Genomic DNA, 72,089 nt, shown 5'->3' on the forward strand with positions numbered 1-72,089 from the left:
CCTCTTTTAGACGTTTGAAAATATTATTAAAAATAATAACTTCTAACTAGAAAAAAGTGTTATCAACCTTCTGATGTGTTCAAAGGGAAAAGTAAATCTAATTTATTTGTTTAAAGAACAGCTCAGGTGGACTGGATGAAGATTTTGATTGGAATTCCCAGTACAACAGTGGAAACAAAGCAAATCCACAGATGAAATGATACAGATTAATGAAATGATTCTGCTTTGGAGCAAAGCCTATTCAAAGTGAAGACAAAAATATATCAATATCATCTTTAAATGCATTTGAAACTTTTGGTGCGACTTTTCCTTTAGGCAAAAAACGGACGGGTAGAACAGATTATATTTTAAACATTATACAACTGATTAAATCTTAAATATTTATATGTGTGTGCTGTTCCTGTTTGGTTTACACCACTGGAATTATTCTTGATTTACATTGGGGTGAGACTGAACTAAACTCATGTCTTGCAATAACCAAATAAACATATTTTTATATTCTAAAAATATGTAAATAAAAAGATTAAATAAAAAAATGAGAACTGCCATAGTTGGGGGAAAAATAATTAAGAGCATTTAGTAGTTTCTCTTGAACACAGCTGTAAAACTTAGAATCACTTCATTTTGTCATTGCATATGCAACCATTGGTTACAATTTCCAAGAATAGTATTCCCTTGGTTTTATCATTTGGAAATTCCATTGCATTTATAAAGGACAATTGGTTCTAAAGTTTTTGGGTGCTGCCATTCCCTTCATGGGCTGTCAGCACCTGTGCTCAGGGGTGTTGAGAAGGGCTTGGGCCCAGCCTCCCTGTGTTGTGTTCAGAGGTGGAGAAGTGGAGAAAAGCTTCAGCTTGGGAGCTGAAAACCAGGTGCAAATAAATCAGAGGTGTTCTGGAATCTTCCTTTTCCTGCTCTGTTTTCAATTAGTGTCTTTCTTGCAAAGATAAATGATCACTTGGAGAAATATTATTCCTCAAAAAGTGGTCAGAATACTCAACTCTTGCTTTGTACCACGGGTGCTCAGTGAAGTACAGAACATTTATCGTTCCATCTGGAAAGAATCTGCAGTAATGAACTCGTGTTGTTGTTTTGCCAATTTAACACTTCATGAAATACTGAAGTGCCTCTTGCATGCTCAGAAAGGATTTCTGTTAGTGATTTTGTGAGAAGCAATTCAAACTGAATACAGTAATTTTGAACTGTTTGGTTAATAATATGAAGAGCAATAATAACAATCATAAAATCATCTGCACTTATACACTAACATGCAAGGAATCAGACCTGATGTAGGAATTGCTCGGTGCCTTCAGCCCCTGGTGTGTGACCACTGGCTCCAGCAGAGCCACCAGGCTGATTTACACCCCCAAATGACTGGACTCTTCAGATCTCCACAGATTCAGGCTATTCATATCAGCTGTTCATTTTGTGTTTACTGTTTTCCAGGGCTGAATAAATATCAACAACAAAAACATAGAGCTGGTGAATATTCAGTTGAATTCTAAATTGAATTCACATGAGCCAAGCTAGTGGCCTTTCAGCTGACTTCAAATTTGCTCTGAAAAGTTAATTTTACCTGCATGAATGCAGACAGAAAGTGAAAGCTAAAGTGCCATGAGTACTTGCTAGAACTAGACTTGTCTTCACTTAAAGTGGAGCTGATGTACATCAGGGTAGCAGCTCAAGAACCATTGGAATTAAGAAGTGAGAAGGGAATCAAACCAAATGGATTTAAACATATCACAAATGTATAGCACATTCTCGGAGATGATGTACTCACTGGCACTCTTGAAACCAAATTTCCCAGGCTTAATAAAGCAATCTTCACTGTGTGTCCAGGGTCTAAGCACATCCATGCAGTATGAGCGTGCAAATACAGAAGATCCTCCTATTAGCAACCACCAGTATTCTATTAAATTATGGAAAAATAAGTTTAGAACCAACTCCTTTTTTTGAAAGACAAATATTACTTGGCAATTTCCATATCTATCTGCCTCTAAACAAAGAGCAGATCATAACTTTTTTTGTTTTGTTTTATTTGGTTGGGTTTTTTGGGTGTTCTTGGTATATTTTAGGTCCCTAGTTATTTAGCTGGTGAGGTGATATAGGAAAAATCCACAAGCTATGTGGATGGTTAGTTTGCATATCCTATTTGGACTTAAATAAGGACACACCAGATGTTTTTTCAGGTATGAATTGTCTTTTTGTAGCTGCGATTTCAGGTTCCATGGCAAGCAGATCATTGCTAATCAAAGCAATTCTGAAGGCTTGCTGAATTAATCGTAAATAGTGGTGATGGTAGTGGTGATGATAATAAGGATAGAATGATTTAAAGGAAAATCTAAAGCTTTTCAGACATTGGTGTGTTTTCAAAGGCTCTGGGGACATCTTTTGGACAATATTCTCCATGGGGACTTCTGACTCTGCAGCTTTTACTGTGCTGCCCAAGCAGTTGAGCAGGAAATGTCTTTGACAAAGGAGGAATAGAGATGTAAATGCAGCAGGGAGGCCTGGCATGCATTTGACAGCACTGGAACTCTGTTTGCAGCCCCAGATTGGCACCATCTGGGTTGCACCATTCGTAATGGGATCATATGTGTACATGCAATTAGTTTATGTCAGTAGCTGTGGGGATTAGATGAAATTATGGAGCAGTAAACACTGCCTTGGAACCAGCCTGATTTTGTAAACTCCACTTGAAAGCCACTATAATTCTGGCAACTGCCCCAGGACTGCTGGGCCTAGAGGAAAAAGTAGCACTTTTACACTCATAGTGATGCCATGATGATTTTTTGCCTTTTCTTTATACCCCTTTTATAGCTTTTTACAACTTCTGTATTCTTAGTGCTTTCTGCCTACATTCTTGGACTTGGTTGTCAAGCTGAGAGACTCAATATTTTAGAAGCTTTGTAGTTAGGGATCAGTGTGCCCCAGAGCCCAAGGTCCTCTCCAGAACACATTCTGTAAACTAAGATAGAACCATCCAGGGGAAGGCTCCTTGGGGAGGGGGGGCTCATTCGAGGCTCTCATTGGGGAATCTTTGATAGATCTGCTAATTAGTAACACCTCTAATGATATACCAGATCTTTTGAGGGTGTGCATTGCGGTGGGCACTGAGGTGCATTTGACCTGGGCATGTGCACCTAAGGATCCTTAAAATAAACACCAAGGTAAAATCCCTTTTCCCTTCTAACCGTGTTTGACTCTTGATTTTAAGACCAGGAAAAGGCATCAATAGCACATCATCACTTCTCCTGGAATGGAGCAGCTTCTTGAATGCAAGGTAATTTGGGGGAGGTGATTTTGTTTAAAACTGGAGGAATACGGGGTGGAAAATCAGAAGCTGAAGACAGATTGATATAAAGGAGGAGTGGTGAGAATGATGACCAGTAAATCTAAGGGAGTCACAAGAGAAAAGGCAAAGGCTGGAAAGATGAGAGAACAAAAAAAATCTTTAGAACTGATTTCTTTATTAGAGTGAGAATTCCTGGCAGAGATGTGTAGCCAGAGGAATTTTTAGCTAACGTCGCCTTTCTTCTCTTCAGTGAATTGGCCTGAAATCCACCGTGTGGAATAACGTGGGGGCTTTTTCTAATTATATTGACAATTATTCAATGACTGCCTTCATGTAATAAAAATCAGTCTGGAGTAAACTTAGAGGCTGAGTTGCTCTTCCCAAGGGAGAACAGGTGAAATTCTGAGATGATGTCAGTACTGAATCCACTGATGTTGACATTAAATCTTTCTCAGTGTTGAAATGACTCACAATGCACATCCAAATTGAAATCTCCTATGAAATTGTTCTGCTTACCTCTGGGGCTCACAGGACTGCTCCCTGTGTTCTTTCCAATCTGTCAGAAACTTGACATCTTCATTATGCATGTTGAGCTTTGTTTTAAATGGAAAATAGAAAGGAAAAAATGCTGCTCTTTCATGCAGGTAAGATTCCCTCAGTGAATAAGCCCCCAGTCATTCTGCTCCTGGTCTCTCAGAGGAACGGTGTGTCTGCATGGAAAATAGTCTGAAAATATTTAATTCAGGGGTCCAGGATGTACACAAACATATAAAGACAGAGTAGTATTCAAAGAATTATTGGCAACAAACATGAGCAAACCTTTGAACATCAAATACTGTGCATACTGATTTTTTCAGAAGGCTGAGGACCTGAGCAAGTGTTTGGTTTTCTGTGTTACAGTGGCTCTGATACTTAGAGAAGTGTGAGCATGTAAGAAAATTTTAAGGGAGTAATTCTGTGTAACAGTTCTAGTTTTTCCGTACTAAAGTTTTGATAAAAGTTGTATTTCTGCTTAAGCACTAAATGCTTTTTTTTACAAAGTGCATCTTATGAAGCTTTCAAAATTATTTCCTTTAATTTCTTCACAGATAGTGAACTAGAGAGATAAAAATAAGCTTAAATTAAAAAAAAAAAAAAAAAAAAAAAAAGAGCCTTCAGTTCAAGAACAACAACAATAAAGACTAAGAGAATTACCACAGAATATTACAAATAGTATAACCTCCCCAGCTTAGAAGCCATGTTGCTAAAATGTATGGAACATTATAGAGAACTCTTTCCTAAATTGTAGCAGTAGTGATCAACGTCTATCAGTTGATATCCAAGGATATCAAAAAGTGTGTAATAAAAGTAAAAAAAACCAAAAACCTCAGTAAAATCGTGTTATTTCCGTAATTATTTTCCTGTGATTTTGCTTTAATGATCTCATTCATTTTTACAAGGTATGCAGAGCCCAGAGTACATATACACTACTCTATATTTTTACTGCTGTCATAATGAAAAATTGTATTTACTGGGAGAAGTGACATTTTTTGCCTTTTGACAAATTCATGGAAATCTCTTTTTTTACTTGCAAATATTTGCAAAGTAAGAATTGATACCTTTGCACAGATCTGCCTTGTGAGGTGCTATGACACTTTGAAGTTCTTTGATCATTTTGCATAGTTTGTCACACTCCAGGCTGTTTGAATATACTTGGGCATGTTGATAGACTTATAAAACTGGCTAGGAGGGCTGCCTGGGGAGCAGAATTCATTATTCTGGGATGGGCTGTAAGAGTTAGAACAAAAGATTAGAAGTTAATAACAAGTATTTGCAAGTTTTACAAGAAAATTTAAACCCAGGTGACACTGCAGTCAAGCCTGAGCGCTCAGCTGTCGTTAATGTCATTAAACAAATCGCGATGCAAATTAAGTGTGTAACCTGAAGTGAGGCGGAGCTTCCTGCTGTCAGTGCTCCACTCTGCCTGGCATAATGCACAGGGAAGCCTGGGTGCTGATGAAAAGGTTTCTGCAGTGATTTCTGTGGCGCTCTCCCAGCAAACCGCAAGGTCAGGGCAGAATGAAGCGCGCTGGTGAGACTGAATCCATCACCATCACCACTTGCTAGAGTACAGCCAGAGCTTTTTTGGAACATTTCTGTGTGGTGGGGGAGACTTGAAGACAGACAGCCCTCGGCAAAAGGGACCTGCTGGGATCCACTCTGGAATAGGAACACAGCTCTCTGCACTGCTGACAGGTGTGACAGCTTTGTGCTGCGGAACATATGAGTGAAACATCTGTGCCTTGACCTTCACAAATACAAAGTCTCCAGATGTGAGAATGCGTCATTTTTAAATGTTTTCAGGGTGTAGGGATTGTATTCTGTCCACACAGAAAATATAGTGCTGTACCTAACATGGTGTTCTTCAGTAATTTGTAGTTTCTGTCACATTGGGTATATAAATACATAAATATGGAAAGTATTTGCTTAAAAAGATGCCTGTGGTGCTTTCTCAAACTTGTATTTATCAGTGTTTAGGAGAGGAATAATTAACCAGCCAGATTACTTAGCAGTAGTTATATCCTTCACTGAAGAGCTCCGGATCTTCAGCTCAAACCTGTAAAATTAACTACCAGGCAGTTAAAAATATGTACCTAGCACAGTATTTCATATTTAATGGGAATCCATCAGAAATCCATCAGTCAAAACAGACGTGCAGAAGGAGAAATATTATTCTGTCACTTTCTAGCTCTTTCTCAGGCTCTGCAGTACCAGCTGCATCTCTGAAATAGCTGCTCGGCTCTGGCATTTGATGTAACTAAGCTGGTTTGTGCCCTCTGAGAATCTGGACCATACTCATTAGTGGAATTTGTTTTGCTTTGTTTTACCTCTGGTTATACTCTGATATATAGAACTTGAACAATTAGCCCAGAAGAAGTGTTAGGCTATGTGAAACGTCTCTTCACTTGAAGAAAATGGTTTTTTGTTGCCACCATAAATTTAGTTCACATTTCATTTTCCTCTTGGCATGTTCGAAAGGCACCTTTCTCTTTTCCATAACAGAGATTGCTTTCCATTGTGGTAAATGCCTGACTTTGAGTGCGCCCTGCAAAGCTGAAGGATTCCTTCTGCAGGGAAAATGTCTCATCTGAAAATGATCGCTTGGTCTAATTTATAAAAATGTGTCAACATGACTAATTGTCAGATGAGTGGTGAAGCTTATTATGTGCAGCACACAGTGCTGAATATCTTCCCTGAATACAGCAACATATTTCAACTGTGGCAGTAACATCTCAAACCCTTTCTCAAAGCAGGTCAGGAAAATAAATGTGATGCTGCTTCAGAATAAATGGCACAAATGGTTCTAAAACACATGACAACTGGCAAATTGATGTTTATTCTTTTTAAGGACTGAGTCATATTTTAAATATGTATTTCACAGTGGTCATTTTTGATAGAAATCTTCTCCATTTGCAAGCAATTTTGGTAGAACCTTTCTCTAACACTTCTCACTTGTTTTTCTCTGTATTTTCTTGCCTCCTAGGACAAAAGACAACACAATTCTTGAGGGAGAGCTGAAATGCAGCTGTTTCTACTGTGCTAGCATTGCAGTTAAGCTACTAATGAATACGTATTCCCCAAGAGATGTTTAACCCAGAGCCAGATTCCTTGTTCAGTATGTGTTAAGAAGAAAGGGAAAATTAGAAAAGAAAAATTCATGCTGCCACAAAAACAAACAAACAAAAAAAAAGTTCAGGTTCCTGTTACTTTAGAAATACAACTAAGCAAAAGTCGTGGTGTCTCAGTGGGAAGGCTGTCACCAGGGGCCAAAGAGCTGACAGAATGGACTCCAGTCTTCCTCCACTTTCCTTTAACCCTCTCAGTTTTAGAAAGTGTCTCTCGGTACCTTCAGCACTCATTGGCTTCAGTAGAACTTGAAATTTTCACAAAATATCTAAAAATTAGTGTTCTTTTGGGTTTACATGGTTTTCCCATAGGTGGCAAGTTAGGACCCTGATCACAAAAATACAAGTCATTTGTCCAAATCTTCTTTTTTATTTCCTATATCATACTTTTTATTATTATTATTATTATTATTATTATTATTATTATTATTTTAATCATATCTAAACTATTTTCATTCTCATTAACATTCCAAAGCATTTCCTTGTGCTTGGTTTTTCCACAGCATTCACATTTCTTTATAGCCTTCCAAATGAGGCCTTTCACTCATGTGTCCCCTGTTGCTGTACAGATAAGATCATCCTGCATGCAGAGATTGACACTCTCTGCATAGTCAGTTTTATGGCACACTTAGGACTCTCTGAACTTGTGTGACCTTACCAGTAGCCATGAGGATAAAAGTTAAAAAAAGTCCAAACCACTCTTCCCGTGGTCTGTAAGTACAGAGAGGTCACAATCTCGCTTTTAAAGGTGCGGGAGGGCAAAAGCAGATGAGGAAAGTTGGGATAGGTCACGAAAAATGGTTGAGCATTGACAGCTGTTGTATGTGGGAGTTCAGAGATTTTTGAGACAGCACCAGTCTGATAAAATCTTGTTTTCTCTAAAGATGACAGTCCTTGGAATCCAGAGTATTTCACACTAATGCCTTTTCTTTCTGGGTGAAAAGGTCCTCAACATCTTTATTTTCTCTGTATCATCTAAGACAGTCTGGGAGCTTTATCAGAACTTTAGTCTTATAAATTATTTTCCCTTCTGGAAGGAGATATTATGATATTTACACATCAGGGCTATTAAAATATAATTCAGATTAACTCTCTGAAGTGTCAAACCCAAGCCTCCTTCCCATGGAGTTTTCAAAAGCTGTCACCAGTGCACTCTAAAGAAATCCAGCTTCTCAAAAAGTTCTTGTACGATATTTCCCCTGGCAAGCTATTGTCAAAAATTGGTGTACAAATTAATTGCCTGCTGTAATATTTCATCTGGAGGGACTGTCAGGGAGCTCAATCTCAAGAATTTCTCAGTATCTTGCTGAATTAAGCCCATTTTGCTTTGCCACCTGGATGGCTTTATAAAGTCCCAGGTTGCCATTTCCTTGCCTCATCAGCTTTCCATCTGCTTCTTCCTCTCATCTGAAAACCCTCTCTTCATTCCACACCCAGGTTTTCTCCTTGTGCTAGTGGTTGCTTTTTTGGTTTAACCTTTTAAATCCTAGATGCATTCAACTATGTAAACAAGGCAATTATTTGGCTAAAAGGACAAAAAAAAGGAATATTTTTGTGTTTTGTTTTTTTTGTTTACTACAGAGCCCAGCATGATCCATTTAGTAATTCCTGTCAGGCAGAGAAGTTTCTTGCAGAATATTACAGTATTGTCTAAAACTCAAAACCTTTGCTATGGCAAAACTTTTAAAACTCCATAACTGAACTTGTTGACCTCATTTCATTAGGTTGGAAATCAATCTGTTAATCTTGAAACACCAGGGTTTAGTTTTTTAATATTTATTGGTTGATTTGGGGCAGATTAAGATACCAGAAAACCAAGACGTGTGTTGAACTCCAGATTATAAAGGATGAAATCTGACAACACATCCTGACATAACTTCACATGCATAAAAAAATCGTTGATACCATAAAGGCAAACAGGAATCTCAGCTGTGTGCCTGCCTGCATGAAGTATTTCCTTTTTATGAAACCCCCACACTTTTAATAATGAACTCTGTGTCTGTTCTTTAGAAATACATAACTCTGAAAAGAAAGTGTTCCCCTCTGTCGCTTCCCAAGGAATAATAGGTACATTCATGCTGGACATCATCTTATAACCACAGCAAGACTAAAAGGTTTAAATTAGCCCTGTCATGCCTGGTCCTTTAGGACCCAAATACCATGGTGTAATATTGAAAGAAAGATGTTCTTTAGCAGGTGCATGATTTTCCTTAGTCAGTGGACCGTTGACTTTCTCTCCATAAGTTCAATTTTTTTTCAGAGATCTCTAAAGCCCTGAACACATTAAAGGTCTCAGTAGAGAACACCCCAATGTCTATTAAATTTAACAATAACAAGTCCCCAGATGAAAGCAATTAAGCTGCAAGGATTTGCAGACAGTTCCTGTGGATGCCTTTTCCTTGTTTCAGAGAGAAAGCACTCAGGCAGCAAAGTAAAAATGAAAGGAAAATAAAACCACAAGGTTTGCTCCAAACATCCCACATCCTACGAAGCCCCCTGGCTGTGGTGCAGCCACTGGGGCTGTACCCAGCTGAAGCTTCATGAATCTGCACGGGGCACTCCAGTGCTCCTTGGTCTCACCTGACAAAATATTTGCCAGCTGAGAGTTTGATGATGCATTCCTTGCTTACTCAGGTCTCTGGAAATGGCACTCGTGTGTGCATTGAGATGTGTGTGGCACATGTAGGAATGTATAGATTATCTACCCTTGAAGTTTGCTGGGATCTGTAGGCACAAGAGAAACGAAAAAATCAGAGGTACTGCCAAAAAAGTGCTGTCAGGCTGAGATTTTTCCAGACCTCTACATTTTTCGAAGTTTTTCAGTGAGATAACTGGCTCACTGCTCGGAGTATTTTTCAAAGTTTGGTTCATCTTGCTTGCTCATGGTTCTTTTAAAAATAAAAATCCAGTTCATGAAAAAATAATTTTCATAATTATTATTTTATATGAGCTAACGTAGCTTTATGGTTATGCATATGTAATGGAAAGTGGTTATTCTTGACTCTTGTTAGAGAGCTAGAATTAATTTCCCCACTCTCACCGTTTCTATAGTAACTTCAGTGGAAATTGCCTATTTGAATATTTTTACTCTGAAATAACTAGAATTTTCAATGTAACTCAGTTTCTTCTAGAGTGGTGCATGTTAGAAGAAGGAATACACATCAGAGAGCAACATTTCCCCTGAGTTCTATATTGATGTAACAACAGCATTTTCCACTTGTATCCTGCCTCTGGAGTATTTTACTGAGGTAAAGTTCCACAGGTACAGCCAAAGCTGTGCTGGAGAGAGGACAAGGGAAAGTCACTCAGACCTTTTCTTTACTTTGAAAGAAAACCTCTCAGGTTTGTATCAGAACGAGCCAAGTGAATTCAGGTGGCTTGAGGTGGCACTCTTGGGAAGACAGCAGTGTCAAGGACCCTTGTCTTTCTGTCATCTTGCTGATTTATATGGAAGTCATACACATTACACAATATTTAGAGTTTTATTTTGAGGTAGATGAAGAGAAGACAAAGACATCTCTGACCCACTGCTCTTTTTCTCAGAGAAAATAGAATATATAGAATTTTAAAAAATTATTATTTTTTAAATATTATTTTATTTTATATATCATCATACATGGGCCATATCTCAGCAGACCTGTTGAAGAGCCATCAAGCCTTTCTCTGTAAGAGAGGAGAAAGAACTGGAGCTCCAGTTTTCATATGAAGGAAGATGTTTGTGATTCTCTGAGCTCTGGAACTCTTGGACACCAGGGGAGCTTAAATGATTCCTTTACAAAAGATTCAAATCTGAACTGAAAAGTGGATGTTCCAGTATTATCCACATAATTCACTGTTTTCTGGGGAGCCAAAGTGCAGCTAGGGAGGCTGATTCTGTCTCTTAATCCATTGAAGGTATCAGCTCTTCCTTGGAGTGTAATGGGAAATAATTGTGCTTTCCAGTTTATTTTAAAGCATTTTTCTATTTAGGTGAACTTTTTATCACCTATTCAAGTCCTTTATCAATGTAACTGTACTCTCTGGCTCCAGGTTAAGAGATAGGCAATTTCCTCTAAAATAATATGAAGTAACTTCCTGATGACATGTTTTGTTAAGTCAGTGTTTGGAAATGTGGATTGTATTTTCCTCAGATGTCAGCGGATGAAGCTTTTCTGGCTGAGTTCATTAGATGGTATAGTTGAAATGCTATTTAAGCACCAAAATCCCAGAGATAAAATGATGATGTTTTTAGTAATAAGGAGGATGGAAAGGAATTCAAAAAGGCAGCTGTTCTCATACATTACAAAGAATCAATATTTAAATCAAAGCAGATGATCTGAGTTCATTCAACTCAGAACCACATGTTAGCAGGAGTTATTTTGAGAATCAATGCTGCAAAGTAAAAATGGTGCTTGAAACCGAAAAAAGAAAATAAATCCACAGGTGCTTTTTATGATTTTATTCTTATTCAGGATTTCTCATTGTGTTGTTCTAGAAGTTTAAATTATTGTTAGAGATCCGTTTGTCTTAAAACTTCTGTCTTTAATACTATTTTGAAAGGGAGTCTAATTCTGTCACTTCAGAGTGTTGAAGAGTAAGAAGAAGAAAAGGGCCTTTGGGAGAAAAATTACGTCAACTGACATTACATTTTCAGTTTGATTTTGCTTCCTAAATTTTCTTTTAATGCCTTTTTTTTTTTTTTTTTTTTTTTACTAAATGTCAGCTTAGACTTACTCCATGCTGCACTACAGGTATGTTGAGACATATTTTGAGCACCCAAAGACACTGCACTAGTCACTTACTTCCTTGTCTCTCTTTAAGAGAGGAAATACATACCTCTCTAACACAGATGCCATAGCTATCCAAGAAGCAAATGTTTCATTAGCCATGTAGTGGATTGTTTTACTTCTGAGCATTTGTAAGAAAATCAAAGGATGTAAAAGGGGCAGAAAGTGATATTCTTCTCATCAAACTGTTCAGTAGTTAGGGTACTCAGCAAACAAGAGAATTTATCTTGGTACCTTAAATATAATAAAATCAGCCACTTGTGCTCCCTCTTTCCACAGATTCTTTTAAATCAGTAAGATTAATTCAGTGAGAGACATCTGGTGTTTTGCTTTGTATAAAATAAAGAATGAGGCAATGAGAACTGAGGGGGGGGGTTGAGATTCATGTGGGAAGGTTCTGTAACCCAATTTCTGTAAGAATCTCTTGGGTTATGCAACCTGGAACCTGGGATGTGAAAAGGGTGATGGACTGAGCTCCCTCTGCCCACCTAGAAGAACTCAGTGTTTGTTAAACTCTGTAAATACTCACTCAGCTCTTTGTAACTTCCTAAATCATGAAAAAATCTGACAAACGAGGTGTGCCTGGAAAAACTACAGCACAGCAAAACAATGTTCTACACAAATTTCTTCAGGACATGCTCTTGAAACCTCATTTTCTTGAAACCTCATTTTCATCTAACATTTCATTTGGAAGAGGAAAATAAAGGAGACCTGATTAATAGTAGTGAGCAAATTATCCTTTAACCAAAACTTTTATAGAAAGAACAATATCTATAAAAAAGGACTAAATATTTTTTTTTCAATTTTTAAATAGGTGTTATCAGGCTAGTGAAAAAGACAGTGTGAAGTTTTCATTCCCAGATGCTGAGGCCAGTTGTCACAGATCAATCCTGTGCACAGGTTGGATTTGATGATCACGGAGACCTTTTCCAATCTAATTTATCCTGTGAGTCTGTGATCAAGTCCCCTACCTGCCCAAACAGGGTGGCTTCACCTGAATGGCCTTTGAGGAGTCGTCACTGGAAAACTCCAGCTCCTGGGTTCAAGAATTATTTGGGACAATGCAAATTGGTTTATGCCAGAAGCATTCCCTGGATTATTATAACAATACACAGGACCATATTTTATTGCCTGGAAATGGTGTCATTAAGTGGGATGAATGTAGCCACAAGTACGATGTGGAAAAAATTCCACTGCCAAGGCACTGCATAAACATAACAGCCACCACTAATGAACAATTAGGTTTGTGTTTTTGATGGCTGATGATAGTAGACATTGTAAAGTGCTTTGAAACCTAATGATAATAAGCTGTGTGGAGCTGCATGATGTTAATTGAGGAAGTAAAAATGTATTAGAGATCGGCGTTGCTGTGCCTTCCTCGCGAACGGCGCAGGTCCTTCTGTAGATGGCTTCCTTGTTAACTGCTTCTGCTCAGCTCCCTCAGGATACTTCATCATTCTGCTTACAAACATTGTTCCAAATGTTCTTTTTTCTAATGAATGGAACAGCTCAGAAATGAAAGCTTTGAACTGACAGTTGAATCTTCACATCACTGAGAACCTCATTATTAGTTTGCAGTAGCTTGTGTGAAATTGCATCTTGATTGCACAAGTCACAAAAGCACATTTCAAACCCTGTAAATATGAAGCTAATTCTAAATATCGACCTCAGATTTTAGAAGAACCACGGGACAAATAAGGTTTCAGAAAAGTTTTTTCAGCTATTGAGACTTCACACATGGTGATACTAAAATTAAAATGGAAATAATTCAGCTGGAATAAACGGAAGGATTTATCAGTGCTCGTTGAACTATTCTTGCCCAGCATCTGTATAATTATAGAACGTGTATATAAAGAAAAGGGATAAAAAGACAGTGACTACATACTGCTGCTCCCTCCTGTAGCCCTAATTACAACAGATTTGCTCTTGCCTCAGAACTGTGTCTGTCCACCAAAGTCATTGGCGTGGCAATTACAGGCAAAGATCTCTGAAAACACAGATCAAGGAAAGTTGTTCCTGTGAGCAAACAAGGAGTGTTTCTGACTCAGACTCGAGCATTAACATGTAATTAACTGATACATAACACATAATCCTGACCATTCCAACGCCTTTGATCAACCATGGATAACTCAGCTGATGGCTCAGTGTGCAAATGGTTGCTGCCCTTGAAGCTGCCAATGAAACAGCTCATTTTTGGAGCCAGGGCATGCTTTGATGTGTGTTTTGCCAGTTGAACCCATGTGTCACACTTTGTTCTGGATTCCTTTCCCTTTGTTACAGAGCTGCTTTGGAGCCAGCTTTGAACATCAACAAACCAGCTGCTCATCTCTGCTTGTTCTCCTCAGCCATTATTTGTCATTTATGGAAGTTCAGGTATTTCTAAAGGGAGCAACTGTTGAGAAATTAAAAACACAGGACTGTTATTTTTGTAGCATCTTCAAAGGCTTGTTCCAGCCCTTCAGGATGCTCTGGTTGGAAATAAAGCAGTTCCTCTTGCTGGGCAGTGTTTGATACAGGGGAGCAAACACAGCTTAGCACCTCTTCTGTTTTCATGCATCACCTCCAACTCTGCATGGTCTGCACAAAGAATTCCACAGGAATGTGAGACAGGATTGATTTGTCTGAATAAAATTAACTGGTACAAATGCACACTAACTAAAAAGTTAATTTCCCTCCAGTTTAGATAAACAGAACTACTTCCAAATCCTTTTGGTTTTTCATGCTAAATGAGCCAGGTATTGCAGTTCACATAAAAAGGCTCTTTGGGTTTTAATCTTGCATTGAGGGAAAGACTGAGATAAAATAAAAGGCTCTCTTGGGCAAAAGACAGCAGCAGAAAGATACTTGATAGGACTTGTACATACGTAAGGCCCTTCTCCTTTTGAAATCTCTAATAGAGGTTGGAGCCCATAACATTCATCTTGTGGTCATTTAAAGAGACTCCGTTTAAGTGATAAGGGGCTTTCTGATGATCCTTTGGAAAATTAAAAATAACAGATCCAATATATAAAATTTTATTAGTACTTTTCAATTACCTTTCAATTTCCTTTCATTAATCATGCATCTCCGTGAACAAGATGATAAATTATAAGTGAGTACTCAAATATCATAATTTTAAAAGTGATTTTTAATAAGAACTCATGGCTGACATGAAATACCCTGCAGGAAAACATAAAGAGCAGTCTTGATAATTCCTCAGGTTTGTTTTCTCTAAAGTCTCATTGCTTTGCATCAATGACACACGAGCTTGACTTCTATGTCTGATTATGTCCTTGCCTTTCTGCAAGGGAACATGCACTGCATTTTCTGGGGGAATTACAGCTGAAATATAGATAATGCTTATGGTTTCTGCATAACTATTTGCTTATAGTTATAGGCTCAGTGAGTGGATCAATATTTGAAATAGGAAATACCAGCTCCATATGTTCCCCTCCTACTTAAAGCATTCAGCAGGGAATTAATTATTCCTGTTAATTGCTAGGTTTGGTAGATAATGAATGATTTGGCCAGTAGGCTTTCCCCACCAATTGTGGACTTTTGGCAATGGCAGGAGTTAAAGCAATATAAAGGAAAATATAAAATAATGATGTAATATAAAGTATTATAACAAAGACTTCAAACCACAAATCCCATAAAATTTTTCTCTGATCTTAGTTTCCTTCTCATCTGCCCTCATCTGACACACACACATTCAGACAGTTTTAATGAGTGAGAATCTTCCAGATTTAACTAATCCTGGTACTATGGCGTGAGAAACAAGTCTTGAGTAGAAAAAACCTAAGAGGTGGGAAGTTCAAACTGGAAGAGAAAAAGTGCATCTTGAGAGATCTGTGAAGAAGGGAATCTCTTCCCCTCCATCTCTTTTAGCTTTATTCAACCCTTGATTAAAATGCAATTGCTTTCCTAAAACCTAAAAAGTATTTTATGAATTACTAAGATGTTAATATGGCACTGAGGGATTTTTAAATGTGATTAAGCACCTGAAATTTGATCACATTTATTAGTCTTCAAAATGCCATTTTACATTAAAAAAATAAACTGAACCAAAGCACAGCTTAGACAAGTGAGCCAAATGCATCATGCATACCTAATGCAAAGTAACACACCCATTTTACCACCTACATTAAAAATAAAATATGTCAGATTCTAGAAAATAACATTGCTGTTAGTAAATAAAACAAAAATTAACCAGGTGATAGGTAGGGAAAATTTAATTCTAAATTTCAGAGAAGGAATAAGGCAGGTAAATTTAATTCTAAATTTCAGAGAAGGAATAAGGGATTTTTGCTGATTGATATCATCCTCAAAATATACCAGGCTTTATTTTTGTCACAATGTCTATATGTTTTGATAAAAATGTTCCTGATATTTGAAAGTAGTAGCTTCACTAAAGAGAGGAGCATTGACAAGTTAAAGGTAAATAGGATTCCATGTTAATTATCCAAAAAACAAAAATTAAAAAACCTGGTGGAACAGTTTTTCAGTTATGCTACACTGAACAAAATGTTGTCATTTTCACAGCGGTGAATAAAATAAATTGTTTATTAGGCAAGTTCAATATAGTTTAATAAGAACATTCATTTTCATTCTCCTTTATAGAAATGACCATAACTCCCTTCAAGCACAAAAACAACAGGAAAGGCTTTAGGAAGATTCTAGGTTGGAGAGGACACAATTTGCTGTTTTCTGCAAGGGTGGTTTTTTTCAAAGGTCTTTGAAAGATATTTATTCTGTGCTCATCACTTAGAAAAGAAAAGAAAAACCAGCCTGGAAGATTTTATAGCGGTCAAAAAAGATACAGGATTTAAATCTTAAAGCCCATTTCTGACAGCTGATCCAATGTTCTTCACGTGTCACCCAGGTATAACAAAAAGCTTTTGTTGGAGCTGCTCTGTATTTGGTCAATTGCATTTGCTTCTTTTTTTCTGTTAAAATTGACACTGCCCCTTGTTTATCATCTCTTTACATTTCCTAAGTGATTTGTCCTTTGCAAATGCTTAGTTACCAACAAAAATATCCAAGTTCAGCAGTCAAGGATAATCAGGAAGAGAAAAAGGATAAAAGAATCCATTGAAAGTTGATCTGATGCCTCAGTTTTCAAAATAAAAATCACTTGGTGATGGGCGCTGAGAGGGTTTGGAACGGGGATGGTAAAATTACCACATTAAACAATTAAATGACAAATATACTCAAAAGGAGTTTCCAACACCAAGTCTTCTTAGATGGGGGTGTTTTAGTGAGAAAATGCTTTAGGAGAAATAGGCTTACCTGAGCATTGTTGGACATGACTATAACACTGGATGAGCAGTTATGAAAGAAACATGTAGTAGCACAAACCAGACCTGACTAGAAAAATATTTGATGAAATCAGTTTCTTTGGTTTTGGCAAAATCACACTTTGGTGAAATGTTGAACAAAGACATCTTGAGTGGAGAAAGGAAACCTGTATTTAGAGAGAAGAATGGGTGTATTGAGAAGAACTGGGAAACCACAATGAGCTTGTTAAAAAATATGATTTAATGACTTGAAAACTGTTTGAATAACATAAAATTAAGTTAAACTGCCCAGACCTGTGCTCAGCATCCCTTTGCAGTTCAACATTTTTAAAACCCAAGTCACTTAGGAAGTACCTAAACATAAAACTCTGGACAATAATGTTTGGCCTCTTTATTTCACATTCAGCAGAAAAATGAGAGAAATCAAGGATATTGTAAGACACAAATAGTATTCATAAGGCCTTCTGAGAATTTTATCCAATAGCAGTTAAAGAATAGCAAAGTATTATTCTTTTATTTAATTTCTAGTATATGGAGTTCATTCGTGCTGTACTTTTCCAAAGTTTGAATATAAAGACACTGCCTTCCAGAGCTGCAATAGAGACACATCAGTGGATTAACCCACTTCTCTGTTGATTTTTAGAGGTTTTTAAAAAGATTTTATTTCTTGTTCTTATGCAAAGTGGAAGAAGAAATGAATGTGTCAGGTGGCACATGCCTGAAATTGCAGTGAACTTGAAGCAATGGCTTGCAGCGCTTCTGAGGGGATTTTTTTTCCATTTGATGGGAATTATTTCGCACATTTATCAAGGGATATTAATGAGCAGTGTTTTATTATTTAGCACCTTGAGATCTTGAGGCTTTCTTAGGCAGAGCACATCTCACACACAGACTCTTTATACCTTTACCTTTTCCACGTATGCTGAACTCAAGGTACAAGCTATTCCATGGTTTTTTTGGGTCCATGAAACACCCAGATACTTGCCAGTGGGAATTTGTTATTTCAGACTGTTTGATGGGACATCTCCAGGCTATTTTTGACACAGCTCAGTAGAACTCTGCCCGGTGACACCAAGAAGCTGCAGGGAAATGATCAAATAACTGTGAGGTTACAGAGTCCCCTTGCTGCAAACTGCCAGACATCTCCCAATTGAAAGCAGGGTCTTGCTGAGCTTAATCAGTGAGGATTTTTGCAATATTCCTTGAAGAGAATATGGAGGGAGATTCTGTGGAATTCAAAACAATACTGTGGGTACCTATACTTGCATGCAGATGTCAGCATTCATGGAAAATATTTGGAATAAGCAGAAAGGCATGTGGCTCATTTTTTAATTTTTAATTTTTTTTTTTTCTGGTAGATGTATCTCTTCCAAATAATTGTCAAACTGTACTTTCTGGGAAGGCAGAAAGGCATGTGGCTCATTTTTTAATTTTTTTTTTCTGGTAGATGTATCTGTTCCAAATAATTGTCAAACTGTACTTTCTGGGAAAACAGAGAGAGGAGCAGGGGAAGCAGTGTCCAGGAACATTTAAACCCAGTGTATATCTTCATTAAACACACTCTATAAATCTCAGGTGCCAGCCACCACAATGCCTCGTGCAGGCTGCATTAATCTCGGTGACAGATAACACAGTGCCCTCAAAAAAGGAATCTAAATGCCACTTGCATTTCTCCTGCTTAACTTTTGGGTAGAGCCATGCGAAGGACCAGGGGAAGGACTGAGTTACCAGCATTTGTCTTCATGCCAGGTAGGACAAACTCACTAATTCAAATATTCTCTGACTGAAAGCCTGAAGTTTCAGGTGAGTAAGCGAAAATCTTTGATTAAAAGATGGCAGCAGTAGTAATTTAGATAATGCTTTTACCTTCTCTTTGATTGTACTATATAATCTAATAAATTCAACTAAAACAAGCTTATAATAAAATAAAGTTCTTCATTCCACAACACCTGAAGGAGTTTCTTGACCTTTTCTACCACCGCTAATTTTCCCTTTAGTTTATCCCCTAACCAATATTGATAACCCCATCATTAAATGTTTCAACCTCAGCAGTTATTAAGCTCTTCTAGAAAAGTGTTTGGAATGAAGATTCACATTTTGTCGAGGCCATAAGGTTCAGAGCTCTGTAAGTTTTTGGGGCTTTTTAAGGAAAATGGGAATCCCAGAATTAATCCTTAATGGGCAATAGGAATTACAACTAACTTCCCTCCTTAAAGAAGATCAATCTTTCCTTCTTACCCCATTGATTTTACTCTGGGTGCTTGGGCACTCAGTAAATAAATGGCAATCTGATGTTACTTGTTTCTTCATTAAAAGAATATAAGGCAAAACATTAAGTTATTATGGGACAAATTCAATTACACACTCCTCCCTACCCAGCTAAACACTGGTTGGTGTCAAAAAAACATAACTTTTCAGGGGCTGGCCAATTTTGTACAAATTTGAGAGCAGGTCAAGCAATGTATGAATTTTGGTATAAGACATTAGTTATAACTAATGATTGGTAAAGCTCTTAAAATACATCTCTGTGTGGACAGCTCAGAATGGTTATGTAACTTAGTGTTTTAAAATAATAATGTAAGGGGGAAAAAATGCAAAACACTTTGCTCTGAACAGCTTTTTAGCCTGTCTGAGGAAAAAAGGCGTTTGTGCATGGCTTTTGGAAAAGGCACATGGCTGAACATTCCCTGTGCTGACGTTAAAAATGTTTGTACCAACTACTCAGTGTCTTTATTTAATCACTTTGAGCAGTTAGGAAAGATAAAAGTAGTGACAAGAAGTATTTTAATTACTCTCTAAGAAGCCTTATGAAGTAAGGCTTCCAACAGTTCTTGAGCCAAAGAGGAAGCCCTTTAATACAAAGTGCACAAAACAGTTTGAAGTCCTATTTTTTCAGACTACATTGTTCCATTCATTTCCATAAAAGGCTAAACAAATGTAATTAAAAATCTTGCAGCAGTTTAAGTAAACAAGCATTCTTCTTGGCTTCGGTTTGATTAAGTTTTCTACTAAGGAAAGATGTCCTTTCCTTGAGATCAGATCCACAGTGGAAAGGCAGAATGTGAAATTCTGAAGGTCAGCTTTGAATCGTGTGAACTTTAGCTCAAAAAGGCAGCCCCAGTTCTGCCACAGTGATTAGTATTAATTCTGCTTTTTAAAATGCATGAATCCCATGCATTAGAAGCAGAAGATCAAACAGGGAATGCTTTTGTTTTCCATGGCTGTATCCTTCAATTTTTATGGTGTCTGGACCAATAGGTCACTGTGCTTGGAACCAAGGATGAGAGGGAGGCACAAAGTCTCACCTCACAGAGTGTTTACTTGATTCTCTCATTTTATTTTCGTTCCACAGCATGGTATGTTCTTCCTGTCTGAAAATGTGTGTGCATATATTTATAGGGCTGTATATATATATATGTAGGTTCATATGGGGTGTATAGAAATGTGAGCATATACATATATATATCTACATATGTAAAATATATATAATATTTAGAGGGCATTGCTGTGCATTGTGCTTTAGCCAGTGGGTGGGAATCTTCTGCCTGTTTTTTCTGTCTTTGGAATATTCCTGGCCTTGTTGTGTTCTCACTGAACAGTGAGCAGGGGGCAAAATGCAGTCGTGAGGGAATGTGCTTTTTCTTTTTGTGTGTCTAGTGTTTTATTACAACACACTCCACATGAAAGCACTTAACTTGTGCAAGAGCTGCATTGTTAAGTTAGGCTTATAAAATAGGAATTCTCTTTGGTCCCAGATTGATGTCTTGTTGGAAGAGCAGAAGGATGGTGGGCACTGTGTTGACTCTGGTTCAGATCCTCAGAAACACCCCGGGCTATGGCCAGAGCTGCTCTGAACTGTGAACCATGGAAGCATTTCCACAAATATTTAGGAACTTCCACTTCTTTTTTATGTCTCTTAGATGTTCCTTTTCTCCGTTTCCTCAGAATCTTCCAGCATTCAATGCCAGACCTTAGTTCTGAATTTTTTACACAAATTAGCCCTTTCAAATGTCTTTAGGGGAGGCAATGAAGGTTTCCCCATAAAATTCAAATTTCAATTTTCCATCCTCCTGTAATTGTCTGTCACTCCTGGTATGAGCCTCTTTGGTAACACACGAAGGGTTGGTGAACCTTGTTTTACATTAGGTCCTGTCTGGGGAAAATTAAGTTCTAAACAATGAAGGTGTTATAAATTACATATAATAAAATGTTCAGGGCTTGGAAAAGTCTGATTGGGACAAGATGGACATATTTGAATACACGCACACAGAGTGTCTGTTCATATATGTGTGTATCTATATATATATATGTATGCACACACAGAATAGTCCAAGAATCATGGAAAATATCAACAACAAGAAATCCTGAATTTTTTCCTGGTAGTTTGGTGGTTTACAAACAGATGTTCTCCACTGAAGGAAGCACATGGGGCTGTCAAGTGATTCTTCCTGACTACCAACATTCCCCATGTCTTGCTTAGATTCACCAGCAAGACACTGGACTGGCTGGTGGTGCTTCATATGGTGTGAAAGATAAATAGAACCGACTGCTCCCTCCATATGCTTGGGATTTGACTTCAAGAAATCCCTCAAGTACAAACAGAATTTCTGTAGGACAGAGAAGCAGCATAAATCTGAAAGAGTACATTTAAAAAATAGAATACTCTGTCCCCTGAAATATTTTCTGTGAATAAATGACTTATTTTTTCAGGCAGGTGTTGAGATGCCTTTTGCCAGAGCCTGAAAGCAGACATGAGTTGTATGACCTCTGGCTGAAGCTGATTCATTAATATCTTTATCTGCTCATATCCAGGTCTAATCTGGGACTGGGACAGATGTAGGAGGAAGGCAGCAGAATCCATTGTTCCACGTGATTCTTTCCTTAGTCATTGGAAGGAGATTTAATTCTATTTAATTACTGCCAAGCCCAGATGCATCAGAAAAGAGTTTCTTCAAACCCATGTTCTTTTTTATTAATTGTACACAACTGATCTATTTCCCATAATATTTTCTGTGCCACAGTGTTTTGTATATTCTAATATCACATAAAATGCCACATACTTGACTGCCCAGTTGCTGCAGAACTGGAGTTTGTTAAGAACTATAAAAGTAAGATAAGAAAAAAAAAAATTGATATTTCAGTGAGCACTTTAATTGTAATGGATCATTTACGAAATCAAAGAATGGTGAATAAATTGATTATGTTTCTAAAAGTCCACTTTTTAAGGAAAATGCCCTTTGAACAGGAAAATGATAAAGTTCAAGCACAAAAACACCTTTGGCATCAATAAACCACATCTGGAATGTTCACCAGCAAAGGGAATTCAAAACCTTCTTGTTACAATTTGTGCATGTAAAACTTTGGTTTATTAGTGTTTCAAAAGCTTAACTGTAGACTACCAGGGAAATATTTGTTTATTTTTTTTAAAGTTGTTTCCTTTTTTTTAAACAGACTTCTTAATCTGTCACGGTGATTTCTCTTCCATGGACTTATTCAGTTATTTTTATTACAATGTAGCTTCGGAAAGGTTTGTGCCAACTGTAGAACTGAAACACTTTGCCTCAGACATTCTCACCAACTTTCATAAATGTTAATTTTCTTCTCTGATCTTTCAGTGTGTGAAATAAAGCAAATGTTTTTTCCTCGCCTTTATTCTTTTTATTTTCTTCTAAAGGGGAGGGATCATAGATTATTAATGAAGCCAAAGAGAAGCAGACCCTTTAAACCTTTGTTTCCTGTTTGATCTTCTAACATATATCACAACACTTTTCAATCACCCACTGATTGTAATTCTTCTGAAAGTTTCAGTGTAACCCAAAAATCAATATTAACAGATGTTGTTTGCTTAAGTCTGAAAATGTTCCAGAAAAATGCTCGTCAAATGCATCCCATCTATGGTTTCATAAAGTTTCAGATTCTCACAATCAATATCAGCAGATGTTCACTACTTCTATTTTATTTTTTCCCAAGGCATTGCAGAAGTGCTTCTTCCAGCATAATTTTGAAGGAAAATCGAAAGCACGGGGTCTATGGCAGCTTTCAGTGCTGCCAAAAGAACGTCAGCTCCTGGAGAAACAGCCTTGTCTTCATCTATTGTCATTGGAGACCAATAATTAAACAGGAAAACCTGGTTTTAATTAGCACACAATGAATGATTGAGTAAATCAATCCATAACATGTTTTCCACACGTTAAATTCTATCTTATGGCTGGATTAGCATTTCTTTCTCTAGGGAGGCTATTAATGCAGAGTGAAAATATTACAGAGAGAGCTAAGAGCCTCCCTTCTGTGGGTTTTGGACATTGTGTGGGTTCGGGTTTGTTTTACTTCCATGCAATCCATAATTGTGCCATATTGCAAGGCCTCTGCTTGCAAGAGAGTGTTAAGAGAGTCCTGATCGCATGAAACAAAGTTATTGTACAAAGGAAACAAGCCCCAAACCATCCTATTGGGCAGTTTGGAGGCAAGAGTGAGCTGGCTTATCCCTCTTCTAGAATGTAAATCACATAATGGGTGAAAATTTGAAGCTGGGCTATGGAGAGAAGGAAGTGCAATCTGGTGAGGTTTGGGATTTGCTTAGTGGGGTTGTTTTCTGGTCAAAATAAAGTAGATCTTTCTTAAATCATTATCTAAATGAGGATGTGCTTCTCTGTGGATATGTATAATAATTTCTGATTGCAATGAGCCAACTTCCTAAGAACAACATCTACTGCAAGTTTGAAAAAGTGATCAGCGCTAATTATGAAATACATTTGATGTGGTCTATCAGAATATTTAACTACGACTTATTCTCAATATTATGCTAAAATGAAAACTGGGTTGTTTTTTAATAATTAGGAAGATAATAATACTCAGATAAAATGCAGCAAGATAAAGGCTGGAGACAGATCTGCTTTGCTATGGTTGGGTATCTCAGGTCAATACGTTTTCTAAAGTACCAAAATGATGCCATTTCTAGCACTTGCTCGGTGGAATTATACAACTTCTCCAAGCTGATTACAGGTTCTAGTACATCATGGATATAAAAACGTGGAGCTTTTTGGTTTTTTTTTCTTTGTGAATTTAAACCAGTGGTGTGTTTATGCCATACAGCTGGGATTATTCTGTGTGAGCTCTGAGCTGAGAGAAAACTGCAAGTGTGTTAGCACAGCAGCAAGTCTGCACAAATAAAGCTGCCTCTCAGCAGGGTTTATTAATGTAGGCACCACATCATGCCACTGCAGTCACAGAGGCTTCTTTTCAGGCTCAGAGCATGCTTACATCTGCCTGCAATACTCTGCATTAACATATGCCAGGAGCCTTTGCCCTGAGTTGGATTTATTGGAACAAAATTGTGGCAGTTACGAGGCCTGTTTGTTATATTCAGATTTAGCACTCATCAAGAAGGAGCCAGCATTCAGAAATTAAGTGGGTTTTTGTTGGGTTTTTTTGTGGATGAGGTGTAATAACAAACTATTTTTACAGCTGGAACTTTTTCTTTGGACCTATATATACACATATATTTATATTTATATATTTATATATCTATATATTTATATATCTGTATATCTATATATCTATATATTTATATATTATTTATATATTTATATATCTATATATCTATATATAAATATATTTTTATATTTATATATCTGTGGCAGCTGCTGGGAGATTGCAGGCCCTAGTATATGATGCAGCTCATTTTCACTGCTTCTGGTAGGATAGAATAAAAAGAAAAAAAATAAAAACCCTTTTTATGTTTCTGCACTATACCTCAGCTTGAGTAGTAGATTGTTGATTCTAAAATTTCAGTATTTCCAGCACACTAATCAGTAATATTTTCTTTCCCTCATAGATATAGTTAATTTCCATTTTGAACAGTGAAATGTTTTGCATGTACAAACTCATAAGTAGTAAGAATAGTAGAATAAGGTGTAGAGAAGTGTATTGAAGAGGGCTGCTAGTCTTTAGAAACATTTTGGTTTTTTATTTTAAAAAACTCCCAACAATCATTCTGGCCAATTCCTTGCAGAAAACTTTCATTTCGGAAGCAAAATGGAGCCATAAAACCTCCATTTTGGTCCAGTTGATCTTAGTTTAATTGCTGCAGGTCTGGAAAATAATAACTTGCATCTCCAGAACTTCTCTGCCCCTTCACTGAATATGGGGAAAGCTCCAAATCCGCATAAGCAAGCCTTCCTACCCTGTGCCATCATAACTGTCTGCCATGCCAGTAAAAGAAATGAATTTGGAACCTTCAATACTTTCATGAACTTTTGCAGGTGCATCTGTGGCCAAGCTCAGGAACTTTCATTATATCCTTACCCAAATATTAAAATAAGTATTTTTTTAAACCCTGAAATTTGTGAAAGCAGATGGTTTTACGAGGTAGCACCTTGGAGCAGTCAGTCCATATTAAACATTTAGTAAACAAGAAATGTTCTCTATTTATTATTAAAACAGGTGTTGGCACCCAGGAGAACTTGGAGCAGACTGGCAATCCTGGATGGAGATGATTCCCTTCTGTTTTCAGCCAGGACCTCACACCTGATGTTCAATCGTTTCAGCTGAGGGGTGAGTGCAGTGCCTGTGACTGTAGTAGCAGAGAGGGTGGGAGGTTATTGAGAAGAGCATTTAAAGCACAGGCCTGGCTGTTAAACAGCAGGAGCACCAGGATTAGCTGTGTGTATGGAGAACCTGAGAGCTGCCTTTTATTTTTCTAAGTTTAGAAAAATACATTTATTAAGACTCTGCTGCCTAACAGCAACATAAATTGATTAATTGTCCAGAAATTCGAGCCCTTATTACAGTTCTCACAGTCACCTCTGTCATCTCTGTCTGCTTTTCAACCACTCTTCCATTCCCAGGATAAATAGGTATAATTCCTACTGCCAGCTGCCAGGGACTACTGTATTTGCCAATAAATGGGTATCAGGAATAGCTGAATGCAGAGTTGTTTGAATTGAGAAGAGAAAGTTTAAAATTAGCAGATATGATGAATGCTAACATATCATAAGTAATTTATATCCAGATTCATCAAGGACACAGCTGCTGGAGTGTGTGACACGAGAGGGAAAGTCAAGGAATGTTTACTTGGTGGAATGAAATATAGCAGGAATTTGCAGATTACATTAACTGAAATAATGTTGCATGAATACTTCTTTTTAGGGATAGTGAAATAATCAGGAAGAAAAGGAATAAATATTTCACAGATAAACCCTCCTTGTGACAAGTAGTGAAAAGATGATTTTCTTTAAAACTGTGTTGCAAAGCAGAGGAAAAGTTTTATTTAAGGCCAGCTTTGTTTAGAGAATTGATATATTAGGACTTTAAATCCAGTCAAGTTATAATGTATAAAAAGCAAATTTAGTATTTTGAAGAATTTCTATAAAAATTATTTTTCTTGTTTTCACAATCAGCTGAAATAATCAGATAGGAGTGCAGATAGCAGAAAAAATTACATCTGTGACACTTCCGTTTTTCCTCCAAAATATGAAAGCTGCTGTCATATTTCGAATTGCACAGATTTTTAATAGTGTCTTGTAGACTAAGGAATGACTTGGAGGGGTAAGAGGAAGATGTTTTATAATGACAAGTCTATCTTTAGTTTAAAGAAAGAGTAAATTTCAGAGGACAAAGAAGAAACCTTGTGAGGCTTTGTAATATAAGATAGTTATGGAGCCTCTCAAATCCATGGGCACCTGCCTGGGAGTGTTAATGGCAACATTTATTCTGCCTTGGGAGAATTCTTCTAGGCATAGAAGAGAGGCCAGAAGGAGTTTTGTGACTGACAGTCTTGGCCTCCACTCAGTGATGAGCTACAAAGTCCCAGACTTCATTTAAGGGAAGAATTTTACTTTGCATATGTATTTGACAATCTATTGAATTAATTAACATTAGAACTATAAACAATTCTATGATCTTGCTAAGGAGTTTGCCCTCGAAATGGAAGAGGTTGAAAGAAAAATATGTTTAGGATTAAACAGTCAGAAATGGATTTTGGAAAAAACATGATGAGTTCTTGGATGAAATTATTGGTTTGAGAGCTTCATTAGTGTAGAAACAAAGTACCCAAAAGCAGTTTTGGAATCGAGGGCCGTGCTGACTCTAGAACTTGTATAACTGGAATTATCTATTATGTCCATTTCCTATTGATTGACATTTGGCTGATGATGAAAATTGTTTTCAGTAGTGGAAATTTTGATGGTGGTGTATGAGGAAGATCTGTGCAATTCCTGCTAAGGAGGGCTTAATCCTGAGAGCAGGCAAGGAAAGTTTTGTAGGCTATGAAATTCCAGAGGTACAGCACATAAATGGTACAGCCTTGCTGTATCCCCTAAGAGCAGGGTCCTGCATTCTGAGGGAAGGTCAGCTTGTCAAGATGGGCTGATGGGCCTTGCATTGAAAGAGTTGAAGAAGTAAAAAAAATTTGGAGAATTCTGGAAGTGAGAAAAGGCAGATTTCCAAATAGCAGCAGAGAAAAACAAAATTAATAATAGTCTAAGGAATTCAGGCTGCTGCTTATTATTCTTCAATTAACTAGATGTCATATTAGGGAGAAGGGTAGATCTTTGAAAAGGTACTAAACAAGTAAAAATAAGTTGCAATCTCATTTTCTTTTCATGTGGTTACTGCTGAACAACTCAACTCACAGGGCAGCTGCTGGGCAAAATAAGGAGTCCTTTTATCAAAGACCTTTTCCAATAGGCAAATGATAGAAAACTATTGATCCATAAAGTTTTATTGCTCTTCTAGATACTCATTTGAAATCTTCTTCGTGTACATTTAGTATTTTATTTGATTGATTTAGGCAGAAAAGTTGTTTTTATTCAAATTGTACCCTTAGAAAGGGGAAATAGAAGTTCAAAACAGCTTCGTGAAATCAGCCTCTACTCTGTCTGTGACTCTATTTTTGCTTCTTTAGAGGAGGATTCTTGATCTTCTATACTGAAAAGACTTTTCAGATACCCTGTCAGAATTCAGTGTTCTTTTCCTGTCTTTTCCCCCCAGGACATCGTTCCTCCTCGAGGTTTGTACATATGTTCAGATGGGGGGATATTTTCAGCATGATGCCACAGCTGTGTTGCTCACAGTTGCTCTGAAGCACAGTTTGCTGAGGTTGTCAGCTTCAAATCATCCATTTCAACTCTCTATTCATCTCTGCCACAGGTCTCAAAATGAGCTCTATAGAGATTTTTAAAATTTTTTTGGCTGTCTAATAGGAATGATAAAAATATGCACATGGTGGAGAGTGACCACGTATTTTAAGTGTGATTCATTGCAGACTCTTGTCCAAAAAGACTTCTCACTTGAACCAGCATCTCCTTTACTCTCAGCTGCTGCAGCTGAAACTGTGTGGAGGGAGGATGTAAATTCAAGGCAAGCTTCTTATTTAGCATTTCTGCCTTGCCAAATGCATCAGAGACAGGAAATCACTCAGCTTGCCAAAATTTATCATACTGTGTCTCCAAAAGTGAAAACAGGTTTTTCATATAGCAAAGCAAATGCTGTGTTTTGCCACAGATAATATTTTGAAAGTTGGTACAAGGTATCTTTGTAGCACAGATATATTTTTCTTTCCAAACTGATTGCAGACTTCAAAGTACTGAGCTTTTTGAGATCCTCTTAAAACTAATTAATCAACTTTGCAAACTGTGTGTCTTCCTTTCAAGTAGAACCTACAATCCCTCTACCTTGGGGAATAATTTTCTTGTTTTCCTGGCATTTCCCAAATCTAATCGTTGTACCTCTAAATAGGAGATTTGTTATTACAAAATGTGATTAATTAGATAACGTTATTTCTTTATCAGGTGAGAAATCACCACAGGATTGATGATAAGCTTATGAAATCAGCAATGACTGTATAAGGCAAAATGCAATTACTTCTCAATTAAAAATCCATTTGACATATTTGAGAGATTAATAAAAAAATTGGATTTGTTTCTAACAAAAATGATTGGATTTTTAAAAAGGATGAATTGTATTTGATACACCATCTGAATCTAAAGCATAGACCAAAGAAAAATCATAAACTTAGTCAGCTAGAGGTAGCAGAGATTTAATTTTTCAAACATGATCTCTAAAAGGGCTGAATTTTAAGTCAATATGTCACCTGGATGCTGCTATATTCATTAATTTTCCACTTAATCACATTTAAACTCTTTGTTTGGAATAAGGTATTGCATTCTTACTCCTATAATCTCAAAAAAATGCCTGAAATGCAAATAATCTTTGCTACTGTCTCTACTTCTGGGACATCTGTATGTATGGATAGAGGTCTGGGTAGTAAAAAATGGTATTCAGCTTAAAAATGCAGGCATGAAAGTGTTATCTAGTAAATAGTATGTTCATTCCGGAAATTAGGAGTTTTTAAGATGTGGGAAATCAGCTCTTTGCCCTCCTGAGCAGCTGTAAAACAATCTCACCGAAGCCCAATGTCGAAGCAAGCTGACAGCTTGGACATTAGAGCTCTTAAAAGATATCCACAAACAGATTTGATCCCACCATCAGGATGAACAGTAATGCCAAGATCCCCTCACCTTCCTCAAACATATTCCTCCTTTCACCTGAAGTTCCTGCACGGGGATTTCCAGGGATATAAACACTCCCAAATCCCACTGACATCCCTCATGCTCTTGTGACACTGAAGTGTCAAAATAGGGTCAGACTGGGCCCGTTTTCACTTGCAAAATTGAACAATGCATTTGATCTGTCATTTAAGACCCAAGGGACTCCTAAAATAAATTGATATTGGCCCGTGCTGCAAACAGCTGCAGGAAACAAACACCTCGCTGTAGAACCAGTGCTTAAACCTGAACATATTTCCATCGCATTTAGCAGAGTCAAACCTTCCTTGCTTCCATGCTGTGGCCTTTCCAGGGACAGCTTATTCCTACAGCAAGATGAATTTCTTGACTTGTGAAGAGCCTGGAGAACTCTGATGAACATTGTGATCTCGTGGCCAAATGAGGATGTGTTTTGCACAGGAAACTCGTTCTGATTTCAGTCTTATTAATGCAAGTTCCAGGGAGCGAGGGCAGCATCTGAAACTGTCGGCTTTCCAATCAAAGAAAAACTTCCATGGCACTCATACATTATCTGGAGAGCCATATGGATGCTTCCCTGGCAATCCTCCAGTTATCAAGCATCTGATCTCTCACTTTCTGTGTCTTCTTTTGAAAGCTGTACAGTAAAGGCCCACTGATTTTCCTTTCCCATCCTCAGAGATCAAGCAGGCTTTAAAACAAGAAAAGACATGATTTCATTATTTTGGATTCATAAACTCAGAGTCAGAGAATAGCTTCTCCCAGGCTTCAGCTTTAAAGGATGGCAAAAGGACTTTAATCATAATGTAGAAATCATAGTATGTGGAGAGAAAAATAAATTAGCTGGAAGCATTTCATCCTAAATTTTAATCTTAATTAATCTTACAAATACTGTACAACAGAAATGCAGTGATATTTGTTTCCAGTGATTTCTCTAGGGCGTGTACTATGTGGAGTTATTGAATTTCTTTGGTTAAATATTTTATTAGAGTAAAAATGAAGATATGAGCAGACAAAAACTATTAAGAACTTTTTATCATCTTCTTTAAACTATCCTAGATGAAGAGATTTTTGCTCTTGTGAGAATCCAAATAGCCTCATGCTTTTAAGCAATATAATTTTAAAAGGGTTGAAAACCTAAATAAGGAAAATCTTTGTTTTAGGGCAGGTATTTACTACTCTATTATATTAATAGAGTAGTAAATAATATTGAGTACAACTTCAGTGATTTGACCCCGATCCAGACTGGCTGATGTGGGTATGTGTATCCCTTTTTCTGTGCCAGTTGCTGTAATAACAATAATCTTTCATTTTCTGTCTTTGGGCACTATTAAATAATTTATCTAATGAGTTTCAAATACAGTGGACCAGTGGAACCATCCCTAATTAAAAGTTGAAACAGGGTTCTTTTCAAAGTTTTAACTCCTAATGCAAGTTTAGGAATCCTGACTGAGTAGCATCTGGTCTTCATTCCTAAATCCTAAATTCTTCTTCAAATGGAGAAAATTTGCATGTCTCTGCATATTTCTTTCTTCAAGTGTTCAGACTTTCCCACAGGGACCTGCTTGTGGTTTGCATCTGTTCTTAAATTCTTACATTCCTTCCCTTTCTTCCATCAAAGGTGGGTGACAAGAATCCTACAGGAGTGAAGTGGGAATGATGTGTGCATCAGCATGGAAGGAGAATATCTCCAATAATTAGAATAAGGAGGTTTAACTTTTTTGGCAAAAGGGAATTTTTATTTAAATTTTAAAATGTATTGGCTAACCTTGAGATTAAAAAAAAAAAAGCTACTTCAGTCATACAGCTGCCAGCATCTGACATCAGAAAGTATTTTGGTTCACTTGAGGGTTTTATATAGAAAGAGAGCTACACACTTTCCCTGTCTGACCACAGTTAATATTCCTATTGCTCATAGCATGCCCAGTGCTATGTCATATTTCTTCCCTCTATTGTACAATGAGTGTTTGAATTTGATCCTGCATTCCACTTGGAAGTTATTTCTCTGGAAATGACAGAAAGCCTGGGACTCAGATTGCTGCTGCAGTTTTTGTTGGCTGTTTGATAAATGGCAACGTGTGTGAGTGTTCTGGGATTTTGTTTCATTTCAGTTTACTAAAGGCCTAATACAAAACCTGTGGAGGCAACAGAAAAGCTTTTGTCTTTGCATTGGGCCCGAAAGAATTGCCAATATCTGCTGAAAAACCATGTTGTACTTTACAAATGAAAAGATCAGTCACGATTTCTAACAGAGTGCAGTAACACCTCGATTAAAATAAGATAACTTGGTATGTTCTATTATTAAAAATGAGATTTTTCCTTTTGAAAATTCATAAGGAAATACTGACTAAAACCTTTTCTTTGTATGAACTAATATTTTTTTTTTGGAAGTCTTAATGGTCAGAAGCTCTGGATCTTTGCTCCTCCAGCCTCAGCAAATGAATACCTCAAGGGACAGAAATTTCATATACTTCTTTTCCCCAGGGTTATCCATTGTGCTGACTGCATGGCTGTCTCTCTAAACCATCCTATCAATTGCTCAAGTGTGAATGCTTTGTAATATGTTTTATATCTGGAAGGTTGAAGTTTTCTTCTCCTGCTGGGAGTCTCATATTTTGATTAGACAGTCTGAGCTCCTTTCTTTTTTTTTTTTTGTTTTTTTCTTTTTTTGCCTCCTAGGAATTCCTAAAAAATTATCTTGTTGTACAAATAGTTTGGCAACTGAAACTTTGTAGCTTTGTGTAGAATTTACTATCCTCAGTAAAACAGCAGAAATACCCTTCAATTCTAATTACCTCCCACACCAGTAATAACAAGCTACAAGTTCTTTGTTGTTGTAGTAAATATCTTCCTCAAATATGTATTTTAAACTATTATCTCCTCAAAGGCTTTCGTCTTCTAAATATGGTAACTTATTTATATTACATGTGCACTGTTATGCTGTTTAAACCTCTTATTGAGCAGCAGCAACCTAAGACTTGAGAAAATTGTCTGTAATTTAGAGGTCCTGCATCATAATTGCACAAAAGCAGATCTGGGAAATCTGGTTTGTTCTGATTTATATATAACAGAATGAGGGCTCTTGGTCTGCCTGAGGACACAGTTCTTCAGGTGCAGTGCAAGGAGCAATGAGAACATGAAATAAGGAAACACCAGACTTAGACTTTTCCGACTAGCAGGACCTACCTTATTTACACTTGTTGCTTAGGTAGGGGTCAGAGTTTGGCAAGGATTTACTCACACTCAAATGCTTTATAGCTGTAATCTCAGAAGCTACAAAAGCTGTCATTTCTAGTTCCTGGCTACGTTTGTAGTGCCTCAGAAGCAGCCAGGCAAGGTCATGCCCAGGAAGTCCTGGGACAGTTATCAGAGACAATGTGGAGCCAAGCCGGTTCCTGAGCTGGAAATGGTTGGGGGCCAAGAGTGCCTGGAAGGGAAGGGCTGTGTGTGCTTGGCCTGGCTCCCCCTCATCACAGGACATCCCTTTGTGGCTGCTCGTGGAGAAAGGAGAATGATCTCAGGGAACTTTGGCTCTGCCTCAGTCAGAGGTTTTTGCTTTTGTTTATCTGTGTGATAATGGGAAGAAGAAGGAAGGTAGGAATGGCTATAATGTTTAATTCACTTTCTGGACTTGTTTACCTCTTGGATTGGAGTGACCTCGGGGCCTTATCTGTGGACATTCGTTAAGAACTCTCCACAAGTGCCTGTCTGCCCAGAGTGCTCAATACCTGCTCAGAGAGATGAGCAGGGGAGCAAGGAGGTCCCAGTCCCTGGAGCCAAGCAGCCTTGCCCGGGTGCTCCTGTGGTGCTGACTGAGAGGAGAGGAGAGGCCGTGTCACAGCACTGGAGATGTTTTTCCTGCCCCAGCAATGACCCAGGTCGTGATTGCAAAGCTAAAATTTGTGCATGGAGTGCAGACTTGGGAATAAAGCTGCTCTGATAAAGGGTTCAATAATGAAACTGGGCAAACCCCTCCCTTAAACTCCCTCTTTTGATATTGTCAATTACAGATCAGACTGAAATGTGGGGCTGTTTAAGGACTGTAAATACTCTGGGTCACCTATTGACAAAAGGAAAATTATTTGTGACTTTATGGAAAAAAGGGTGTTGTGACTTTCACTGACTCTTCTTCCACTTACCACCCCAAAATCAGTTTAAATTAACATAATCATCCACCAGCAGTGCTTCTCTTTCAGTGCTTTGTCTGGCAGTTACCAGTTCTATGTATTTCAGAATAAATATACTCTATAGCACTTATGGGAATCTTTTGTGATCAGTGACTGATGGGTCACATCTTTTTGCAGAAGTTTCTATCAATTTACACCTTTGTAATTCATTCCATTCTGATTGTTTTCTATCCAGTTTCAACACACACGTACTTTTATTTCTAGCCCACATGGCAATTAATTCCACAGGAAAAATGAAAAAAAAAAAATATTGTTTTATATTTAAATCAGTCTTGTTTAATGTTTTCTTAGCCTTGCAATCAGAAAAAACCCCAGAAGTACCTGAATTGCCTTTTTAGTATCTTTTTTTTTTCTTTATTTCCATGACACTGATCTGTTCCACACCACAGGTATTACGGATAGCATCCTCTCTGCTTTTCACTTGCTTGGTGGTTTTTGTTTTTTTTTTTTTTTTTTTTTTTTTTTTTGTAGTACTTGTACTTTTCAAATGCTGAAAAATTTAGAATTAGATGTGAGACATAAGAAAGTTGAAGCGACAGCCAAATGTCTCCTTTCACTGGTGTGATTGAGAGCAGAAAGACACAATTCCTGAAACACAAATAAGCTTTTTAGTTTGCTTTCATGAAGAAAACAGATGTTAATTTTAGCAAAGAGAACTATTAGTTTCATATTTAGTACTGGAGAAAATATTGTGGTTTTTAAGGACAGTACCATTTGTAAAGAATGATAATGTGCATTCTGGAGAGATTAAATCCACTCATTTATAACTTCTGCCGCATTAAAGGAGCTGAATATAAATTGATTGGATTAAGCAAATATAATGTTACATTCTTTTCAAGTATGTTATGTATATGTAATTAAAACCAGATTTTATACATTTACAGTGTTTGCAAAATATATATTTGATTTAAATACTTTTTGCATTCAGAATGGTGCATATGCTGTAAAGAATATCTCGAGGGGAAAAAATCTGAGTGCTGAGACTGAGTGAATATATATTTTAATATAAAGTGAGACGTATATTGTGTCTGAAGTGAGATCTGTGCTGGCAGATGAGGAGAGCTATTCATCCCAAAAATATTAATCCCAAACATACCTTGCTCAAGATTATCTGACCTCCCCAATTCTTGAGTGCAGTTCTTGAAACCACTCCTTTGCCTCTCCCAAGTGTTGATAAACCCTGGGAAGGCCTTATCTGGGCTCCAGCTGGCACAGCCACGCAGCTCTGCAGTCACAGTTCACTCTGAGAGCTTGTGCTGATCTGCCTGAGGAACTGAAATGCATATTTTAAATGCTATCAAAGGACTCTCAAGAGTGTACAGGGATTTAAGAGCAAAATGTGTGGCCATGAGGGAAGCGGGATGCAGATGCTTTGCTAGAGCTTTTTAGGAAGTTAGCAGGTTAGGTTCAGTTAGTTCCTCAGGAAGAGATGGAGAACTTGGCAGCAAACCTGTATTTTTCCATGGCATGTGAAGGGAATGCCAGCATTCAGCAAGAACACATTGGTGTGAAGATGCTGATTTTTCTGATGCATGGAGAACACAGGATTTCTAATGAGTATTTGGTGGTTAGGGAAAAAAAAGCCAAGGAAATGCATCAGAAAGTCCTCATATAAACAACCCTGTGCTGTTGCTGTTTGTGCAGTGTCTGACAGAGAGCTGATACATTTGTTTTTATGTTTTTTCCTCAGGACCATACTCCTTTGCCATGTTGCTGAGGACTTGTGCAGTTGTAAACCATCTGCAAGGTTGCCTGAGATCAACCCCTTGTGAAACCCAGGTAACACGGCAGGAATATTATCACATTGCTCTGGGGCCCTCAGAAGTCTCAATCCCTGAGCTTCTTGAGGGCAAAGCTCCTTAATGAAATCACAATATTTGGATGGCACAGTCCCCAGGATATGTAAACATGTTGCCTAAACAGCTGTTAAATAATTGTCAATGTTTATTCGGGCTCTCAATCAGGGAGAGGTAGATTTTAACACATTTTATGGTGTGGTCTCTGTAGAGAACAAAGTTAATCCTTCTGATAGGGAAGTATTTCAGAGCTGCAGTGCTCTTTTTTTGAAGTCACTGTTTTACTGTGTGCCAGGACAATGATTTTCATGCATTTGCACCCCACTTTGTTTAGAACTTTTGCTCTAAAGCTGGATTTAGATGATGATTAGGTATATTCAGAGAAACCCATGAAACTGGGAGCTCTCAACAGACGGCGTGATCAAACCTGAAGTCTCAGCACAGTGATCTCCGAACAAGGCAAGCTTGAACCAGTTTGTGTCCAAAATTCCATGCAAGAGTTTGCACTTGTTCAAATGCCATGCCACAGCGTGTAATGTGAATATTTGCTGTAATACATCTGTACAGTTGTATGCTGCTGGATGCCTAAGGTTAGACTGGATGCTCCACACAGAGCAGAACTCATTCTCAGACAGAAAGATGTTCCAAGTGGCAGAGCATGAAGTTAGGAACAATGTGTGAATCCACTAAAAGAACAGCAGCTTTTAGGTAAGTATTGTGTGTTTATAACTCTTCAGTTTTGCACTTTTTATTCAGATTTTGTAAAGTGAAAACAAGGAGGAAAAAACCCCAACACATTCCTGTGAATAATTCATTTATAAGTGGAAGATCTAATTTTCACATTAATATCATTTACATAATCACTACTCATCCCAAAGTTTTGCACAGGTATAAAATCTGAAGGTTTAGTTTTACTTTCTGCTTTGCTGTGCACACGAAGCTTTCATTAAGAGCTTTATAGGAGCACAAGATAAGATCATGCTTTCATTCTTAAGATCCAAAAGGGTAAATAGAATATGAAAACTGTTCCTGGATATATGATCTAAATGTATGCAGTGTGACTGCTCTTTTCTAAATATTAACTGTCTGACTTGGTGCTTTGCTCTGTGGCACTGTGACAGCAGGAGAGCCGATGTGATATAAATGATGCCAATCTCTGCACTGTTGGCATGAGCATCTGTCTCCTTGGCAGACTCCAAAGGCAGCTCCTGGCAGCTTTGGAATTGCCTCTAGGTCTATCATATGGTTTAAGCTTCTGACTTTTCCTCTTTAGCTAAAGTCCACTCCATCTGGAACATATTTAATTCTCTTTCACCTTTGATTCTGGAGAAACGCTGATGGAAACACTGTAAATTCTGGACTGAGGACTCTGGGATTGTTTAAATGCTTGTGGATGTCACACTTGTGCTGAGATCTGAAACAGACTCTTGGTGTTACACACTAGAACTGAAATCTGAAAGAGGAAGAAACCAAAAGCACTGTTTCATACAGAACTATCAAGGAAATTGCAATAAAATTTCTTCTTTTGTTTTGTTTGGGGGTTTTGTTGGGTTTGTTTTAAGGTCAGCTCAGATCTGCTCTAGTGGTGTCCTACATCTCCATGCTGGCTGGGCTCCTGGAAGCACTCTGACCTACCTAGACAGCATCAAGGAGTGGGAGGAGGGTAAAAACCAGCAGTAGGTCTGGGAGAGCTGTGGGTTTAGCCAGGTGGTTGCCGCAGATCAAGGCACACTGCAGCCCCAAGATTCATCCAACTTAGGAAATGGTTTGATTCAAGCATGGACACTCAACCTTCAAAGTTCTACTGTAGATCAGGGCCTATTGTACTACATCCCACAAAACTGAAATAATCTCTTCCTCCTGCTTCTTGGACCAGTTTCTTTGGTCTAAAGACCAAGTATGAATTGTTTTCTCTTACAGCTATAGTGGGATCTGGCTTTCTTAGAGACATAAAACAAAGAAAGCCTGACAGAGATGAAGAAGCTGTCAAAACAAAAGTGGTCGTTCATTTTTTATTAAACCCTGTTCTTTCTTTCATGCTCCTGTATTGCTATTTAAACCATCTTGTTCCCTCACAATCTCCTGCTAACATCAGTGTCTAGCACATGAAAAGGGAAAGGGACATCACCAGTGGAATGTTTCATGCTCACACTTACTAAAATACACTGGCTTTGGTTAGAAGTACGAAACCAACAAGAAGAACAAAGTCACGGGCATTGGGAAAAACAAAGCCAGTGGAGGACAGGGAGAAACAGCTTCTGTGTAGCAAAAGCAGACAGCTTGCTCACTCCTCCTCTGGATGCCAGCACACTTCTTAGGGTCTCTGTGACATCTGGCTCACTTGCTTCGGCTTCGCTTCCCTCTTTCTCTCCCACCAGGAGAAGGCTGTACATGCTGCTCCATCCTGCCATGCCAATTACAGCAAGGGGATAATGACACTGACTCCATTCCAGTGCTGGCTAGGCTTAGAGCCCATTAGACAGATGGGCAAAACATGGGAAAGGCTTGACTGTAACTTTGAGAACTGGGATCTGAAAAGCCAGAAACTTGTTTTTGTTTCTTTCCTGGGTGTAGCACAGACTTCCACGTTGCTTTTCTATGGTAGACTCAGATCTTAACCAAAATTTCAGTTACTACCTCTTTTTCTGACTTGTCTAATGTATCCCATTTCCTCTGTCTGTGAGGGTGACTTATGGAAACAAAGGAAAAACATTCTTGGGAGCTACCGTGCCGATGAGCCTTATCTGAAGTTCCTCATTATGTCTTCCTGGACACACACAGTGCATCTGAATCCTTGGACATCCATTTTCTCAACACAGCTTGAGCCTCACTGGATTCTGTTGGCCTCTGAGTATCACTCAGATTGGTCCGAGCAATCCCTGAACCTGGCATCAATTTGTCTGCCAAAGTTTAATAAATAATGGCATTAACCAGGTAAAGGTTATGTCACTTTAATATTCATATCATACTTCAGTGTGCGTTTTTATATCTGGTTGGAGCAGTCACTTGCAAAAACAGCAAGCTTGGACAGCTCCTTTTGAAGAGAGCAGTGCTCAGTGCCAGGCTGTGACACAATATGTTGTTTCCCCTCCTCTGTTGCATATCAGGGAGGTGAGCTTCTGAGATAAGGAAACAATATCTAGTTTGGGGGTTGGCCTTTGACAGACAAAGATGCAAGATAAAGAATGTTGTTACAGGTATAAAAATGAGGAAGGAATCAAATTGGTCAGAAACAGAGAGACACAGGTGACTCACTGTGAAATAAGGGAATCCAGTGAGGATGGGCTACTTTTTATCTTCCCTTGTTTTACTTTGTGGCTTTCAAACCACCCTGATTCCTCCTCTAAATCAGTTCTGACCATCTTGATACTTGGAAGTGAAAAACTTTTTCTTGCACTAAACTGGGTATAGCATCTTATTTACTTGTTAATGTAGCTGCCAGATTATATAACTGCCAGATCATGTAACTCCTACACAAACTCCCAAGAGAAGCAGGATTAACTGAGGAGGTAAATACTGCACCAGTCAGTATCTTTGCAGACCATGAGTGGCAAAGGTACAACAGAAAACTTAATCCATAGCCTTCAGTCTCTGCACTGCTGTCTCGTTGGATGTCAAACTGAGAAAGAGGAGGTTTAGATTTGATTTGGAAAAAAAAATCTTCCCTGTGAGGGTGGGGGGGCCCTGGCACAGGGTGCCCAGAGCAGCTGTGGCTGCCCCTGGATCCCTACAAGTGCCCAGGGCCAGGCTGGACAGGGCTTGGAGCAGCCTGGGACAGTGGAAGGTGTCCCTGCCCATGGCAGGGGGGTGGGACTGGATGGGCTTTCAGATCCCTTCACGAACCATTCTGTGATTCTGTGACTGTCAGAAGGGGTTAAAGAATTAGAATATCTGTAAAGTTATCATTTAAATTATCAGCCACTTGGTAGATAATTGTAAGATCAGAGGACATGTTTTTACAAAGGGATGTGGAAGTACCTATGAAAATGCAAAGCCGGTTTATAAAAACCAGATATTTAAGAAGAGAAAAATATTTCAAGGAACCTAACAAATCTTGTTGGAATACTGGTGCCTCTTGTATTCTCATCCTGGAAATCCTTTGGTGCAGATCTGCCACTTTTTTCTTGATGGATGTATTTTGTTAAAGGCATCTTGTGGTAATAGATGCTGTAAGTGCAGCCTGCTGCACAATAGCAAGGGCCATCTCAGAATAATAGAAAGTTTAGAGTTTGAATCCATCTGTCACAAGAAAAGACTACCTTAGATGTGTGAATCAAATAAATGTCTGTGTACAACTCTAAAACTGATAGCAACTTCATTTATTTTGTGCTTTAAAGAAGACCAGGATAACTTTCACTCTAACTTCACCAAAACAGCCCTAGCCTTAAACTTCATGTTACCAAAATCAGGAGTGAAAGGGAATAGGACATTTTCCTGCATTTCACTGGTTTATTTATGGTTGATTTAAGGTTATTCTTTTTTGTTAGTGGGGGGGGGGAGAATGAAACAAAACCCCAAACCATTAAAAAACAAACACACAAAAACCCCACACAAACCAGCAACAGGAAATATGCAAGTGGGTTTTTTTTATTATGCAAAAAAATATTCCTTTTGTGTACCAAGGGAATAAGTCAATTTGTACTAAATAGGAAAGAACAGGAAAAGTGCCAAAAGATGCAAAGGTTTATTTTTCTACAAAATGTGCCCCTGGCCATTTCTATCAAACAGCCAAGCAATGTTAATGGCACATGCCCTGCAGTTTACAGTTGTCAATATTCATCTTTTGCCATTTTGCTGGTGTTCTGAAGTAACAAATTTAGAATGTTCAAGCCCTGCAGTTGTCAGGGTCCAGCTCAGGAGGGTTGTGGTGTAGCCTGTCTAGGATTTAACTCCAGGAAAACTCTGTCCCACACTAGAAGTCAAGGGAGGATGTCTCTAGTCTGAGTTGAGGATACGAATATGTTTGTTCTGTGATCTTGACTGTTCTCTCTTTTTTTTATTACATTTATTTTGTGGGGAGGGAAGTGGAATGAAAAAAAAAAAAAAGGCTCTTTTTTAAATACCAATTGAGAATGAGAGAGTAAAATATATTTTCTTGGGAAATAAAATCTTGAAGCTTTACATAGGTTTTCCTTGCAAACTTGCTAATGATCTGTTTTGAACACATTTAGAAAAAGTAGCTTCCCAGTAGGAGCCATTTATATTAGAAGACAGAAAGTTTCAGTTTTTTGAAGTGTTTGATGAGGGAGAACAGCATATATGAGAAAAGGAATAAAATCTGAGTGTTGCCTCTCTCTTTTAGATGCTTATATAAACAGCAAAGATCCCACTAAGCCGCTGTTTCTTTTCAGGTGCACATAATGTACAGTTTTGCTTTCATGTTCCAAAGGGGTTGTGCTGTTTGTATGGGACCATGCAGGCAGCGGATGCTAGAGACAGAAACAGAATTCCTGATTTTATATCCCCCAAATCACTGTAGAACAGGGTTGTACAGCAGGGCCAATAATGAGCTCTACGCTCAAAATATGAGAAATCAATTGGTGTACACCTTTCTTTTGAAATTATTTTGATTTCCCTTGAATTAACAAACTTTTTCCATAGTCGCTTCTCTAATCATGGCTCTAAGGGTTTTTTTTAGAAGCTATTTCAAAGTTGGAAGAACCATAGGTATAAAATCCATTTGTGTCTTTGGAACTTTTATTTCCTTAGTTTTAGGCTAAGTGAATATCCATGTGCCTAACCAGGTCTGTGCTCTAAAATTTAAGGTAGAAATTAGAGTGATAAAGAAATAACTGAAAGAAAGTGAGGAATTTTAAGGGAGATAAAGAATGTATACGAGCATGTGGGAAGAATTATAAGTGGAATGTATGGCAGTGAACTTTCTGCTAAGAATAAGAGGAGAACTTGACAGGTTCTTCAAGGGGGCTGTTAGAGTTTACTGAATAAATTTCCTCTGTGAAAAAACCCATCCAATCTCTCTCGAAAAAACCAAAACTTAATCAGCCAGATAGTCTGGGCACTGACTAAAGGCCCTGCAAACTCCCTGTCCCAAATTTTGTCTGATCTCCCAGACCCTGCTCTCAGTCCAGCTCACGCATCACCTTGTGTCCCCCTAAGCAGTAAAACCAACCTTAGAGGGAGGAAAAGGGAGGGCAGATTTGGAAAGGTTTACAGGAGATGGTGAGATCGCTTTGGCCCTTCTATGTCCATTAGAATAACACTTAATACTTTAAAATATTTATTGAAAATACTTTCCCAACTGGTAGTGCTGCAAAATTATCAGGCTTGCCTTAGCAATAACATCCTGCAGTACCAGTGAGTGTCTCTAACACCAGACTGATTTCCTCCATTATAAATCGAATTATGAATTCCTTATTCATCTGTGCAAGAATAGTTACAATATACAACCAAGGTACTCAGCTGCCTTAGGATGGAACATGAAAACACCCTGCCCAGGTTCACATCATCTATATGGGCAAAATTTAATTATCTAAGGGAGACATTCTGCTCAGGTCACTCACTGTCCTAACAAGCATCTCTTCCCTAAAATACTGATGTCAATATAATGGATTAGGACAGCTGTGTCAAATCCAATTACTCATTTAGCTTAGATTTGGTTTCCTTGATGGCTGCAGAACCAATATGGAACAGAAACTTTGTATGATAATGAAAATAAGTTTTGATTTAGGGAATAAACTAATAAACCACCAAAACATTATTTTGTGACTGGCTGGCACAGTGGGCTCTGAGTATCTTGGTGGCCAACCTGGTATCTTTTTGGTCACTAAACATATATGGAAAATAGAAAACAAATCTTGCAAACAGGTAGTGTAGAATTACTGACAAATTACAGATATTTGGGGTTATAAACTAAGAAACAGTGAGGTTATCGGGGGAAAGCACTGTGAAGTGCCACATTAAAGGCCAGTGACTGGGTAGGAAAGGGACAAAAAGGTGTCACCTTTTTGTGCTGTGGAGGGAGCCACCTATGCAGGGAAAGTACAAAAAGGTCTCCCAAAGTTTGTGATCTCAGATTTTGACCAAGCAGTTTTTGTTGCTGCATATTTATTGCTTCACTTCTTTGATTCTAGGAATTAATGCAGGTGCTTGTTGCTTGTGTGGCAGTCTCCCAGCCAGTTAGAAGCAGGAATTTAAAAAAGATTGTTGAGAAAATGAGCTAATCTCTAGCTGTTTGTGAACTACTTTTATACCAATGAAATACTCCTGGTTTACTAATACTGTAGTATTAGGGCTGGAACTAGCAGTCAAAAAGGCTGTAAGTAATGTGACTTCCTGACTTCGGGAAGGCAAATTGTCCTTGTGGTTATCTGTGAAATATCTACATGTCTGGGAATTAAATTTTACTGTTTGGCCTTACTGTGGCTGTTTCCAGGAACTCTGGAGTTCTGAATGCTTCCACCCTGTCCCTGAGATATTTGTTCCCTCTTTGTCAGTCACTGAAGAGCAACCACCTTACACAATTATGGTGCCAAACCAATCAAGCATTTGCATGTCCTGGCACTGCACAGAACAGAAAGCACAGCTGAAATGACGTGAGAAAGGATGTTGAGGAAACAAGACAAGGGATGAAAATCTAATGTACAGAGTCAAGGTCAAGCAGACATTACTGTGTGAATCAGAGATGCTCCAAAGCATGAAAAGAACACATGGAGGAAGATTGGAAGGAGGAGGAGGTGGGAATGGCTGATAGATGGTGTCACTGTGCCTTTCAGAGGTTGCTGGGCTCTTGAGATGAAGCAGCTAAAAAGAAGGTGCTACCGAGAGAGCTGAAAGCCATCATGCTTCCCTGAACAAAGAGTTAATTGCTTGGTAGGAAGTGCAGTCTGTAAGTGAATACATTTTATACTTGGGGCATACAATTTGCTTGAGCAACTCATTTGCAAACAAAACGAAGTTTCAAGAGAATCAAAAGAATCTGTGAGTTCAAACTAAATTCAAGACATGGGTTCAGTCAGAAATGAAGGAGGAAGGAAATTGAAAGCACACGGTGAAAGAATTGAGCTTTTAGTTGGGTATTGCTGTTTCATTTCAAAGAATTTTGCAATTAACTTTAACCTGCAAAACAGTCTTGTTCTAAAGTCTAATGAAAAGAGCAAAAGCTTAGACTATATTTTTGGTTTAGATCCAAAGAGAAATTAGGTTTGGCCCTAAAATTCCATTGCATGAGATTTTGTTTTGATTCTCCTAAACAACGTGGATGAAAAATATTTTGCTTTCATGGCAGAATTGTTTTTCTAGGACACAGCTCTCAATAAACTTCAACATGTATTTGCTTATATGTACCATATGTACCTGTCACAGTAGGAAATTCAGGAAAAATGCCCTTTTCTTGGAAATACTCAGAAAATAAAAGGGGGATCAGACTGCAAGAGCAGTCACCTTCTCATAACCAGAGCTTTTGGGGGGCTCCTTTCCTAAAGAAACAGAGAGAATTTACCTGAGAACTCAAATGTCTCCTGGAAAGAGCTCAATCAATCTCCTATGTTCAGCTTAGGCATTTCACTGTTTTAAATAAAATTCACTGTCCAGTATATTTGAAATTAATACCTTGCTAAATTCTTGTATTTTTCAGTTTGATTCCTATTTAATACCAAGAAATAGCGTGGAGAAAATGAAAACCTTTTTTTCTTTCAATTGTTTTCTTGGCTCTTATATTTTCAGGTTTTCCTTAACAGTAATAAAAGAGAACAGAGAGATGTACCACTGGAATTCTATGTGCTGCCTTATAAACTGAGAACAAATAAAAACACTTTCTTAAAAATCTGTCAATTCTAACATAATAGGCAAAATTAGAGATTCTGATAAACCATTTAACGACTATATTTTCATGGCAAATATGTTTGCGTAAAATATATTATTTTATTAAAGATAAATAAAACCAAAGCTGCTAAAATCTTAGGACTTTTGTAACAGAATTTACACTTTAATAGCATCTCTCTTCCTTCAACTAATGCAAGCTTTTATATGGACTAAGTACAAAGCTTTCCTTAATTCTCTTCCTTTGTCCCACTTTGACAGTAGGGATGGTTGTAGAATTGACTCTTCCAATGGAGAAATAAGAGAAAGACTGGGGTTTCTTTGATTTGAAGCCTTTTGCTGCCAAGCTAAATGTGCATGAAGCAGAGGGAAAAGAACAAAGCAGATGAGAGTAGTTTCTGTGTTAAATCCACTTCCTACACCCGCTGCTGAGGTGGGAAAGATGGAACACATGGTCCTTTCAGGCTCACACAACGACCTCGTCTCAGGTAATTGTCTATAAGGTCGTTCTAGTAAGGAGTTCACAGAGGTCTTGTGAGAGCTGCTTTGCCTCTAGATCCTCTAGAACTGAACTGAGAAGAGGGAGGAGTAAAAAATGATGGAAGAAAAATATGGTGTAAAGGGAAGAGACTGGAGGGAGACAGTGAAAAAAGTGACATGAGGCATTTTTCATCTGTTGTTTAGAAAGACTGAGTAGTCTGCACTGCTGCTTGGACATCTCTTTACTTCTGTGAAAGCATTTCTAAAAATCACGTGAGAAATGCAGCAATAAATTCCAGACTCACAAAACGATCACATGTTCTGTTAGCCCATTCCTTCCTCCCTTCCTGGATGGAACGCTGAGGAGGAGCAGCAGAATATCTCTATGTGTTTGTGACTCGCACATTTTGGGTCACTGAAATCCAGCTCCTCATTCCTTGTTTTTACAAGTCGCAATTTTAGGTCCTCTGATGGCCATGGCAGATGGATTTGTGTCTGTTATCTAGGACAAACTATCTAGGACAATTTAGAAAACAGACTTGCACTAAAAAACCTTGACTACTTCACTGGAAACAGATGTCATTAGTCTTTTACCCAGTCAATTAAAATTTCCCCTAAAATGATCACATTACATCGATGAACCCATTCTATGGAAATCTAGATTTCTGAGCATATTTCTGTGTTCCAAACCCTGTTTTACTGGTGTGTATATGTCCATTAAAATTAAATTTTTAACATTGAAAATGTGTTAAATAAAGGATTTCATCTCTGTGTGATATACATATATTTGTAGCAAAGGTGAAGAGGGTTATGGAGATGGATTGGCTGGATTAAATGTCAGTTTTTATGAAATCATTTAAAAATATGATAGAAAAAACCCAAAGCAGAAGGAAAAAGAACCAAATGTCCAGTTGTTAAATGCTGTCATGAACCAAAATTGTAAGAACCATCAGGGACAATGACATTCATCCCCTTATCAGTTTTCTGCAAACAGATTAGGAATTCTCACTTGGAAAAAGGAAAGTAAAGATGATTCCCAACTTGGAAATTTAAACTCCTGTTGGCAGTGGAGAATGTGCTGTGAGCAAGAACTTGAGGTCACTCACACACTGCAAAGTGCAGCTCAGCTGAAATCCCGCAGAGATCCTGGAGAATCTCTGCAGTGCCGTGGAAACGATGGCAGAGCAGAGGGCAGAATGTATATTATAAAAACTTCTTTGTTTAAAATTCTGCCATCACGAGGGATGAATGGGTTTTGGACTGGAGAAGCAAAGAGTCCAGTAATTTGTATCATCTTTGCAATATGTATGGTGCAGCTTCGAACATTCCTAATGTGCCACAGATGGTCTGGTTGGGCAGCAGGACTGCCAAAAGTGAATGTATGAAATTAATCTCTTTTTCACTCTATCACACCATCTGTTGCCAGTTCACTGCGTCTGTTAATAATAACAAGTAATTAATAATAATTTCAATAATTTAATTAATAAGTACCCAGTTGATTTGAAACCACTTTTATTGGGGTTTACTGGTTTAGTCTCTTTTTTTTTTTTCATCTGTGCAGGTTACATAAAGAAGGTTTGACCTGTTTTCTAAGTAACCAAACATATAAGTTAATTTTGTGTCTACTCCTAATGCTGATATATAAGCTCGAATGAAGTAGAAACTCACTTGTCACTGAGGCTGAGGAACAGATTTAGATCTTTGCTGGATTTGGATTGTAGAGGGTACACTTATGTTAATATCAGGTACAATCTGGCCTCAGGAACGTGGTGGTCTCTAACTATTGTTATGCTATTCTTTCAGAGAACAAAAATTATATTTAGCTTGGAAAAGATAAAACTTTCCTTCAGTTTATTCTCTTTCCAGAGTATTTTTCTCCCACAAATATATGTTTCTCATTTATTTTTTATTGTATGCATTATGCCCCTTACAATGTTTTTTGATTATTACTGTATAACTCTTCACTTTCTGTTTGTAAGTCATTGCTCAAAAATTTCTGATACCATAATTTTGTATTGGTCCTACAGGCTTTTTAGGCATCTAAAATAATTTATTATGGGTGATAACTGCAGTTTTTTCATCTTCTCCTTATAAGTGTGCTTTCAAACTTAACTAAGCATAGCCATATTTATAATAGGATGAAAGGTTCCAAAAATAAGCAAAAACACAGTTACTCATGATTTGAATTCTTTATATATGTATGTTAATTCAATAATTTTCCCTAGGCAGATTGAGTTACTTATTTTATTTCCTTTTTCATCAGATTTTTATTTTTCCTCTATGATGTTTCATGTCTACCTGGTTTTCTAATATCAAAGTGTTCACAGTTTTGTCAAAGCCACAGGCTGGGGGAGCGAGGCAAAAACAAGAGTAGTGCCCCAGCCCCCACTACACTCATAGAAGGGAGTATATCAATTATTTCTGGTGTTTTGTTCCTTTCCAAAGGCATGCAGGAAAGGCCAGAACTGAACCTTTCCTTCACAGTTTATCATCTTTTACACATTCACCGTGCACTCCCCTGGTATCAGCTTGTAATGTATGAGCACTGGTTACTTTGGGCATGTTTAAAAAAGTGCTTTGATTGATGTCACGTGAAACAGCCAAATTATTCTTTTTTGATAGCAGCATCTGCTGGGTTTTTGTTTGTTTGTTTGTTTTAGGGGTTTTTTTGTATGTTTGGTTTTTTTTAACAGATATTTACATCTAGGAATCATAATCCCATAAACCCCCTTTTTTTAGAGATCAGGTGTTATTAATTCCATAGCACATTCAGTTCAGTTTACTTTATCATTATCAAACTCATCTGTTTCAGATGAAGGAAATGCTGGAGTTATGTAGCAGGTACTACATTTGAAGAGAAAATTCCCTTTCCTCTCCTCCCCACACTTGAATTTAGCTCGTAACTTGGAAAACAACATTCAGGTTTACACCTGGGTGCAAGTTCTTGCATCAGGAAGCTCAGTTAGAGCTTCAGGTTTTGAATTTAGAAGTTCCCAAAGAAAACATTCCTGGAATTGTTCTTTCTAACTTTCAGCATCACGCCTGCCCTCAGTGTAAATGTTTGCTTTTAAAAATCCACTTACCGTGTGGCCTAGAACACTGCAGCAGTGGATCCCACAAATTAATGAATAAAATGCACACACAAAAAGGTTGTGTGTGTTTTAGGTGGGGTTTGGATTGGTTTTTGCCTCTTTCTGCAAGAGGTATATATAGTATATAAAGTTTTGATGAGGTTTCCAAGGAATGATACTTCAGAAAAATAAGATGGGAGAAGGGCACTGGCCAGAAGGCGGCTCAGGAATTCCTGATTTTCCTTTTTAACCATGTGTTTTCATTAAATTTTGTGAATAGTCAATCTACCTACTGTCTTCAAAAAGGAATCTAGGTGACTATGGAGGTCTCACCACACGGGAAGACAAAGAAATCTCTTTTTTTTTTTTTTTTTCTCAGTAAGTGTTTCTACATCCCAAAAGCAGAGCACACGGGAAAAATGGCTTTTCTGTCTTTTTGCTTTTGGAAGCCTTAAAAGCAGATATGATGCAGTAATCTCATTCAGAATAATGTAAGTGCTATATTAAAAATGAAATGCGATATTAAAGAATCATATTGAAGTCTTGGGAAATAGGTTTCTGGTCTCATCATTTTCTTAGGTTTCATTAATATTGGTCACATACAATCCTTATTTTGTCTTCCAAGCCAACTGAATTTTTATCTGTACGTGTTCACAAGGACTGCAGAGAGGGGAATATCAGAGTTGAGGAGCAACATGAATTGGATGTCATTTTCTCTGCCACTTGTGTAATCTCTAATAACACAGGCATCTAATAACCTCCATTTCTTACTGACAGCTCACTGAGCTGGGAATGCAGGTTTCTGCTGCTCGCCAGGAGCTGTTTTATTGACTGAACTCTGGAGAAGTTGTCTCAGATTTAAGGGTGTGCTGAATTATAGCCAATTGCACTGAGCAGAAATCCTCAAAATCCGTTTTAAATATAGGTTTTACCAATACATGAATGCAGAAAGAAAATCCCACTCTCCATTTGCTCACAGGAAGGAAATATAAGAAAAGGAAAGATTAAGGCACAGCTGATTCTTACAACTCTGGGTTCTTTCTCGGGAGGCAGTGAGGGGATTCCAGAATTCCACAGCCTGCTCTGAAGGAGTGTGCCACTGTGCCAGCCCAGGAAAATGTGCCTTATTCACTCCATCATACTGGTTTAGTGTTTTTAGTTGTATTTTCTCCTTTGAGCTTTAATAGTGGAAAGTTGGAATTTGATTCCAAAGCTTCCTGGCAAGACCAGACAGAAGAGCCATGGACTAAAGTCCCTCCTTACACCTGTGCCTATGTTTGATAGGGTGGCATTGCATCCCGTCCAGGAAAGCCAATGGGAATGCTATTTAAGAGGGGGTTTTTAACTTTGTGACTGAGAGAATATAATTCATAGAGATGTTTTCATGACAAAACATTTTTAATCAGGAAAAAATATCAAGCAATAGACTGTGACCTGTCAACATAAACACAGCTTAGTGAAGCCACCAACAGACCTCCAGCACAGCACTCTTCTGGCAGATTCAGCTTTTGTGGAGGCATCTGAAACCAGATTATTTTCTCTGAAATTGTGTGTGGTTTGTTGCACATATGAATTGATTCAGAGACAAAACTCATCATTTTGTCTGTTCCACTGACATGCATGAAGAGTTTGCTGCGTTCTGAGGCTGTGCTGCCTTGGTAAGGCCAAGTGCTGCCTGTCCCCTCTCTGCTCCTTCCAGCACTGGGGGCTGGACCTCGTACAGCTCTGCCTGGCTGAACCCAGGGACCAGGTGATGGAGTCAGAACTGTGACTGTACCATAACCACTGCCCCTGCACTCAATTTTTGCTTTTTCTCCACACAGTCTTATTTGTTGTTTAACAGCTGAGGTGTTTCTTTCCTATTTGTTTTTCCTCTGAAAAATGAGTAGCTGATTATTAGTGCACTTCTCACTTTTAACTGCACTATGTTTTAATCTATTTTAGTCTTTCTACAAATGTGAATCCTACCTCTGGCTTCCTAAAGCATGATATTTAATTTGTCATTCCCAGCTCCTACTGAGGCCATGTCCTGCACAGAACTATCCTTTTAAGGTTACAGCCAGCAGGATTGCAGCAGAGCAATACAAGTACTAATAACATATATTCCACAATTTCTTGCTGGATAGGAAGTAGAATTGGCATCAAACTGAATAACTAAAATAACTGATTTATCATTCTAGAATAATAAAGCTGTTGAGTTTTAAATTGAATTTTAAATGAAAAATACAAGTTAATCTTGAGTTTAATCAGAAGATACATGTTAATTTTAGAATGATATTGGGGGTAGCAGCTTTGGCTTTCATTTCAGCTGGGTTCTTAGCCCATCTCAAGGTGAGATGTCTGTCTGAGTTAATCATCTGGACTTCCCCATGGCACCACATGAGCTCCACCTGCCTCCTGGGGGGGTTCATTTTACCTCAGACATTACTTCCAGGTGCTTTTTTCTTTCCTCTGATCACGACTAACTCAGAGCAGATTCTTAACATCCAGATAGCTCCAGTCAGATATCAGCACTCATAGCTGCTCTTCCCAGTGTTAATTCAGATTTATAGACGCATTTTGTGCTTATACATGTATGTATGTATGTATGTCAAGAGAGCTGTGTGAAATGGGAGCTCCTTGTCATCCTGCCCACAGGGGTTACTCAGGTGGGGGTCAAACACTCTTTGAAGGGTTCTTGCCAGAGGCAAAGCTCTTCCCCTCCAGAGCGTGGCAACTCAGCACTAAAGCATGGTCAGTTGTCAAGGGGAAAGAGCTCTGTTTTTGGGATATGAAAGAGCAAACAGAAAGAATTAATCAATATTTCAGAAGTTTTCGATAGGAACAGAAGTGCTGATGAATTTGAATGGATATTGCTGTGCATTTTTTCCTAGGAGTTTGCTCGTTGTTGGTTTTGGTGCTCAGTCCAGTGTTGTACTTATGTCCATTACCATTGAAATGCTCTTGAAATGTGTGAAAAAAAGGAATATTGACTCAGGCAGAATGCAGAAAAGGTTTTGTGCTTTTCCAGCTTCCTAGACGTGTTTTATGTAGAAATAATCATCCTGTTACTAATTCATAACTTGATTCTTTCTACAGCCCATGGAAATAATAGATAAATATTAGCCAGAAGTCAAATAGCTTTGTGTGGTGCAGAGATTTTTCCCTAGAGTTTCATTATTCTTATTTTAAATGTTGTTTCTTTTGTAGCATTTTATCCTATTAAATATTTGCTGTCCTAAAATACCATTTTAAAAGGATTTGGCAACAAAAGAAATACAAGATCCACTGTGTTTAAATCCATGCTGAGGCGTGTATTGCTCTCATGTTAATGCAGGATTTAATTTCACATGCTTCACTTTATGCCAAGTCAGAGCAAATAAATATCTTGTTCCATTTTAATCTGTCCTGGGATTTTTGTTTCTGATGGATCAAAACACTTCATTATAAGGCAAAAGAAAAAAAACCAACCAAACAAAACAAAACTAAGGTGTGAGGGGGGAAACAAGTATTTGATTCAAACAATATGAGGACCTTGCACAGATATAATATTAAAAAAAAAAGGGGAAAAAAGAGAAAAACCTACATTTGAGAGAGACAAAAATGTCTGTAAATAGGCCATACTTGCTGAACTTTGGACACCAGAAAACTGACTCAAATCTTGCACTTCCACACTTCTTCTTTCACATAACATGAAAATGAACAAATTATTTTGCAGTTGTTGATTTAAGAGTTCTATTTCCTCACCTCACTTTGATCCTGGTTTAGATGCTTGCTGAGAGGCTTTTTAAGTAAATATAACGGTTCCTTGTTAATAATTAACTGTTGTTCACAAATAACTTCTTAAATAGAAGGAAAACGCAAAATTCTTTGAATTAGGACCTTTATGAAAGATATAGGGCAGCATAATTATTTTACCTATAAATTAATTTGCAGAGTGATTGCTCTCTGTTTGATAGGGTAAATAGGACTGTGGATCTGGAAACCCATATCTTATGATTTAGGTCAATATTTATTTTCAGTTAAAATGGCTATTCTTGGCACATTGAAAGTATGAAGTTAAAAATATTAATATGAAAATAAATGCTGTAATGGGCAAGTTCTCTGAAGAGCTTCACACCTAAAATCTTTATTTTCAGGCCAGATTGAAATGCCACAAAAGAGGCAGTTCTGGTCTGCTCAGTTTCCATTTCCATATAAACCTTCATTACTTACAAGCTACAAAATTAATGAAAAGTTAGGATTTTTTTCCAGTTTGACCTAAAGACATAGAAAAATAGCAAATCAGGAAGATATGAGGAAATTTTTTTTTTCCATTTCAGGTGACACTCAAATTAGCAGTCATAATCTGCTCTTCAGGATTATTTCTCACAATAAAGCTCTAACCTATAACCTGCTGAATGATATTATTAAAATATTATTCCAAAATATAACTAATAATTACACTATTGTTACCTCTTTAATAATTTTAGACCCAGTGTGTAATGCCAAAACTCACAGTGGGACTGGGTTTGTTTTGAATTCTTTATTTTGTACTCAGTATAAAAAGTGACAAGTTTCCAAGGTGCATTTTCAATATTCAAGGGAAAAATCCAAACAAACAGGGAAATAAAATTAGGTTGAATGTGCAAAGTAAGTTTGTTTTGACATGTAATATTGAAGCTCTTTGTTATTACTCTGAATGAGAATGGTAATTTGATCCCTTACTGAGGAAATTATAATTTTTAGATTTTGCAGAAAATATCTCACATATTTTACTAAACCCATAATACTGTTTTCTGAGCATTTGTTGCATCTCCTCGAAATTACACTTTTGAAATGAGTTATTGTCTTGTTTTGATGAAAGTAGAACATTTGGTTTCCTTCCTCTCGAGGCATTCTTTGAATGCTCTGCCAGTTTTGCATAGTTACATTGAAATATTGTTGATATATTTAATGTTTGTTTCTGACATTTCAGAAAACACTCTGAATATTGTCATCGTGGAAGGTTTTTCCTGCCTATTTGAGCATTCTGCACCAACACCAAATTAAAATATCTATGAGGTTTTGCAGATCGTCCTGCTCCTTCTTATTTGTACGTGAGGAAGCTTTGCCTTCTCGAGCATCTCTGCTTCCTGGAGACATCTGGGGGGATAATTTACATGTGCAACCCCAAACTGATTAATATTTAGGCAGTATGGTTTATAACCTCTCTTGTACAAGAAGAAACAGTTTGTTTAGTACTTCATGACATAATACAATTTCTGCTGTAGGATAAATTCTCTCAGTCTCTTACAGATATATCTGAAGAGGCCAAGGCTGAACCTTGTGTGCGGTGCTGAGTGTAACTTTCTCTCTTCACTTGAAGTTTCTCGGCTCTGAGTGATCCACGTGAGCAGGGTAAATGTTTGCAGATGCAAAATTTCAACAAAGGTAATTTCCATCTGTCCCAGTTTGAGACAAATTCAGAGGAACGTCCGAAATGAACTTCCTCTGATAGAAGGCAGATTTCAGCCCCCCCTCCCCCACCAGGTTCGGAAAGAATTTTTCCTTGAAAGAAAGTGAAAAAGAAAAGTTATTTATTTAACAAGCAGAGTGCATGCAGGCACGGGGAAAAAAAAGAATAATGTTAAATAATAAAACCTCTCGCTGTGGAGGGAACCTGGTAAAATTCAAAGCCCTTGTGGACGTGGCTCTCTCCTCTCCAGAGCTGGAGTTTGGTGTGGGCCCCTCCAGGGAAAGGTGTAGGCCTCCCAGTGATGTTCTGGTGGTGCTGAACAGTCCAGAAGAAAAGAAAAACAAGCTAAAGTCACAGGAAAAAAAACTTTCTTACCTCAGCTCATGGACTAGCTGAAAAGCAAAGGAGTTGAACTCTCCGTCTCTCTCCTGAGGAAAGGAATCGAGAGCTGGGAGAAGCAGGAAGGTGCTTTCCTCTGCTCTGCAGCAGCCAGGAACACAGGGCAGTGTGTGTGCCCTTGAGCACAAACCACTCAGCTTTTTTTTTCTCCCTTTCTCTCAGACCCAGCCTAACGACACAGAAAGGCACAGGATTCATGTCTGCAATAGGGCAGACGATGGGGATACAGTATCCTACAGCCACCCCAGGACACCATTACACAGAACCGAAGCATTGAGTAAATTACAGGCAGAAATGTGACCCTAAAGGTACATCTGAATAGTCAATAGAAAATAAAAGCTTTTATTTGTCTTATATTTGCACTGCTGCCATTCCTGTATTTTGTTTTAAGACACACTTTAGTGGCACAAACAATGTGTGGTAGATTGAAGGTGATGGAGATGAGCGTTCTCTTTTCCATGAAGAGCTATGTATACCAGGATTTTCACCTGTTCTTAGAGCTAGTGAGAGCTTTCAGGTGGATGTCCACAAAGAATTGAGAATAACAGTGATGATCATTTTCTCCCATTTAACTTCTACTTACCTTAAGCTCTTTCTTTTTTCCTGTATCCTTCATTTGTCATCAACATAAGAACTGTCTCTTGAACAAGAGGCAACAGAATAATCTTTAAACTTATGCATTTGCTGATTCTCCTTTCATTTCAGTCACTTCTGTAAGTCTTGATTTTAATTCTTTTCAACTTCATGAAACATTTATCTTGTAAAGGCAGCAATAAATAAGAACACGGAGGAAAGAAAGGGATCTGCTGTGTTTTAATCATCTAAGTCTGCAAACTGTAGCAGTATGAATTTTAACTTCCCCTTGGAGAAAAGAATCAGGAATTGTTTAAGAGTTATGTTTTAGTGATTATTTCAAGCCTTTATCTGTTTTCTATTTGGCTGTCGCCGTATCTGGATTTAACCATAATATTTATTAAAAAATCCAAAGTATTTTCAACCTAAATAGGGCACCTCTTGAAAACTGACAAGGTCACTGAAGTCCACGCTGGCTCTTAATTCTGCACCCTCATTTTAGATATGTGTTAATTGTATCTGGAGATACTCTAAATATTCTCTACTGAAAGTTTAAAAAAAATTTAGTCCTGAAAGGACCTTACAGCGTCTTTTTCGTGGAAATATTTCTGTTCACTAACACTAATACAGAGTCAGCTAAGGAGGATTCACAAAGGATGAAGCTATGGATTCTATGCAGAAGGGGATCACTAATGTTAGGACTAAGAGAACCTGATGCAAGTAAATACTATAAGAAGCCCTGTATTTTGTTAATTTCAACAAAGCAATCTCTTGGTGAATCAAGTATGAAGATTTAGAGCTGAAGAGTTCAATCTTACCTCACTTCAAGCACTTATAAATATGCAGTGTGCCACAAAGACTGGAACTGTAGTGAGGAGGTGATAAAATGTATTTGCACTGTTTTGTCCTCATGTTATTGCACCTTGCCCAGCAGATAATTATTATGCTGGCTCTTAATAAATAATTGATGGAGAACTGATAGCACAAAATTTACAGAATATGTGGAGTGTTTTATTAGAACATTGATATGCTACAGGTGTGTTTTATTGGTCAATTAACACACGCCTCGAGGTGTGGGGTGATGTATGAGGCTGCTGTGGGAGGTTTGGATGAGCAGGATGGTAAAACACATCCTGGAGGGTCTTAATGGTGCTGGAAAGTGAGGAAAGAATCCATCTATAGAAATTGCAGTGTGGTTTGGAGGTGCAGGCTAACTTTAAACAAGGAAGCAGGAGCTCTGGAAGTAGGCTAACAATAGCAGTCGGGGCTTTTATGTAAATTGATTTTCTCTGTTATTTGGGAGAAACTATCTTAGGGCTAAGGTGGTTTCCATTAATTTCCCAGCTTTCCCAGAAAAGTTGTAAAAGTTCGTTTATCTCCCTCATACTTTATTTACAAGGCCATGTACAACACAAGCCTGCTTGTTATCCTTAAGTGCTGCTCTTAATCAAGGAATGGTGGAAATACAGCCCAGACTTAGGCTGCTTTTAAAATCCTTCTTTAAGAAATAGGTTTCTTTATACCCAACAGATAAGTGTTTTGGGGAACGGCTAGCTTGTTTTTTGGTTGGTTGGATGGAGGGTTTGTTCTTTTGTTCATTTTATGGCTTCGGGTCTTTATTTTCTTTATTTATGTGATGCTTGTTGCTTTTTCTCTACCTTTGGAAAGGCTTACACAGTATCCCTTGACTATCATTAGATTTCTCCTTTCTTCTCTCTTGTCTGATTTTCATTCCATGCACAACAGAAGATCAGTAGCTTTAGGGTCCCTCTTTGAGTAGAGTGGCTGCAAGGGAAGATGGAAAACTGCTCCGTTCGACGTCTGTGTGCTCCAAGGTGAAACTCTTTTAACTGCATGCACAGGGCAGAGGGCTCTGAGACCAAAGGGCTGTCTGCAACAGCTCAGTCCAAGAGTCCAGATGACCCTGGAGAAATCAACAGACACAACAGGCAGTAGCAAATGCTTGCAGAAAAAAGTGTTAGAGCAGAGCAAACATAGAGATATTTCTCTAGGTATGGCTCTTCATATTTCTGTCTGTGGTGTTCTTCACCAGAATATTATATTCACACCATTTTGCTTAATAGCACTTGAGGGAGTTCTCTTCCATTTGTCTAAGAGGTTTTTAATCTCTCTGCATATTAACATCCAACCTGTCCTTTTGGAAGGTATTCCATCATTTTAATTCTGAATTTTGAAGGACAAGTTTGATTTACATCTTTGCTCTTTATGTTCAAGCTGCTGCCACATGCTCTCATCCCTATGGATCTTATGCTGCAAGGCATGGTGAATTATCAGTCTACAGTCAGTCATCCTATGTCCCCTCAACTCTGTTCTTACCCATGCTGAAGAAGTCTCTGCTGTTTTCTGCTTTAAGCAAATTTTGTCACCTTATTCTTCATTCTTTTCAAGGAGCTTATGAATTTATCAAATACCAGGGGCTCCTGTGGAATGTTACAGAGTTTCTCCGTCAATTTTTAATCCCCCTAATTGGTTTGTCCTTTCTTTTTACCAGTTTAGTGGCACACAAGGGAAGCTTCTCTTTTACCTCGTGCTAAACCTGTATTTATAGTCTAGTATAAAGTAGTTATTTTGGGAATTCAGATGTTGTCATGTGCACAAACCTTATTTAAGGTTTTTGAAAAATTCTTTTAGGTTTTAAAGGCCCTCTGTCTGGCTGCAAAAATCCAGAATGATTTTTTGCCTGTTTTGTTTAGGCTGCCTTTGCTGTGATACCAAGTGATTCCAAGTTGCCATGTTCAGCTGAAGATGAGAAAGGGCTGTACAGAGTCACCAAATGTTCCCAGTCTGCATTGGACATTGGTGCTTGCTGGAACAAAAGAATGGAAACATAAAGAAAGGTTTTTAATCTGTTACTCAGGATGTAGCCCCCAAATTTCTCTCTGATCTATAACAGAACAGGTAGCAGAGAGGGAAGGTTTATTTTGAAGCGAATCTCTTCCCTCAAGTCCCATTCAAACCAGTTGATCATCAAAATACAAGGCCTGCATTTGCACCTACCTGCTCAAACCTGTTTTCCCCTGTGTTGCAAAGGCAGATGGACTGCCTAGAAACATTATTTTTACTTCAGCAGGTGATTACCCAATTAAATGCTATACTGATGAAATGCTGGGAAAAGTGTTTAAGATCATTAGTGGTAACAAGACAGGCAGAAGCAAGGCAGCACGAAGAATAAAAAGAACCTCCTGCCCTCCCTCCCAGCCCTTCTGTGAAAAGACAGGTTGAAAATGAAGATTGTGAAAGGAGCTGGACCAGTATCAAAACCAGTCTGACTTGCAGAATTGCAAACCAGTGGCATAAGCCGACAAACAAAGGCAGTGATAATGGGAGCTGATTTCCCTCTGTGCAGAGGTCCAGGACAGGAATGTTTTTGCTGTGACTGAAGTGCTGTAGAACCAGACTCTCTACATGGTGATTTTCTGGTTTGTTTACTCCTGCTTTGCCTCGGGCTTGCTGAAATCAGTGGAATTATTTAGCAAAAAGCTTCTGAGTAGAAACCAGATGTCCAGGTCCTGGAAGGGAATACCACCCAGCAGCTCCAGTGAATGAAAAGCTGAGTCCTTCTGAAAAATAAGATGGTTTGAGAGAAAAGAAATGCTTAGGGTTTGATTGAATGTGGTTGGTTGTGGACTTCAAGCCTGTGCTCACCGCCTGAGCACACCTGGAGCTGTTGCAATTCTCCTGCCAGTCCCAGTCTGACCCCAGGCATGAAGACAGTTTGTTTTATTTATTCCTGCATGCATTCCTTTAGTTTTGGCTATTGCTTGGTCCTTCCTGGGAGGCAGTTTTGTTTGCCTCTCTTCTGTCAATGATCCACTCTGTGTGTCTGTGACCTCCAGTGGGGGAAGCTGCTCTCTCAAAACTTTGTGTGAGCTGCCCTCACCAGAAAAGGTTTCCTTGTTATTGTGTGGCTGGAATTAGCAGTCTCCTGCGAGTCATCTGAGTTATTTAGTTCTTCAAGATCAAAGCTCCGTTCAAATAAAGAATAGTGCTCAGATGATTATTTGAAATGTTTGATATTTAATGGGAGTGAGGATGTCTATGTGCCAAAACAAGGTGTTGTATAAGGAAAAAACTTCTAGCAGAAAAAAGAATTTTCTGCTCAATGTTCATGAAAATCATGTTGTGACTGACTCATTTCTAAATGGGAAATATTGTTGGTAATTTATTGGGCAGGAAAGAATTATTTCTAGCCCTGCCTGAAAGACAGAAGGGCATGATGGGCAGGGGGCTTTGCAAGGGAAGGTGATATCCAGACAAGAAATACCCAGCACTGCTTTTGACTACAGATGAACCAAAGTTGTTTACAGCAAATACCTCTGAGCAAAAGGTTTTTTGAGAAAGACTGGAATTTTGGCTGTCAGATCTGCTTCAGGTCTAGTGATTATCAACATCTTAGCTGCTTCAATTCCCTGATGAGCTGCCTTGAAAACATGAGTTTTATAAATCACCTCACAACGCTGTACTACAAAGCCTTGGTGATCAGCAATGCAGTGACCACATTTATGGGAAGAAAAGACATCATTTCAGGGAATAATATGAGAATGTATCAACTGCACACATCTTGATTGCAGACTCTGCAGGTAGCCAAGGTTTCTGTGGTTTACTCCTTGACCTTCACCTTCGCTTTCACAGACTGCAAACTTCTCAGAGACGTGCATGGTGTGAACTGCATCTTAATGGCTGGAGTGCCTGATGGAGAGATTCCCTTCCACTCTTAATTGGGAGCTAGCTGTTGCTATGTCATCCAGCTTCATAAAGATCTGCTGCTTCCTTCTTCAGTAGTGCAGCATCTCTGGGGAAAATACGACAATTTATGACAATGAAAGCTGGCTTTAGAGTGCATATTTACATTAAGATCTATAAATATCCCCACACCTTTGAACAGATGTTAAGTTTTTCTGGTTTTGCTTCACTTTCCATTTTATCTCATATCTCCCTACTCTCTTTAACCTGCAATAATTCTTGCTACCTATTAATGATCAATAAGAAATTCAGTCCAGCTTGTCCCCACAGTGTGTTTTCCCAAGGACAGGGCACGGATGGGGTGACAGATCCCGAGTGCCTTCAGCTGACAAACCTCTTCACATGTGACTCTCAGTGGAAGTCCCTGCCTTGTGTCACCTGGATATCTCTGTGATGGCTGAAGGGTTCTGCCCTTTTGAGTCACCCCCCCTTTGCTCTCACTCCCCCCTTTATGGGGAGAAGGAGAAAAGGCCTAATTAGACTAAGCAGAATCACCTTCAGATGATCCAGTCGAAGTGACAAGAGATAAACAAAGCCTTCTTAGCTCAGTCTAAAAATAGGAAGGGAGACAGGGACAGGATGGTTTGAGGGGTTAGGAGCTGTTCAGCTTTAGGCTGGCAGACCTGTTGAGCAGATGTGGGTTGTTATACAATCTGTTCATCCTAAAATCCATGGGATACAGTGAAATATGGGAAAATATTTGAGCAAACAAGCTTTACTCTCTTCTAAACTGATTGTTTACAACAGCCAAATATAATCTCAGCCCTTCAGTAGAAACGAAAGTGATATTTTTAAGGCAGAAAATAAAGGCAGGGCTAAGGATATATGTGGAGAAAGAGGCCACAAACCATTAGAAATGAATGGTAGGGGCAGTAATGAAATGAGAAAGTGATTTCAGGGAAGTTGTGCTGCAGTAGAAGGCTGGAACATGCTTTACTAGGAGGTATGTTGGTAATTATGGTTCTGGAAATGGGAGAATAAGAGCGAATTTCAGCTCGGCACTACCACACTGAACACGTTAGACCAAGATTTATTTTCAAAAGGAACAGAGATATTTCACCTCTTTCAGATTTTTGTACTATTACCAGAATCTGTAACTTTCTCAATAGGCAGGTTATAGGTTTTTGGGTGGTTTATTTGTACACAATCAATCAGCTTCAGATCTTTTGGCTTAATTCTTCCAGCCTCTTCTTTGGCTCATCCTCCCTCAGAGGTACAGGGCCATATGTTAACCAGGCATCAGGCTAATGGACTTTGGCAATCTGCAAATTGCACCTCTAAATCTGCTTTAAACTTAACTAAAATACATGGAATCTACTTTCTTTTTGAAAAGCTCTCTTAAAAGACAACTAAGCTACTAAAATGGCTGTAAGGTATTTCAAACGTTCATTATGCCTGCGGTGTTTTCTGCATGGTTTTCTATTTAGATAAACTACAGGCAACTCATTCATACCAAAAACAAAGTCAATTATCATTAAATGTCAGAACAGCAATTCCTATCATGTTCCCGTAGGACTTGGTCCTGGTCCCATGATGAAAATTAAAGACAAAATTAGGCAAGGTCATGAAATAATCCTAAGAAATAGGCTTTCCAGAACTTAACGTTTCTTCATTTTTTTTCTTTTTTAGCCTGAAATACATTTTCCAACTTTTCTACTAAGATAGAAAACTGGTATTTTTTTTCTATTTAATATTAAGGTATATTTGTGTTTTGTTGTAGAATACCACCAGAATTGCTCCACAGGCTGCTTCAAAAGAGAAAGGAGCAGACCTGCAAATGACAACAAATCACTCCACCCAAGAGGCTGGTTTTCCTGTTCTTCTAACCAGTATTTCCAGCCTGGCCTGTAAAACCATATTTGTACCTAAATCTGAGGAACACTTGCAGATCTGAGGGAGTCTCTGAGCTCAGCTCCTGTTGCACAGAAATGTGATAACCAGCAGTGTTCTCTCAGGCCAGGTGGAATTTTTTCTGGGTGGAAATTTGGGGGTTATGGTCAGAAATGATCAATTCCTTGCCCTTTGTGAGGGCCCTGGTATAGGGCAGAAGGAGTCACTGGCAGCAAAGGGTGACAGAACCATGGTGAATTATTGAAGATATGAGAAAACGTCACTAAAAGTGTTTGTAGCTTGATCAAAACCACTTGTTTCTGAAGTGACCTGTGGCTCTCAGAAGGTTCTACTCCAAACCAGGGGGCACTGGGAACATCAAACACAGGCCTCCGTCAGGTATTATCAGAGAACATCTTCTGTAGCCCAAATTTCCTGTTTGAAACCTTGTGTACCTCTCCTGGCACCTGCTGTGATCAGAGAAAATAGGATTCCATGTAATCCTAGCTCGTGTGGCACAGACAATGGGATTACACGGCTCCTGGAGCGATGCTTTCCTGCACTACCTCAAATTATAAAAGAGCCCAGGGGCTGATCAGTTATCAAACTCCTGTGAAAACCAAGGAGAGAGGAAAGATAAAATAACAAAAAGATTTGTGCTGCTGTCTGAGTGATAAGCATTAGTACAATAATACCTAAATTCTCCCCTAATAAAACAGAGAGTAGAACAGCTTTCACTGTGAATTTTTCCTGCTAAGAGCAACTGCAGCATCCCCATTAAAGGAAGAATCCATTTTCAGTGGAAAATTTCAACAGCCTCTCTTTTCCTGGGGAAAATCTGCTTTCTGGTTGTTTACTCCTCACGTTTAATTTGGAGTTCCAGAAAATATCTGTCAACCTGTGTATCAGCTAACCAGCTACCTTAGTTCAGTTATGGGTATCAGTCACACATGGCTGGGTGATATAAAGAGCACGGGAAAAGAACACAGAGACACATCAAACTGAACAATCTGGACATTTACTAGGTAGGTTTGGAGGAACTTGGTGCTGAAGACTGCAGGAGAGATGAGGCAGATGAGAAGTGAGTTCTTTTGAGATGCTGAGATCTCTTACAATGTGTTTAATGGGAGCTGAATATACAGAATTGGGCACAGAAAGATTTATTCACTGGGTTGTTTTCTAATGAGACAGAAGAAAAGATCACAGATGAGAAAAGTAAAATATTCAATAGTTTTGTGATTGCTTTCCAGAAGATGATCCTCACAGTTAATAAAACATGGTGATTGCTCCCAATTTTGGCTAGGCTAATTTTTTAGGCTCTTTCAGTCATTTAGCATGAAAAAGCAAAAATTAAACATTAAAAACATTTTTTTAATGAAAAAATAAGATTAAAATTCAAGTTCATTAGGTTTTCTTATGGAGCAGAGAGGCTGTGAGACTTCTTTTAGTAGTCAATTTCTTATGTCTGTTCCATTAGACTCAGGTGTTAAAAAAAACCCAAACCTTTTAAGGAGAAAAAAATCTTAAAGTAATTTTTTTCCCCCTCCCTAAAATGTCATAAAACACAGTTTTGAGACAAATATATATTCTGCTGGGGTTATCTATGGGGTAATAACAGCAAGATTAGCATCTTGCTGAACCCCTTTGTAGAGCTCTCAATAAAAGATGTTTGCACTTTCTGAGTATCCTTTGACACACTGCAGCCCCACTGCCGGCCCTCATCACCCCTGCCCTAAGTGATCAGCAAAGAAAACTGACACTACCTCTACCCTGGTTTGGTTTTCTTTCCTTCCAAGAGGTCTTAATTTCAAAAGCCTTCCTAGAGGAGCACCTAGCACTAGAAAAACCAGATGGGAAAATTACAGAGGGCTTTGTGATAATCAGATTAACAAAACAGGGCTGTGTATTTTTTCCTGGGTGTTTACTGACAGGTGGGTATTGAAGAAATTGAAATTTGTATCAGACATTGCACTGCACTCTCGTCCAAGTCTTTTTCTATATGCCCAATGTAACACTGATCCAGTCACATTACGTTATAGAAGCTAAAGAGGCTTCCTCTGGTTCTTGCAATAGGCAGTGGAGATTTGATCACAACCCTACTTAGAAAAATGATAGAAACGAGACTGGCTTTTACTAAAAGGTTCTTTTTTTCCCCGAAATTCCCTGTTCAATTTGCAGCTGTGGGTGAAATGCGTACACAGATGAAGAACTGAGGAGGAGCAGCTGCACTGTTGCCCCAGTTAAATCACTGAACTTGTACTTCAGAGAAGTTTTCTCTGACAGGAGTGAAGGCAGCAGCCCCTCAGGAACTCCTGCAGAACTGGGGAAGGTGCTTTCTCCGGCAGTCACACATCAGCAGCAGAAACTGAAATTAGCTGTGTATGTGGAATAACAAGTTTTATGAGAACAAATCAGATACCATCAGAAATGCTGTTCTGTCTGCCTTGGTGCTGAAGATGTTAAGCTCCACTGGAGAAGTTCAATATCAAACATGCCAGAGCTGAACATGAGAAATTCAGGAAGTGTTGGGCCAAAATACCTGACTAGAGTGTTTACTTTTCATTCATCACCCTGTTCTGTCATTCTGAATTCCTTTTTTATATCAATAAGGTGAAGAACAAACCTATCAGTATCTTTGTGAGGATTTACAAGCTTCCTCAGAATCCCCTCAGTTTTTTGAAATGCCAACCTGGTATTTGCACTGTGCACTGCCAATCATCCATCTTCATTCTGTCACGGAGGCCACTTCCCATGGAAGGTGTGTGGTGGCTGGGGGAGAAGAAAAGGAGGAAAATGTCTTTCCTGTCAATCTTGTCGCTGTCACTATGACAGCTTGTTCAGTCTTGCACAGCTCAATCTAGTCATGCTCCCTAATCTAGGCTAGAATTCCTGAAGGCTTTTCATGCCTCATTTTCTGGAATAACTCTTCTGGATCCTTCCCTTCAAAAGAGCATTTACCAAGTCCTTCATCAGTATAAGGTGATTCTGTTCTGTGTTAGATGCACGTGAATAGTCTAGAGACACTGGGTTCATCCAAAATTTGGTGACAAATCGGTTATAACAAGGGGTGAAACCTTTGTGTCTTCTGACTTAGATTAAGGTTTCATTACAGCATAAGATTTGGCAGATGACAAAGTAACTGTGGAAAACCTGAAAGTGCACAAACACAGGAGATGTGGGTCGTACATCGATCATTTCTGATGCTGTTATTCCCTCATGTCTTCATTTCTGCTTTCCAAAAGGGGTATTTAAACTGAGAACTCAGGACGGGGATGATGATGGGGCTGACCATCAGCACACCCAGTTCCTTACACATCACATCAGTGATTCCTGCACTGCTCCTCTTTCCCAGCTCGTCCTGACAGCTGTCATCATCGCAGCTGCTTTACAGCACGTGCACATCAGAGTGGATTTTGCCTTTAGATAATATTGTTATTGTCCTGATAAGAAAATTGTGCATCAAAATGTTTAAGCTAGTTGCCAAAAGGATAAAATGAAGTGTGTGTGACTGACGAGATGCTGAACAGGTGAGAGCACAGAAATGGGGATATTGTGAAATGTGGACTTGTCTCAAAGGTGGTTTCTGTTAACAATGGGACAGATCTAATAAAGGCAGCACCTTATCAAGTTACTGTCAACTTTGTGTGAAATTATTGACATCACAACCAAATTTTCAACTCGTGTGTGCCATTATGGAAGCCTCACAACTTCAGTGGATTCGATTTGCAGGGAACCAAAGCAGATGGATTGTCCTGGAAGACAAATCATTGTTTCATGTGGGTGAGACCTGATTACTTCTGTTTTCTTAGCAAGCAACAGCAAAAGATTGAATGGGCATATAAGATTGAAATTAAAATGCAGATTTACAGAGAAAGAACTCGTAAGAAAGAGTGACAGCTGACTGATGCTGTGCTCTCCTAGAGGAGTAATTATTCCTGCTTTCAAGTGTTCAGATTTTCTCTATTAACCTTCTCATAATTTGTTGCATACCTGGTTTTGTTGCTTAATATTTCTCCGAGAGGTTTCTGAGCCATCAGTTTGGAGATTGTGAGCAAGATGAAGTTTTGTGTCTGACCAGCCAGGAGGGTGTTCAGGCTTTGCTGGGTACGATTTCCTCTGCATCCACTCACTCTCATCTTCCCTTGATGGCTGCTTGGGAAAAGAAGCATTTCCCAGAAAAACAGGGATTTTCTGCCTTGTGATACAGTGAGATACTGGTGATTGCTGCCTTACAGACAGCAAATTCACAAGCAGATATGTTGGTAAACAGTACTGAAAAATAAAGAAATTAATAAGAGCACACTTTAAAAATCATTTTTGCTGCCTCAGAAAACATCTCGTGCACATTGTGTCTTTGAAACTGCCATGTCTGGCACCAATTTTTTTTCAGACGTGCATTGTTTGAATGGAAATATATCACTAAATTAAGCTTAAAGACATTTAAAATGACCAGAAAATCCCATTTAATTTGAAATGTTTGCCAAGTCTTCACAATGTCATTGAAGAAAAGAAGGATGCCCTTGGAATAAACCTGGTAGAAGATCGCACAGATTCCACAGTTCCTTATCTTTTCTGTACAGTGTGCAGGTCCATTTTGGGTTTTTCTTGTTTTCAGCCACACGTTGCCTGTAAACCCTCAAACTCTCTGCTTGAATAATTCCTTGATACTATTTCATACAATAAATAATTTTAAATCCTAAAAGTTTTAATTGTTATATTTTCTTAAGCTCATGGCCTATTGTAGGATAACTTCTGATTATTCTGATCATTAAATTATAGGAAGTATTTCACTCTCTGCCCTCATCCCAGCTCCTTCACTTAGCTAGATTTGCAGGAGATGCATTTAGCTAATAGAACACGAAATTAAAAGTGTATGAATAATTGTTTTTAAATGCTATTTAAAGTCCTATATTTAGCATGAGTTTCCTGGAAATCTTTCCACATACTGTTTGGTAGGAAATAGTTTCCAAGCAGGTTACAATGTTAATTTGATAGCTAAACCTTTCCCAGTAGTCATGTTCTTGATTTGCTTATAAAAGAAATCCCATTTTAGGCTGAGTGATTGCAATCAATTTGCTGTTACCAAGTTATCAGAGAGAGGAGCTGCACCACATAACATGAAAAAAAATCCCAAACAATTAAAATTAGCAAAAGCATTCTTAAAATTCCATCCTGAAATGTGTGATTTAGGCCAGTTTTTATCCCAATTGCTCAGTAGAAACACAAAGAGAGGTTAATATGATAAAATATGGGACTACTTAAGCTGTTAATTTTCTAGCCAAGTTTAGATGAATATCATGGACTGGGATGCTAAAAGCCATCAAACATAAATGTTTAATGAACAAATAAAGCTGTCAAAGGCAAATGTGCACTGCACGTTATGGATGTATTTGCTTTGGGTAGATCATGCAATCAGAATCATTGTCTGATGTAGGCCTAAAGTCTGTTTTCCCACAATTTTAGTATTTTTTAATAGTCTGCTCACAAGCTGATTTTGTGGGGTTGTGTGGCTTGTTTTCCAGGCCAGAATTATAGGACCAGTTGTATAATTCTTCAGCCTTTCCAGACTTGCAAATACTTTTATTGACTTGACCAAACTTCAGCTCTGAGCCTTCTAAAAACGCCCAGAAACAAGCACAAAAGTCTCCTTTTGCATCTAAACACAGGACCTCAGTGCTGAAACTTCTGAAACTTCCCAGCCTGACATATTTTAATGGATTTAGCAGAAAGTAGCAAATTCCCTTGTGGAAAAAAATATTGTTTCTGCCTCAAACTCTTCTAACACAATCCACAGAACTTCACCACCACTGCAAAGATCCACATTCTCTATTTATTTAATAATAAACCTTGAAGGGATTTCTACAATAAGTTTTTATGACTCCCTAGAACCCGTGTTTTCATTTCCATTTGGATATGTTTCATATAAGGCACTATTGATTTTCCAGCCAACATGGATCTTTGGGAAAAAAAATAATGATTTAGCCTTTCACTATGGATTCTTCTCATTTAAAGGCCTGTAGAATGTTTTTGGAATGCTGACTCACTGAGGTTTTTTGCTTTTTTATTTATTTCTAGGGAGGTCTAATCCCTACCAAAACCCTACTGTGAAGGGAATTTCTTAAAAAAAATTAAAAATTGTGTGCTGAGTGGAAAAATCTTTTCTAAGCTCTGGTGAAAGTGATTATATTCATATGCATTTTCTTCAACACATTAGTAGAAACCACAGTAATTTTAACAATTCCTTGTCTGTAAAAGGGCATCACTTTTGTTGCAGCCCTCCTACAAATGTTTTAATCAAAAGAGTTACCTTCGAACCCAAGGACTTCATTTTACTAAGCCCTGGAAAGAAAATGAACATTTCTTTGGATAAAAAAGATAATGTGACATTAAAGTCTGAAAAGTTGATGCTCGACAGTGTAGAAATAAATGGCCCAAACCTGGCAAACAGCATGTTCTACAAGAAAATAAATGAGAGTGGCATAACTATAGTGACTGCTGAATTTGTACTAATCATTTGTAAATGAAATCCTCTTTTCATTAGCATTTCCATGCTCGCATGCATAATTTACAACGAAGGTTTGCAGGCACTAACACAGTTTTCATAAATTAGTCGTAATTTTGTTGTTGCTGAAACCTTGGAAACTTTTTAACGTGGCTGGATTTTTACATGGGAAGAAAAGCATAACCTTGATTTTCTAAAAGTCAGATTTAGTGTTTAAAATGTATGCAACGGGCCTGATTTCCATTCTGTATTTCTTTTTGTAGCAGCCTGAATGCAAAATAAGTATAAAAAATGACCACAGGTACCAGAACAAAGTAGCAGGTTTAGGCCCTGTTTCCTGTCAAATGCTGGAATTGTTTTCTAGGTGGGCACAGGCTGTTGAACAGGGATTTAATACAGCTTTACCTAATAGGAGTAGGAAATATACTAAGTCCCTGGGATTTTAAATTATCTGATGTTGAGAATGCTGATCATTTTCTATTATTCCTGTTGCAATTCTGATGGGAGAAGTTTTTTTAGGGAGTCTGGCTACCTTCATATTTTGAGAAAATTTAACTGTGGTTCTAGTCCAGAAGTGCTCAATTATGCTTCCAGAAATAGGTTGAAAACCATCACTCTAAATACTCATTTGGCCACATTTTGCAAATTAACTGCATATTTTGTTTTCAGTGTTTGTGGTTCCTTTGCTCTTGCTTTCACTTGTATAAATGTCCTTGAAACAACGAGGAAGCTTCTGGGAGCTGGGACACAGAACATGGGCAGGGTGGATGGGTTCTTCATCTCTTTCCTCTTCAGCTCTCCCTGATCCCAGCACTTGTGCAAGGAAAGGAACAGAAAATCCATTTCTGTGTTCCCATCTTCCATCAAAAGCCCTGCAGCAGACTAGAACTGGCTGGGACCAAGTGGCTGAAGAGAATAGGATGAGGTGGAATTGTGTCCAAGCCCTCTGCAGAAGAGCTGGCTGCTTCCCTGCTTTATGTGATCAGAGCCCTGCTCTGTGGACTGCTGGGCAGAGAGGGCATTATGTGTTATTTTTATGAAGCCAAGTCCATTCAGAATTTATGGGATGTCTGTGTCATTGGTTTCAATGGATTCTTGCTTAGCGGGAAAACCAAAATATCTCAGTGATTGTTGGTGTCCCACAGCTCTGTAATGGCACTGGGGCTGCTCCTGCACCTCGGGAGATGGGATTGGCACTGAGCCCTTAGGAGGTTGTGTGACCATTAAGCACAAGGAAATTAAAACCTGCAGAGCCTTTAAAATAACATTATTTTTTGGTTCATGAAAGTGAAGATACTTTGGATTGTGGAAACAGCATCTTTGGACAAAATGTGCTTAGAGGGGTGTGCAGTGGATGCTGTAGGTTGAGGATGTGCATGACATTAGATATGATACCCTGCACAGTGGGATTTGATGAGAACAGTGTGAGATCCTTCTCTGCATGTTTGACTTTTATTTCTTGGAGGTTTTGGTGTAGGCAAGACATTAATGCAACCAAAAAATGAATATATTTATCCCACGAAGATTAGAATCCTAATTTCATGGGGAAAGCCAGAACAAACCTTTCTACAGCTCTGATTGGCAGAGGGGTGAGGGACAATTTTAATGCCCCTTTTCTATAAGCATCATCCTTTAGCCACTGGCTGGGGACCGAATCCCCCTGCAAACGATGCCCTGTGGGGGTGGTGTAAGGCAGGGTGAGGGTTCCCCTGGTGGTTGTTTGCTGGGTCCTGCCAGCTGACTGGAGATGCTGAGCTGATCCTCTGCTGCTTGTGGATGTAAATTGAATTGTGACAAATACACAGAGAACTGCATTGCCTGGAGACTGAAATCAATGCTTGCATGTGCTCAAACAAAATTATTTTTCACTTGCACATCTTTTAAGTGAAGTCATTTTAAAGGCACTGAGTATTTCATGGTTTACATGCATTGCTTTTCCCTTCCTGAAGAGAACTATCAGAACAATAAATCATGGCTAGAGGAAATTTTGCCATGTTTAGTGGTTTCATGAGAGATATTTTTCTACCTATATAATATGCAAATATTTCTCTGGCATATAGGAAACAGGAATTGGCTCATTTTACACTGAAGATGTGAGTGTAAAAAGTCTATGGGTTTGGGTTTTTTTCTGTCTGGGCTAACTTTACACACCAAATTGGTTAACAGGAATGTGTGCATCAAATTTTTTATAAGGTTCAGAACTTAAATTTACAGCCCTCATTACATCCAGTGAAAGATCTGCCTGTGTGTTTTGAGCACCAAATTCCAAAGGGTTTTTTTGGGCAGTTTTAGTGTAGAGTTATAAGGAAGAATTTTAGTGTCGTAGTAAAATCCTACATCTGCTTTATGAGAGAGACAAACGTGGGTTTCTTAAGCAGAATATTATCATGTAGAATGCTTGTAAGATTTGTTAGATCAAACTTAAAAGACTGTCATTTTCTTTTGAGAGACACTTTACAAAAACCAGATCTTATAACTAGTTAAAGTTAGTAGAAAGAGCTCCCTCTAAAGTGCTCAAGCACTTTAAACCTACTCCTTTTCAAATTCATTACTTAAGTGGAGATAAAACTAAGCTAAAATATCTGCATTCAGACATTAAAAGTTTGAGAAATTAAAATAACCACTGACTCATTTTTCTTTTTTCCCTTGAAAGGTGACCAAAGCCCAGCTTCCAAAAATTTAGAAAAAGTTTAATTGGCCCCTTGGTGTTTTAAAGCTCGAAATGTCTGTACAAATGTTATCCAAGGTTATTTTATCAATGACAATACAACACCCAGTGAAGCTGTTATGGGGACAGACCAGCTTGGCTCAGTGGTATTTCCCGTGGAGGAGCCCTGGAGAATTAAACCTAAGATCAGAGTAACATTTTTGTTATGCTACATGTGTAATTCAAAAGAAGAATGAAATGGAGGAAAATATTTTCCTCAGATTTTTTCTCTGTTCAGCCACTTTTGAGAAGTATTTTTGTTTTCTGCTTGGAATTGACACAGAATCTTCTGTTTTCATGGAAGCAGAATTGTCTCAACCTGTATGATGGCATTTCTGGATTCACTGAACCGTAAATTCTTGAAGATTTTGCCCAAACCAACCAAATTCCACTGAAATGGTAGGATTGCTGTTTAACATCTGAGGTCAGCTGAGTGCTCAGACCACAGATAAAGGGCATAGAAAAGCAGAAGTGATCAGTTAAAATGAACAGGCAATTCCACAGTAGTAATAATAATAATATTAATAATAATATTAATAATGATAAGAATAATAATGATAATAATGATATTGAAATACCACTGAATTTGGGTGTCCAATTTTAGACTCCTTTAGAAGATCTGCGTTTCAGTAGAAAGTACAATTCCTTCAAAAACCAAACCTTTTGGGGAGATCTCAAGTTGTCCACATTCATTCAAACTTGTTTTTATGGTTTAGAACCTCTTAAATGAAAAGTGGACTTCAAAATGACTCTTTTTTTCTCATTGCTGACCTTCTGTTTAAGTAAGAAGAGTTGCATGAAATTTATTGGCATTTTTTATAATTGTTTTGAAACCACTCTGTCTTCTCACTTTGTAATTGAATGAGTTGGCAAAGCTTTCCAAAAGAGCCAAGAAGGTCATTGGAAAATAGCTGGCCTCAGCCTTACTTAAAACAACATCTGTTAACTTATGTTACATTTACTCTTAAAAACAAATTAACAATTTAAACAGTGGTACATTGATTGGTCAATTATAGGGGAATTTCTGTGAAGTCTAGAGAGCATTACCTCCCATTAACAACACATCAGTTCTTCATCATTGCATCATTGCAGTGGGCAGCAGAAGGATTAATAATAATATCTGGTCACAGTGAGGGTTACCAAAAATCATTCCTGGCCTGTGGAATTATTTGGCCCATGGTCACCCCATGCATACATTTTGTTTCAATGATCCAATGTGCTCCCAATAACATGAGACAGCAAAATATAAAATGCTGCAGTCACACACCTTTTGAGGCATCAGCTGCCATTGTATCCAAGGAAAGCAAACGTGAATCCATGAAACTCAAATCTCTCGGCCTCTTTGCTCTGCTCTAACTGGGGTCCAGCAGAGCTCTGAGATCAGAGTTTAAAGTGCTCTAGAAAGAGTTTGGCCTGCCTGTCTCTGGCAGGGTGTTTTCATTGTTCTATGAAAAATTGAGGGGCTTGGACAGCTATTGAAATCAATTCAGTGCATTAAAAAAACCAAACAAAACCAGCAATTGCTGTCAGTTCCTGTATAAAATAGTAGTTCACATAAATACTAAACCAGGTGAAATCTCATTTGCATTCTACAGAATTAGAAAGGTGAGTGAGTAAAACAATATTGTGTTTGGAAATAATAAAAATTATAATATGCTTTGAATTTTAAAAATCAAAGCACTTCTTTGTGAAAAGATGAAATATTTTAACCTTTTTGGAGTCATTTTGTCTGTTTTCCTTACAGGAACATTTTAGCCAACTGTTTTAATCACCGTGTCTGCATTCTTGACTGCAAGTTTCTGCTTAGAAACCCCATTCCACTCATCATAAATCCCCATCTCCATCCAGCTGAAGGATTGGTAGGCTGTGCAGGGTCTTTGCTGATGATGTGTGTTGGGGTTTTAGTTTAGTCCTAGTTTTTTTCCTGTTAAAGGAATTTTTTCCCGTTAAAGGAATTTTTTCCCATATGCATGTTGCTAGGGGACAAATGGCTGTACTTACAAGTAGACAAAAGACCTGGCTACTTTTTTGTTTTCACCTGGGTGTGGGGGCAGTTCGCT

General features: G+C 38.2%; 1 long non-coding RNA gene across 1 annotated transcript; it reads left to right on the forward strand.

The window, feature by feature from the left end:
- The first annotated feature begins 25,447 nt into the window (after positions 1 to 25,447).
- Positions 25,448 to 53,223, forward strand: LOC108448538. Its single transcript, XR_001864438.1, has 3 exons — positions 25,448 to 25,555; positions 35,404 to 35,492; positions 53,085 to 53,223. It is a non-coding gene; the product is annotated as an uncharacterized LOC108448538 (long non-coding RNA).
- Positions 53,224 to 72,089: the final 18,866 nt, after the last annotated feature.

This window comes from Corvus brachyrhynchos, unplaced genomic scaffold (assembly GCF_000691975.1).
Source record: "Corvus brachyrhynchos isolate BGI_N302 unplaced genomic scaffold, ASM69197v1 scaffold220, whole genome shotgun sequence".
Lineage (NCBI taxonomy): Eukaryota > Metazoa > Chordata > Aves > Passeriformes > Corvidae > Corvus > Corvus brachyrhynchos.